Source organism: Neoarius graeffei, chromosome 12, assembly GCF_027579695.1.
Source record: "Neoarius graeffei isolate fNeoGra1 chromosome 12, fNeoGra1.pri, whole genome shotgun sequence".
NCBI classification, from domain to species: Eukaryota; Metazoa; Chordata; class Actinopteri; order Siluriformes; family Ariidae; genus Neoarius; species Neoarius graeffei.
In genome coordinates, this window is record NC_083580.1 from 66,195,086 (window position 1) to 66,256,033 (window position 60,948).

The 60,948-nt window shown below is 40.8% G+C and overlaps 1 protein-coding gene across 1 annotated transcript; it reads left to right on the forward strand.

The window, feature by feature from the left end:
- The first annotated feature begins 20,595 nt into the window (after window positions 1-20,595).
- Window positions 20,596-49,811, forward strand: adra1ba (adrenoceptor alpha 1Ba). Its single transcript, XM_060935180.1, has 2 exons — window positions 20,596-21,562; window positions 49,267-49,811. The coding sequence occupies exons 1-2, from the start codon at window positions 20,596-20,598 to the stop codon at window positions 49,809-49,811; spliced, it is 1,512 nt and encodes a 503-aa protein (XP_060791163.1).
- The last annotated feature ends 11,137 nt before the right edge of the window (window positions 49,812-60,948 follow it).

A 60,948-nucleotide genomic window follows, 5' to 3' on the forward strand; every position in this document is an offset into this window, starting at 1 on the left:
GACAGTGCTAACCACTACACCACCATGTTTATTCTTGAACTTTCTACTGAAAGAACACATCCAAGTTGATCCACGTTGACATTATCTATAGGCTCACTTGTTGCTGAATGATTGAGATTTGGATTAATATGGAGCTCTGATGCTGAGAAAAGTATCTGGATACGAATTTCATGTATTTGGATTAGATACATGTCACATTAAATAAAAATCCTTTTTTTCTGTGGTATATTTAATACATGTGCATTTTTGGAAATGCTTTTTTTTTTTGGTTACACTGTATTTGGGACCGTATACAGTGCTGTGCAAAAGTATTAGGCCCCCTATTTTTTTTCATACAAACTTTGTTATAGATTTCTATTTTATGATTTCTACATTTTCAAGTTCCAAACATTCGTTTTCCGGCAAAAAATTAAATGTTACAGAAAAAAACCCATTTGTATCTGAGCAGCATATTACATAAGAGAGCGCTTTTCAGATTAAAAAAGAAAACATAATGAAGGCGACCGGGTTTTGCTGCAAAATGAAGAAGCGAGTGTGACAGTCAAAGTGTCCAGAAGAACTGTGGCTGGTTCTGTAAGATGCTCAGTAAAACCTACAGCTCATTTCCTTATCAAACTGCACTCGTTGTACCTCAGACTACTAATTTTTTTTAAAGCAAAGAGTCGTCTCACACCAAATATTGACTTTGTTTCATTTATTATGGCTTACTGATTACTGTTTATAGTATTTTTTTTTAAATGTTGAAACATTTCATTTCATTATTTTTTAAAGGTCCCATGGCATGGTGGTTTGTTGATGCTTTAAACGGGCTCGTGGAGGCTTCCGGATGTTATATCCGCAGCCTTTCTCGAAATGAACCCTCGGCACGTAAATATAGCCTCCTGGGAGAAAGCCCCATTTCAGCGCTTTCCCAGTGCGTCGTTTTGCTAATGAGAAGCAGGAGGCGGGGAAGGGTAGAGGGTGGGGGCGGGCCATGGGGGGAGGGGGAGGGGCTTGACCAAGCTGCGCACACACATACTCGCTGCTATCAGCGCCTGTAGCCACGCTGCTAAGACAAAACCCCGTTCTCCCTCGGACTCCTTTCGTAAACTCACCGTGACACAGAGAACAGAGAGTGAGAGTGTTCGGAGTGGTAGTTTACGAACATATAATACCCTAGGCTTGAACACGCACTCCATAACCAAAGAGGATAGAAGCAGCAACTACAGCAACATATCGCTTATCCAACAGAAGACATGCATTGCGGAGCAATAGTCAAACATAAGCTCATAAGTTACAGTCAATTTCCAGACTAAACTCAGTTTAACAGAGCATGCTGCATGCTCTTTAGTTTTGTAGTGCAGATTACCTGGCTAACTGCAGGAAGCGGTTAGCTGCACAGCTAATGTAGCCATTGCTAGGCTAACACACCGATTTTAAAACACAGCAAAATGACCAGTTATACACTTACTTGTGGCTGATGCGGCAGGGATGCTTGGTACGGACCCAGGCTTCAGTGACAGTTGATGTGCAAAACCTGCCCTGTACTGTCCCAAGTTGTGGAAACATTCCTCAGGAAAATGCTTCCAACAAACATACACCGTCTTAGGTAGACTCAACGGCGTATTATTGAAGTAAATAAAATGAAGCCACTGCGTCTTCAGGGGCTCTCCCGTCGGCAGTAAAAACAGACTCTTTTCTGTGTTGTCACATCCATGTACAGCGCAATTTCCATGTTTCGCTCGCTTAGGTGATGCCATGTTGTTGTGTCCTCTATGGTCTCCTCACTACAACTGGGCGGGGCAATCCATACAGTGGGTGGGAATCCAGAGGGGGGGCGTGGGGATCATCTCCCTTGCTGACGTAGTAAAGGGAAGAGCTTATCAATGCGCCGCTTTGACGCGCCATTCTCAAATGTTGGGCATAGTTTGGTTTACACATTATGAAATTTCTAGCCACTGGGGTGACTTAAGAAGGTCAGAGGAACTCATTTTAACGTTAAAAAACCTCAGAAAGTGAAAATTTCATGCCATGGGACCTTTAAGCCATTTTTGGTCCACAGCATTTCTTTACATATGCCTAAGACTTTTGCACAGTACTGTATGTCTAACATAACTTTTGAGCTAGGCTATATTAATGTTAACTTTTAGTTGATTGCTAGCAGCTAATAGCTAAAATGAGATTTCTATTGGAATTTGGTTATTTCCATAGAACGTAAGAACTTTAGATGCACTTACAGTTCATACTTTCCATTTTGACTCCACTGATCTCACTTCACTTCACTTCACTTCACTTCACTGTTCTCTCATGCAACTGACAAGCAGCTTAAGGTTGCTGGTTTGATTCCCTGGATTAGCAGGAACGGCTGAAGTCCACTTGAACAAGGCACCTACAGTAACTGCCAACTGCTCCTCGGGCTGCCCACTGCTGTGGGAATGTTGCTCTGAATAAGAGTGTCTGCTAAATGCCTGTTATGTAATGAGTGTGGCAGATGACTGTATTTGGCTAAATGCTGAAAATCCTGTATGGCCTAATTTACACAAAACCTGTATTTTATAAGAGTTCTTTTTTCAGAATTATATTTATGTTTGATATTTTTTTTCAAATGCCCACTATTTGGATTTATATCTTGTAAAAGCAAATCTTACCCTTCGCAAATGCAAAAGAAAGACAAAACACTGACAAAAAAAAGTAAGTTTATTAAATACACCACAGTACAAAAGGATTTCATTCAATGTGACATTTTATTTTTGACCTAAAATAAATTTTATTTTAAAATTAAATGACATTTTATTTTTTTAATTGCAATTTTATTTAGCATATTTTATTAAAATATGAAAAATTTATATTCAAATAATTTTGTCAGCTTCCAAGAGCCATAGATTAAATGTATTCAAGTTCAGTGATCAGTCAAACCATGATATGAACTCAATAATAACTAGAAGGACACTCGGTAGAGTGCATACCTCTGCCAAGGCATATATTCAGATTTGCATTAAAATCTAATCAATTGTTCCTTGGCCCATGGCCCACCTTTCCTCAAAATTTCATCAAAATCTGTTCACTAATTTTTGAGTTATGTTGGGAACAGGCAAACAAACAAACAAATGGAGGCGAAAACATAACCTCCTCCAACGAAGTTGGTGGCGGTAAATATAATCACTTGTTATTATGGTGGTTTGTGAGTTCCTCTGCTGTAACTAAATTAATAACGCATGAACCTCTGGAGGATCCCAGACCCCATTTAGAGAAATACTGCATTTGCTATGCCACAGAAAGTCTTTTTTTAAAGACTGTGGATGTGGAAAGATAATGCATGTGCTTAAGGCTTTTCTAATATAGTAATCTACACAAACAAAAACAGTTTTTGTTTAAAGTAGCCTAAAGAAAACACATTATAAAAACAATATTTTTTCTTCCATGGGTCTAAGGTTGCAAAAAGAAAAAAAAATCCTATGGGTATACAATACTGTTGTTTCTTTAAATCCACATATCTGTGGGATGAGGGATGAGGGATATCAAATGCAATATGTTAAATGTCTACAGTGTGAAAGGTCTCAAAAACAAGACGTTTTGTGTGTGTGTGTGTGTATATATATATATATATATATATATATATATATATATATATATATATATATATATATATATATACACACACAATTATATGCAAAATTATACAATAGAAACAATCCAGACTGGGCAACCACTCAGAAAATGGGCTATGTTTCGTCCAAAGTCGGACTTGATTCTTCGGCAGCCAAATCAGATAGAACGTGATATCTGGGTACTCGATGGTCAGTAGAAGCATCTTATCTTCAGAAAAGTCTGACTTTTTTAAATAATATGGGCCAAAACCCACACATATCTCTCTTCTCTTTGTATCGAATCTTCGCTCGACCGTTCAAATTGTGGTAATTCTGAGAAAACTCAGCATTGTTTACAGACACACTTTCAGCGGCTGCCATCCTAGTTGCTTTGTATATCCACCATCATGGCGGACGCTTATGACATAGCACATTTTGATCATGTGGTTGCAAGTCATCTATAGCCCCCCCATCTCCTGTTCCACATTCCAGCCCAGTCGGTGGCAATAATGCACCTTTAAGTTGGTTTGCCAACCGCCAAAAAACCCTAAAGAAGAAGAAGAAGAAGAAAATGACAGAGCGTGTTGCTGAACCAAGTGAGGATGAAAAATGAGAACTTTAAACAAAACGTCCGACAAAATAATTTCCACTTAGAATGCAAACAAACTCGGCAAAATGACGGTAGCAATTTGTGAAAAATGCAAGAATAATAATTCTTGAAAAATAAATAGATATGTTCTTACCGGCGGCACAGTGGTGTAGTGGTTAGCGCTGTCGCCTCACAGCAAGAAGGTCCTGGGTTCGAGCCCCGTGGACGGCGAGGGCCTTTCTGTGCGGAGTTTGCATGTTCTCCCCGTGTCCGCGTGGGTTTCCTCCGGGTGCTCCGGTTTCCCCCACAGTCCAAAGACATGCAGGTTAGGTTAACTGGTGACTCTAAATTGACCGTAGGTGTGAGTGTGAATGGTTGTCTATGTGTCAGCCCTGTGATGACCTGGTGACTTGTCCAGGGTGTACCCCGCCTTTCGCCCGTAGTCAGCTGGGATAGGCTCCAGCTTGCCTGCGACCCTGTAGAAGGATAAAGTGGCTACAGATAATGAGATGAGATGTTCTTACCATCAAACACTTTCATTCCATATTTTGTTGGGGTTTTTTGTATTTTTTAGGGTTTTGTTTTCGAGTAGAGTTTTTATTTCTTCCTCAGTTGGTTCAACACGCGCCGCCATTTTGTTTTTCTCTACTCATAGTATATGGGCTGATTGCCTAGTAGTAGAGTAGCCAATCAGAGCATGCAATTGCTCATATCCAGTGAATGTGTATGTATATATACTAGTATATATTCATCTGTATTGGGCATTAGGATGCACTTTGTGAGGTTTAAAACAGCCTGGTTGCATGTGCTGCTGTACATATTTAAATGAGTGGTTTCAACGTATTTTTAAAAATATTTTTTAAAAGGTATTTAGAAAGCTGTTCTATCACCACTGCTTTAAAACAGTGTTAAGTCAGAATTTTTGTCTGTTATCAATTCACCATCGCTTATATTTGGTCAAATTGGTCAAAACGTAAGATCTCAGGACCCTGGGTTGTTCATCTGGAGTCAAGAAATTCGATTTCTTGAACAGGATCATATAATAATGTGGTGAACAATGAATTTTCGGACACTGCGTAGATGTCTAGATTTTGGCTAGCATTAATTTTTTCACTAGTTTACTCTTGCCAATTCCCATCCACCAGCCAATTCCCATCCATTGCAGAGGCTGAAGTCTAGCACGTGCCTCCTCCATAACAGGTCAACTGTTCAAACTGCTACTCATGCTGGGTCACAGGGCAGTGTAATACACTCGGATGAAAAAAACAACAACAATGCAATCTACTCCCTTCCAAATACATGGACTCACTGATGCCCATGATTGACTAGTGTCGCTCTGATTGACAGGGGAGAGAAAGTGCCATCCCTGTCAGCTTGAGAGCATGGCCACAGATGGCTGTTGTCAGGATTCAAATTTGATAAGGTAAACACTTTTCTCTTTCAGAGCCAAAGACAAATAGTTTGATTGTACGCAAGGTGTCACACTTAATATGTACAGTGGCCCGTAAGTGCAAACCACATCAACAAAACCAAGCACACGAAAGTAAGTCAGAAAACACAACAACAAATTCAGAAAACACAGCAAATGCAATTTAAAAAAATGCAATTTATTTATTTTTACTAATGGTTTGAGAATCTAATATAAGTTTCAACTAGGACACAGCACAAGATAAAGCTTCTTAATTTGTGTCCTTTGAAAGGTCTGCCTTAAGCAATCGTCCTTGAGCGAACCTGAACAGTGCTTCACGCTGGCTTCTCTGTCCCTGTGCATGCATTTCCACAAGACAAATAACAGTATTATTTTTCCATTGGATCATAAGGAGAAGGTTAAATTAACTAAACACACACCATACATGTTTTGACTTTTTTTGACGTTAGGAATTTTGTTATTAATTTATTATTACCACAGCTCTGCTTACTATTCCTAAAGTCGACTCTTCTTTTTTCCCATACAGTAAAGCCACAGGAACTTCACATGGGAATAATCGTGATTCACACGGGGCGGCACGGTGGTGTAGTGGTTAGCACTGTCGCCTCACAGCAAGAAGATTCTGGGTTTGAACCCAGCAGCCGACGAGGGCCTTTCTGTGTGGAGTTTGCATGTTCTCCCCGTGTCTGTGTGGGTTTCCTCTGGGTGCTCTGGTTTCCCCGACAGTCCAAAGACATGCAGGTTAGGCTAATTGGTGGCTCTAAATTGACCATGAGTGTGAATGGTTGTTTGTGTCTATGGCTACACGACAACGGCAACGAGATTTTATTAAAAAAAATATCGCGTCCACATGGGCAACGGATCAGTAAAATATCAGGTCCATATGGCAACGCAACGCTTGCTGAAAACGATGCAATACACATGCCACACCTCTACGTGCGCTGTAAGACGGTCCCATCGGAGACACCAGAACAATAGAAGAAGTAGGACGCATGCGCATAAACCCCTTCTTCTACCCGGCGTGAAGTACTCACAGGAACAAACACACAACAACAAGAAGATGGCTGCGACTACGCGAGGAAATCGTGCCTTCTGTGTGTACAAATTAGTTTTATTAGTGTGCATAGTTTTATATAACTTAATTTTCTTATTGCGTGTGAACATTTTGAAAAGCATTTTTATATAATTTATATAACTTTTTATATTGTGTGAACATTTTGAAAAGCAGTCTTATCCAATAAAAAAAAGAAATTCAAGAAATGGTTCAGTTACTTGTTTATTTAAAAGAAAAGCTGTATACAAACGTGAATGCAATGCAGTGGTTCATACAAAACAGCGAGAGTGCTGCTTGTTCTAGTCATGTGGTTGTGACGTCATCGTAAACAAATCCGTTCTACTCATCCAGACAACTTCGCAACGGCGCCGTTGCCAGATTTTTCCACTCTGGAACCCGTTCTCAAAAAATATCGTTTTGGGGCACCCAAAACGCCGGTGCCGTGTGGACGCCAGGCCGAAACGATAAACAATTTTATCAGATTCACCTGAATCCGTTGCCGTGTGGACAGCCTCTATGTGTCAGCCCTGTGATGACCTGGCAACTTGTCCAGGGTGTACCCCGCCTCTCGCCCATAGTCAGCTGGGATGGGCTCCAGCTTGCCTGCAATCCTGTACAGGATAAGCGGCTACAGATAATGGATGGATTTTCCTCATGAGTAGTGTATGTGTTGTACCTATGTGATTTTCTTCCACACTTATTTTTGTTTCAGTAAAGCTCTAGAAAAACAAATTATACTAAAAATTAAGGAGGACAGCATGAAGTTTCAGTGCCGCTCGGACACCATTATCAAGCGAATGTTCATTATCAAGCATGCAATCAAACTCCCTATAAGCCAAACTTTTTGTTTAGCATTATGCTAATCTATTTTTACATGGTTTTTTTTTTTATATTGACTTAGCTTACAAACACTCGCTTGATAATGGTGTCTGAGCGGCACCGAAACGTCACACTCTTTTCCTTAATTTTTTTTTTTTTGGGGGGGTGGTGTTCATTTATTTTGATGTCTTTTTTTCACACAAGGTGCATATTTTTATTTTTCACATTTGATTTTTTCACATTTCTCTTTTTTCACATGTATGCATTTTTATTCTTCCCGTGTGATTCTTTTCACAATTTATTAGCTCATCCGGCTGACAGGCGATGAGCTTATGGCATCACGTATTGTCCGGTGTCATTCGCATTTCAGGAAATTCGCTTCTTCTCTCTCAATTCTTCACTGATTTTTATTCTTTTTGGCAGGAAGGTAGGTCTGCCCAGGGTGCATATAGTTTCTCCCAAAATTTGCATAATTGCAATTCATTATGAAGATATGGAGTAATTAAAAGTAGACTGCCTTTCAGATTTTTCAAGTGTAGGTCATAAAAAGAATTTTCCCCAATTATTTTTGTTTAGTGGACCGAAAGCTACTGAATTCAAATCACAGACTTCCAATTTTATTAGTTTTTTTTAAAGAACAATTAATGAATTTAGAACCATGTGGCCCTAAATTCTCTGCTATTTTTTCCTGCTTCACCATGACCCAGTTCAAGATACTATGTCATGCATGACGTGGTGGGCTTTCCCCGTTCACGCAAGGCATTGTGGGATATAAATTTGAAACAGGAGAAAAAAATGGAGGATGTGAGTGTGCAAATGAAATGTGAAAGACTGACTACAGGAATGGAAAGTGAGAAGAAAAGACATTTTGTTGCGAAGGAAAGGAAACGCAGGACCAAACTAATAAATATCGGCGCTCAGTGAGCACCTCGGTGTGATCAGCTGCTCGTTTAGCGACAGAATGATGGAACTGTCAGTGCACGGTCAAAGGTAAACCTGTAGATGGCAGTAACGCAACATTGTGGATGCCAGCTGCCGTAAAACCCAAAAGAAGAAGAAGGTAAACCTGCGCATGCGCACACGGGCTTCCTCTGTCTGCTTGACTCCGTGAAGCAAGCAATTTCATGCCCATTATTTGCTCGGGAATCCCCTCAAATTTAATAACTTCCCAGCCACAGAATGGCATGGGGTGGGTTTTTTTGGTTGTTTTTTTAGATATTACAGAAATAAACATAAATCACAGTGACTAAATTTCAGAGGGATCTAAATTTCACCGATTTTATGAAATCGAGAGGCCGTCTAGCTTTAAGCCCTAATGAGCAGTTTCACCTTGACCTGATTACCCCCAAAATTTAATCAGGTAATCTACGAACCATTGCCCACCTACCCTGAAAATTTGAAGTAAATCGGTGCAATCATCTAGACCAGGGGTGCCAGGGTGAAATTGGTAAGGGGGCCAGATTTTTTTCAAGTGGGACCTTGGGGGCCGAATTACACTTTTGGCCTGAAAAGACCAGACACTAACTCAACAAAAGGACATTATTTTATATGATTTTTGAAGGCCTATACGCCCAAAAGGAATTGTAAAGCTATAGCCTCAAAATGAGGCGCACAATAACATGGCAGACAAAAGCAATTTACCCTCTGAAAATGTGACAGTCTAAGCATGCAAGTAGCCTACATTTATAAAAAAAATGCTACAGAAATGGACTAAGACACAAATAACACAAGTGTAAACTGTAAATGACTTAGATCAGATTTATTGATTTTGCACATCAAAAACATGTCAATGCATAGGCCTAATTAGGCCAATTAAAACGATTGGCAAGTAGGTCTAAACGAGTCAAAAGAAAGAAGTGCCAGGGTAAATAATTCCACCAATAGGTCAAGTGACTAAATATCCAGTAGCATTAGTTTAAAAGAGCCAAATATGACTGAACATACCAATAAAAACAAACTACAGATGGCACATTAACTTTGCTGGTCAAGTCCCACATATATTTCCACACACCCATCCTGTTTATTCCCCCTCAAGCACACAGCACAAGGTTACATGGGGGAGAAATACCAGCTACATTTTACATGTGGAAGCCAGAAGTCTTTTACTTTTTACCAGCTTGTCGACATTGGGGGACAGACTCTGGGCAGTTGCTATTTTCATGACATCGTTGAGATGTCCGTGGGTCAGACGACTACGTAGTTTCGATTTATTAATATTCATTACTGAAAATGCCTGTTCACATAAATATGTTGTCCCGAACATACAGAGTATTTTACCGGCAAAGGCCGTGATAATTGGGTACTCTGGTGGCAATGACTGATAGAAAGATTGGATTCCAACAGATGCGTATTTATCCTTGACGAATGCACCCTCCGAAAATGGCTTGGACACTTTTGCGATCTCCCACGCGATGATGTAGCTCGCCTTCACTGCCCCTAACATGAAATAAAATGTACAACAAAGATATTGAGATACCCCTCTTTGAAAACAGCCGCATTTAACATTAAAGGAGAACTGAAGATGATGTCTGATATTGAAACGAACCTTCATGTGTCTCTCGAGACTTTGAGAAAGCTGCTTGCTGTTTTTGAAGGTTTGAGGCAAGCTCATTTAGCTTTTCAGTCCTGCGTTGCCCGGTGAATTGGCTGTATTTGTCGGCGTGGGTCTCGTAACGTCTTTTGACATTGTATTCCTTCGGTACAGCCACTTGTTGCAAACAAATCAGACAAACAGGTTTTACCCCTACTTCCCAGAAAAAGTATTTCTCTCTCCATTTTTCCTGAAAGATGCGACCCTCAGAATCAACTTTTCTCTTTTTAGACAACATCTTGTGAACGAGCAGCAACTAGCCTACTCTACATTAAATCCGGGTCATTGCACCTGCGCGTGCTGCAGCAAGCAGAGAGCAGCTAAAAACGAACCGATGGATTACACGAAAATGGAATCAAATTGAAACATTAGATTTAAAATCATTACGAAAAAAAACAACACAACATTCGATTTTTATTAATTTATTATTAAAAAAAAAAGTCTCATGAACCACCGGGCCGGATGTGATGACCAATCGGGCCGTATCCGGCCCGCGGGCCGTTACCATGGCACCCCAGATCTAGACGTTAGATTGTTAACAGACAGACAGACGCACAAACAAACAAACAAACAAACAAACCACACTAAGTATAATACCTTGCCCTGCTTAGTCCGTCACGGGTGAGGTAATGAAATTATGGACTAATGAAGCCTTAATGAGCAGTTCAACAAAAATTGCTTCTTCTCAGTCAATTCCTCACCATTTTGGATTCTTTCTGCCAAATAGGTAATAATGAGTATATGGAGTAATTAAGCCCTAACGAGCAGTTTCCACACAAATCGCTTCTTCTTCCTCAGTTCTTCATCAATTTTAATTCTTTCTGGCATGAAGGTAGGGGGGGCGGCACGGTGGTGTAGTGGTTAGCGCTGTCGCCTCACAGCAAGAAGGTCCGGGTTCGAGCCCCGTGGCCGGCGAGGGCCTTTCTGTGCGGAGTTTGCATGTTCTCCCCGTGTCCGCGTGGGTTTCCTCCGGGTGCTCCAGTTTCCCCCACAGTCCAAAGACATGCAGGTTAGGTTAACTGGTGACTCTAAATTGACCGTAGGTGTGAATGTGAGTGTGAATGGTTGTCTGTGTCTATGTGTCAGCCCTGTGATGACCTGGCGACTTGTCCAGGGTGTACCCCGCCTTTCGCCCGTAGTCAGCTGGGATAGGCTCCAGCTTGCCTGCGACCCTGTAGAAGGATAAAGCGGCTAGAGATAATGAGATGAAGGTAGGGGGACCTAAGGTGCATATAACTTCTACCCAGATTTGCTTAATTACAATTATTAATGAAGTTATGGACTAATTAAGCCTTAACAAGCAGTTCAGCAAAAAATTGTTTCTTTTCTGTCAATTCCTCACCGTTTTGGATTCTTTCTGGCAAATAGGTCAGTATCCCTAGGGTGGATATCGCTTCTATATATAGCTTGTATATAGTGTATATAGCTTGCAACATTTATTGCGCAAGATGGCTCACTTTAGATCGTTCCTTCTGGACTAGTCAGGGCCGGAGTGAGCTACGCCGTCACTGATGGTCTCGTTATTTTTTTCATGTTCGTTTTCTCATACAGTCTACGTGTCTATTTTTCATGTGATTTTTTTTTCTCATGATTCATTTCCATATTTTCACATGTTCATTTTGTATAAAATGATGTCACATGCACTTACTTGAATTCGCATGTGCAATTTGAGGGAATCCTGTTTGATCACATATTACTCACATAGTCTCATCTCATCTCATTATCTCTAGCCGCTTTATCCTTCTACAGGGTCGCAGGCAAGCTGGAGCCTATCCCAGCTGACTACGGGCGAAAGGCGGGGTACACCCTGGACAAGTCGCCAGGTCATCACAGGGCTGACACATAGACACAGACAACCATTCACACTCACATTCACACCTACGCTCAATTTAGAGTCACCAGTTAACCTAACCTGCATGTCTTTGGACTGTGGGGGAAACCGGAGCACCCGGAGGAAACCCACGCAGACACGGGAAGAACATGCAAACTCCACACAGAAAGGCCCTCGCCGGCCACGGGGCTCGAACCCAGGACCTTCTTGCTGTGAGGCGACAGCGCTAACCACTACACCACCGTGCCGCCACTCACATAGTCATTTGGAAAAAATATATCATCGCATGTAAAATGTGACATGATTTTTCCAGAAAGATGGAAACAAAAAGATCCTACAGTTCACTTGTTTTAAATATTTTCTTATGACCAATAATAGGATGATATTTATCGATGCCATAAACAACATTTCAATTTCAAAATCAATTGCTTTTGGTGCAGCAGTAGGTTCCTCGAGGAGAGTAAAAATGCTGTTCTGCTCAGGGCATTTCTCATTTATCTGTCCTGTTCCGTGACAAATGCAGGTTGCAGTATTGCAAGCAGACTGTGTGGCTTAGCACGCTACGGCTCACAGCTTAGCACCTTTCTTCCTCCATATCTCACATCACTTCAGCCACTATTCATCAGCCATGGCTGCAAGGGCTATAAAATGTAAGCACTTCGGTTTGCTTAAAGTGTTGGCTGGATATTATACAGGAGTTCTTACAAGGACATTCTGAATATTGCGCATGTAGGTGTTCAGATGTAGATGTAACTGCACACGTGTTCCAGACATGTGCATGTGTACGTTTGCGTGCAGTGCGTGCGTCCAGTGTATTTACCTTGATTATCCAAAACAGCACTAAATCATGTTCCTCCTGAGATCATCAACCATCTGTTATGTCAAAATGCACCAATCCTGGCTCCCGAGAGGCCTACTGTCCGTGCAGCCCCAACAGCTATAACTTTCCCCTCTTTAATCACATGCCCTGCTGGCTCACATTGCTCTCAGCGACATGAGTTATAGTTGTAAAGACTTAGTTAAAATCTATTAATAAACCGAGCGGTCTGGTCTAAATTTAGCTCTATGGAACAAAGTCAGCTTTCATTCTCAAAATATATCACATTAAAAGGACTCATCTGTCACATTACTGTATCACAATTAGAGGTATGAGCTGCTGGTTATTAGCTTTTTGTTGCAACACTGTGAGCTGATTAACTCTGATTTGAACTGGGATGCTGTTTCCAGGTTTCGCAGTTAAAATTCCTAGAATAATATATATGTATATATATATTTTTTTTTCACCTGGTGCTTATAGCAAGATTGTATTATCTTTTAAAAAAAATATGATTTGAGCTTTGCACTCCTTTTAACCTGGCCCCTGATCATATTTCTGAAACAGCGAACCATTTTCTGTCATCCTTTAGCGTTTATATACTGTACAATGTAGTGCTTGCACATAATAAAACAGCACAATAAAAGATTTAACTAGAAGGAGTATCAGGTTATATCCAGTAAGGTTACAACATCATAAAAATAAATCAATAACAACAGTCTTTCCTAACTGCCAGTGTTTTTATTGTTCTGCATTTTCTCCAAATCTTATTTTGTCCATGACGTGTGATGTCGTGATGTAAGCCTAGCATGCTTGTTACACTCATAGCAACCCAGCGTCCATGGTATTGTTAATGCGTCCGTAAGATAAACCAAGGAAAGGCTCTAAGAATAGTGGCGCTGACAGACGCATTCGGTGTGTTTGCCTCTGTATTGGATTACAATTAAATGTACTATGACACACAAGTAGACTGGCTTGTGACATTTTGTGCCCCTTCCATACTACTAAATTAGAGTTCAAGCTGGGAAAAAACCTGATGAGCCTATTCCTGCACTTATAGGAAAAGGGTATTAACTGAACCATTCCTTGTCACTTGGTAACCTCAAAGGTGCACCTTTTGTATCTTGGTTCAAGGTTTTTGGTGCATTTTTCTGCAAGTGTGCTGCCATGGAAAATAAGATTAATAATACACCCAGAGATTTTTGTTATCCAGAAAACAATTTTATTTGTTTTTTTGGTTCCCAAAACCTTCTGAGAACAGAGCTATCTTTTGCTGTTTTTGGTTTCCCAATATTACATAGACACGAGTGATTTACTGGGAAATACGCCACTCATATTTTTCATATTATACATATCTCTATATGTCACTTGTGAGAATATCAATGAATTGTTTTGATAAATTTGGGTACTTTTTGTTTGTGAAAAAGTCTCTATAATAAAAAGAAACTCACTCGGCTGGAAGATATGAAGTTTATCTTCTCGTGTTGAAAAACTCACATTTTTCATACAGAATACATTACGGCTCTGAGTGACAGAGTTAAATAATATTGGCTGGCTTTTTTTCATGGTATATCAGAAATATTCCAGTCAGCTAGCATCATATTGAACGAGTTGACAAAGGCAGCCAATATTATTATTATTATTATTATACATACACGTTCCTTTCGGGTGTTGAACGCATCTTTCTCTTTCAAAATTCTCTCAAAAGCTTCCGTATTCAACGACGCAAACCTGGCGGCCATGTTTGTTTACAAATTATCACAGTCGCTCGCTAGCATGGAAGTTTTACGTTTCCGACATGTGACGTCATGTTGTCTTGACAACCATGCAATATTGTAAACCATATTCAACACTCATTCTCCATTGGGTAGAGTGACGTCATACACATACACATAATTAAAATTTTAATTATTTTAATTACTTTTATAAATTGTTTTGTTCATTTATCCTTATATTTAACATATTTATGCTATTTTTCTATAACCTCGATTCCAAAAAAGTTGGGACAAAGTACAAATTGTAAATAAAAATGGAATGCAATGATGTGGAAGTTTCAAAATTCCATATTTTATTCAGAATAGAACATAGATGACACATCAAATGTTTAAACTGAGAAAATGTATCATTTAAAGAGAAAAATTAGGTGATTTTAAATTTCATGACAACAACACATCTCAAAAAAGTTGGGACAAGGCCATGTTTACCACTGTGAGACATCCCCTTTTCTCTTTACAACAGTCTGTAAATGTCTGGGGACTGAGGAGACAAGTTGCTCAAGTTTAGGGATAGGAATGTTAACCCATTCTTGTCTAATGTAGGATTCTAGTTGCTCAACTGTCTTAGGTCTTTTCTGTCGTATCTTCCGTTTTATGATGCGCCAAATGTTTTCTATGGGTGAAAGATCTGGACTGCAGGCTGGCCAGTTCAGTACCCGGACCCTTCTTCTACACAGCCATGATGCTGTAATTGATGCAGTATGTGGTTTGGCATTGTCATGTTGGAAAATGCAAGGTCTTCCCTGAAAGAGACGTCGTCTGGATGGGAGCATATGTTGCTCTAGAACCTGGATATACCTTTCAGCATTGATGATGTCTTTCCAGATGTGTAAGCTGCCCATGCCACACACACTAATGCAACCCCATACCATCAGAGATGCAGGCTTCTGAACTAAGTGCTGATAACAACTTGGGTCGTCCTTCTCCTCTTTAGTCCGAATGACACGGCGTCCCTGATTTCCATAAAGAACTTCAAATTTTGATTCGTCTGACAACAGAACAGTTTTCCACTTTGCCACAGTCTATTTTAAATGAGCCTTGGCCCAGAGAAGACGTCTGCGCTTCTGGATCATGTTTAGATACGGCTTCTTCTTTGAACTATAGAGTTTTAGCTGGCAACGGTGGATGGCATGGTGAATTGTGTTCACAGATAATGTTCTCTGGAAATATTCCTGAGCCCATTTTGTGATTTCCAATGCAGAAGCATGCCTGTATGTGATGCAGTGCCGTCTAAGGGCCCGAAGATCACGGGCACCCAGTATGGTTTTCCGGCCTTGACCCTTACGCACAGAGATTCTTCCAGATTCTCTGAATCTTTTGATGATATTATGCACTGTAGATGATGATATGTTCAAACTCTTTGCAATTTTACACTGTCGAACTCCTTTCTGATATTGCTCCACTATTTGTCGGTGCAGAATTAGGGGGATTGGTGATCCTCTTCCCATCTTTACATCTGAGAGCCGCTGCCACTCCAAGATGCTCTTTTTATACCCAGTCATGTTAATGACCTATTGCCAATTGACCTAATGAGTTGCAATTTGGTCCTCCAGCTGCTCCTTTTTTGTACCTTTAACTTTTCCAGCCTCTTATTGCCCCTGTCCCAACTTTTTTGAGATGTGTTGTTGTCATCTCATCTCATCCCATTATCTCTAGCTGCTTTATCCTGTTCTACAGGGTCGCAGGCATGCTGGAGCCTATCCCAGCTGACTATGGGCGAAAGGCGGGGTACAAGTTGCCAGGTCATCACAGGGCTGACACATAGACACAGACAACCATTCACACTCACATTCACACCTACGGTCAATTTAGAGTCACCAGTTAACCTAACCTGCATGTCTTTGGACTGTGGGGGAAACCGGAGCACCCGGAGGAAACCCATGCGGACACGGGGAGAACATGCAAACTCCACACAGAAAGGCCCTCGCCGGCCACGGGTCTCGAACCCGGACCTTCTTGCTGTGAGGCGACAGCGCTAAACACTACACCACCGTGCCGCCGTGTTGCTGTCATGAAATTTCAAATGAGCCAATATTTGGCATGAAATTTCAAAATGTCTCCCTTTCGACATTTGATATGTTGTCTATGCTCTATTGTGAATACCATATCAGTTTTTGAGATTTGTAAATTATTGCATTCTGTTTTTATTTACAATTTGTACTTTGTCCCAACTTTTTTGGAATCGGGGTTGTACATTTTTTTTTGCTAGCTTGGGGTTTAATCTAGTCCAATTTCTTTATTTATTCTGTTTCCCTGTAAATGTTGTTCCAAATCTTGTGTTATGTTGTGAAGCACTTTGGGGCCAACTTTGTTGTATTTAAATGTGCTATATAAATAAAATGACTTGACATAGGATAAGCGATATGCTAACAATACTGCATGCTATCAAACCAAATGAATGAAACCCGCTAGAAGGGAATAGAACACGTATTTTTATTCCATCGAGAAAGTGTCCTGTATGTATAATAATTCCCGATATTTCACTCTGCCCCGTAGTCAGCTGGGATAGGCTCCAGCTTGCCTGCGACCCTGTAGAACAGGATAAAGCGGCTAGAGATAATGAGATGAGATGAGATGCGATGATGTCACTCCCAGTGTTTCCCTGTTGACTTGATGTGCATTGTCAAAATGGCAAACCGGTTCAAAATTAAAATTATTTTGATCAACTTGCGTTTTTTGGGTTTTTTTTGTGTGGAAGTGTCTGTATAATATAAAGAATATTACATGGGGATGTGACGATATGAAGTTTATCTTCTCGTGTTGAAAAAAAAAATTTTTATATATATATATATATGTCACCACTCGAAGATAAACTTCATATCTTCATGCCACCGTGTAATATCCTACATTTATGTCTTGGTTTTGGATCTCCATGTCCCAGATGTAGCACATATGAAAAATACGAGTAGCATATATATATATATGAATATATATGAATATATGAAAGGTGTGTGTGTGTGTATATATATATATATATATATATATATATATATATATATATATATATACACACACACGCACACCTTTCATTGCTCATTATTGTCTAATGATGACAGTAGAGGACATTAATGTTCTATAATGCTGTCATTACCTTTAATATAATTTGAAGCTCTCTGGAACCTTGCGAATGTTCCCACAACATTCTGGTAGCCTTTAATTAATTTGAATCTCTTAGGAATCTTGCACTAACTCGAGGTAGCTCGGAAAACGTTCCCCTAACATTAGGGAAACATTTTCTGAACCATCCCTATACAAACCTTTTACTATCTATCGTAATTACTGGTGGTCTGTATTCCGAACATTCGTATGCAAAAAATAAAACCTAAAAGTAACTTTTGGTGAACTTTATGAACTTACTGTAAGAGTACATTCCCAGAATGTACCTTTTTAGTGACAAAAATTCCTATTTGGGAAATTTCCTGTTATGGGACCATGAATGAATGCTCCAGAAATGCTGGGATCGGACTACATGAATGCTGTCCGATTCTGACATGATTTTGTTGTGGCTGATGAACTTCCAGTGTCAAGACAGAATATGAACGTCAGGAATGCCGACCAGGCCTTGTTGCGTGACATAATCAAAGAACAGCGATGTGGTGACTGGGACGCCCCATGACACCCTAACAAAAAGTCGAGCGTGTCAGAATTTTTTGTATTTTCTCACCTAGTTTGACAATTTCCTTGATAGCCATGATTGAAAGTTTCTTGACCCTTCTCCCTGACAACAAGCAAGGACATAAGCCTATAATCGGGTTAAACTTGTGGTGTTGTCTCCCAATCAAAATTTACGGCACCCCTTTTTTGACCAACAGGGAATGGGTTCCATTTGTGTTTGTGCACCAAATTTTGATCCGTTCAGAGCATTTTGACCAAAATTAAATTGGTTCGTAACTACAAAAGTTGGTTCACAGCTGGAACCAAAATATAGCTGGTTTTTCCAGCGCGAACCATAAGGACATCAGTGTACCCATAAGGACATCAGTGTACTGTCATTAGTTTGGAGAGGAAGCGGAGTGCAGGAATGGAGAACACAACTGCGAAAAAAATGATTGAAAATTTCTTGACCCTTCTCCCTGACAACAAGCAAGGACATAAGCCTATGATTGGGTTAAACTTGTAGTGTTGTCTCCCAATCAAAATTTATGGCACCCCTTTTTTGACCAACAGGGAATGGGTTCCATTTGTGTTCGCACACCAAATTTTGAACCATTCAGGGGTGAGTTTCCCAAAAGCATCGTAACACAAAGATCATCGTTAAATGATCACAATGAGCATCACAATGAACACTCTCTCTCCTAGTTAAGATGCTCTTAGCGTTAAGAGGCTTTTGGGAAACCCACCCCAGAGCATTTTGACCAAAAATAAATTGGTTCGTAATTAAAAAAAGTTGGTTCGCAGCTGGAACCAAAACATACCTGTTTTTTCCAGCGCGAACCATAAGGACATCAGTGAGTGTGTCATTAGTTTGGAGAGAAAGCGGAGTGCAGGAATGGAGAACACAAGGAAGTTTCTTCCTCATGTCGTCTGAGGGAGTTTTTCCTTGCCACCGTCGCCACAGGCTTGCTCATTGGGGATAGATTAGGGATAAAATTAGCTCATGTTTTAAGTCGTTCAAATTCTGTAAAGCTGCTTTGCGACAATGTTTATTGTTAAAAGCGCTGTACAAATAAACTTGATTTGATTTGATTTGATTTGACAAGTGGGGGAAAAATGAACTGAAAACAAATATCTGCAACAGCAGAACAAAAGCTCGCAGGTAATCAGTGCACACTGCCATTCCACTTAAAACTGGTGAAAACGTAGGCCGGTTCACTAGCTGGCCCCAAAGTTCAAAGAATCCTGAGTGGAACCGGTTCAAGAACCCGTTCCCTGCTGGTCGAAAAGGGGTATGAGATTGCCTAATCTGACATTTACCCCTTTTCCACCAAATCAGTTCCAGGGCTGGTTCAGGGCCAGGGCCGGTGCTGGTTCACAACTTGTTCAACTTGCGAGCCAGCTGAGAACCAGTTTGCTTTTCCATAGCTCGTGGTGCTAAGGGAAGCCACGTCATTACGTCGCTGTATATGTCAGTTACGTCGCTACGTTTGCATAAACCTTGGCGCGAATATCGAAGCAAAAACAACACGGAAGAAGCAGCAGCAACAACAACAATAATAATAATGGATGACTTCGCGTTTGTACAGCTGCTGCTTCTAGTCGCTTAAAAATGGCGATCTTTCGCGGTCTTGTTATTGTTGTTGGTCTTAACAACTCCGCCCCCCCGCTGACGTAAGCAGTTCTTTCCTCTGGCCCAGCAGAGAGTTGGTGCTAGCCTGGAACCGGTTTTTCTGGCCCCAGAGCCAGTTCTTTGTCAGTGGAAACAGAAAACCCGGTTCCAAACTAAGCACTGGCCCCGAACCAGCCCTGGAACTGCTTTGGTGGAAAAGGGGCAATGGTGACCATCATGAAAGACATGCACATCATCTGGTCTGATCCCAGAATTTGGTGAGCTCGTAGTGAAAATAACTAAAAGCATCGTTCGGTGAATGTTCTTTGTTCGTTGTCATATAATCATAAGAGAATGTAATGTTCTCAAAATGTTTTGGGAAGACTGCTGACTTTGATTATAAAAACAGAACGTTCTCAGAACGTTGGAAATGGTTCCCTTTTAAAAAAAATCACCAAAGGAGAACCAAATGCTAATGCCATGGCGACGTTGTGTGTTTGCAGGGAATCAGTTTAACGGGTCCGGAATTTTGCGTCAGCTACAAGTCGTCAGTCTTGACGTGTCTGATAGGGATTAGTTTGGGCGAGGGAGGGGCAGGGATTGGACTGGGAGCGCATGGATGAACGGGCTCAGGAGCGAGAGCACTGCGGAGGACACACACACACACACACACACAGGCAGCTGCTGGGGAGGGAAAAAAGAGCCCCACGAACAATAAGCAACTTGGACAGCATCCCAGGGACATCATGAATGGTGCTGTTTGGAGGAAAAAGCGCGACATTGCGCTTTGGACACGTTATAGCTATGGAAAGACTTTGTATCACGAATCAGATCATTCTAAAGCAAGACAGCTGAACTCTGCGCAACAGATGAGATCACACACTCACTGACTCACATGGTATGGAGACACGGCTTTGGCAGAATGGGTTCTGATCTTGGTGATGCCGCAAGCGTGTGGAATAACGCGTCATTGGGACTGCACAGCGAGCTCCGCTCCTACGCGTCCTCCTCCAACAGCTCCAACTCGAGCTCGGTCTCCGGGCCTGGTGGCAGCGCACACTTCAGCCTGGCTCGGGCTCTGCCTGTGGGCATGCTTCTGGGCGCATTTATAGTGTTCGCGATCGTAGGCAACATCTTGGTTATCCTGTCCGTGGTGTGCAACAGGCACCTGCGCATCCCAACTAACTACTTCATCATCAACCTGGCCATTGCGGATCTCTTGCTCGGTACCACTGTGCTCCCGGTGTCCGCCACACTGGAGATCCTGAACTACTGGGTCTTCGGGAGGATTTTCTGTGACATCTGGGCTGCCGTAGATGTCCTGTGTTGCACAGCATCCATCATGAGCTTGTGCGTAATATCCATCGATAGGTACATTGGAGTACGGTACCCTTTACAGTACCCGAGCATTGTGACCGAGAAAAGAGCGCTCCTGGCCATGCTGGGAGTTTGGGTACTTGCTTTGATTATATCCATCGGACCTTTGCTTGGATGGAAAGAGCCGCCTTCTGAGGATGAGACCGTTTGTCCCATAACAGAAGAGCCGTTTTATGCGCTTTTTTCCTCTCTCGGTTCTTTCTACATCCCCCTAGCAGTGATTTTGGCCATGTACTGCCGCGTTTACATCGTCGCCAAAAGGACCACTAAGAACCTGGAAGCTGGAGTGATGAAGGAGCGCAATGACTCCAGTGAGCTCACACTCCGAGTGCACTACAGAGGCTCACACAGCCAAGATGACTGCAGCAGCTCGGGCAAGAGCCAAATGAGGAGCTCACTCAATGTGAAATTACTCAAGTTTTCTAGAGAAAAAAAAGCTGCCAAAACTCTTGGTGTTGTAGTGGGCATGTTCATCCTGTGCTGGTTACCATTTTTCCTCGTACTGCCCATCGGTAGGTGCTTCATAGTCATACTCCAGCTCCAAATCACTCCAATCACCCTTATCTCCTATATTCATTTTATTATTATTATTATTATTTTTTAAAATGTCTTTACACTGGGGTGACACGGTGGTGTAATGGTTAGCACCGTCGCCTCACAGCAAGACGAGGGCCTTTCTGTGCAGAGTTTGCATGTTCTCCCCGTGTCCGCGTGGGTTTCCTCCGGGTGCTCCGGTTTCCCCCACAGTCCAAAGACATGCAGGTTAGGTTAACTGGTGACTCTAAATTGACCGTAGGTGTGAATGTGAGTGTGAATGGTTGTCTGTGTCTATGTGTCAGCCCTGTGATGACCTGGCGACTTGTCCAGGGTGTACCCCGCCTTTCGCCCGTAGTCAGCTGGGATAGGCTCCAGCTTGCCTGCGACCCTGTAGAACAGGATAAAGCGGCTAGAGATAATGAGATGAGATGAGATGTCTTTACACTGGGGCGGCACAGTGGTGTAGTGGTTAGCACTGTCGCCTCACAGCAAGAAGGTTCCGGGTTCGAGCCCAGCCCAGCGGCCGACGAGGGCCTTTCTGTATGTTGTCTGCGTGGGTTTCCTCTGGGTGCTCCAGTTTCCCCCAAAGACATGCATGTGGCTCTAAATTGACCGTGAGTGTGAACGGTTGTTTGTCTCTATGTATCAGCCCTGCGATGACCTGGCAACTTGTCCAGGGTGTACCCAGCCTCTCACCCATAGTCAGCTGGGATAGGCTCCAGCTTGCCTATACAGGATAAGCAGCTAGAGATAATGGATGGATGGATGTCTTTACACTTGACTTTCCCTTGCTTTCGTGGCTCGACTAAACCTTGCTATATTGCTGACATTTTCTACATGAACTGCACGCTGTTTTCAAATATGAGGTATAAAAAAATGTTCCCCTCACTACCCCTTGTCCTGCACATATCAGTGCTCACAACACACCAGATTCAACTAAACCACTAATTAATAGTCAAGTCAAGTTTATTTGTAGAGCGCTTTTAACAACAGACATTGTTGCAAAGCAGCTTTACAGAAAATTAAAGGCTTTAAACATGAGCTAATTTTATCCCTAATTTATCCCTGATAAGGAAGCCTGTGACAACAGTGGCAAACTCCCTCAAACGACACAAGGAACCAGATTCCAAAAGGAACCCATCCTCATTTGGGTGATAAGAGATAGTGTGATTATAAATAGCCAGAGGTGGACAGTAACGAAGTACATTTACTTGAGTACTGTACTTAAGTAGACTTTTTGAGTATCTGTACTTTACTTGAGTATTATTATTTTTTTAAACCTATGACTTTAACTTCACTACATTTGAAAGACAAAGATCGTACTTTTCACTCCATTACATTTCTATCAAGGTCCTCGTTAGAGTAGAGTGGGGTAATACGCCCCCATGGGGTAATACGCCCCCGGCCTGTTTTACCCAAAATAACCACCAGATGGTGCAAAGTTACATTTCTATTGTTGCTATGGACTGGCTTGACAACGGGGATATACAAATCCACTGTGGATCGCATATCAGCAACGCAGCGGACAGAAATCAAATTTCATGGTAAGTGATATAATTTTCAGATATCAGTAAAACTGTATTTAGATAGCTGCTATTTCGTCAGATATCACAGCTGTGTATGTGGTATGAGTAGACAAGTCAGTATGTTAAAAAAAATACATTAGGTATAAAAAGTTGAATCACATTTTGAAAGTAAGACCCTTTTTTGTAAAAGTGTAGTCTGTGGGGTAAAACGCCCCCTTAATGGCGGGGTAAATGGCCCCCAGGGGGCATCGTTTCCTTTTATCATAATTACTGTATTTCATACATTTCTGAATAGCAGATACATAGTTTTTAATAACATCTCGCTTATCTGGTTGAGTAAAGCAAGTAATTTGAACTTAATATTAAAAATAATTGAAATTAAAAAAAAATTTGAAATTAAAATACGAAATATAATAAAAATAATGCATCTATTCATTAATTCAGGGATATTTTCTTGTTTCTTTCACATTATAGGCTTAAGTAAACACTTTTGCTATCCAGACAGCTTTTGAGTGAGGGGGCCTATTGCTCCACCTCAGGGGCCTTTTACCCCACTGGGGGGGTAAAAGGCCCCCTTGTCACAATGTTTGTTTTTGTTTAAGAAAAAAATTAAGTATTAACTTTAGGCAAACTTTAGGTGGCATTATTGTTCATGTCACTGTTGTCAAAAACTATGATTAAAACTAAACACATGGTTCATTTCAACTTGGAGAAAAACTGAATTTTCCTTAAGGGGGGCTTTTTCCCCCACTCTACTCTACTCGTTACTATGAAGTGGCTTTGAAAGTGGATGCTTTTTTCTTTTCTTTTCTAAAACGTGAATGGTTTTTTCGCAGGTGACACTGAGACAGACTATCAGTAATTACTAGGGTCACGTCATGTCCATAGACTGGATAAAATCAAGTTCAATGATTTCTCAGCAGCATTATTTGAATGCAATCAGTTGATGGCAGAATGGAAGGAGGCGGTTCTTCTGGGGAATGCACACATCCATGGCCCATGAACCCATGTTTCAGTTTTCTGAAAGGATTAAAGATTCATTTCGTTTTGATTATTTGCTTTGTTTGCCTAAAATGAACCATATCATGGCCTACAAAAGCTCACTGTCCAACCTGCGGAAGCACATTGACGCACATTGTTTAGCACATTTTCTCTTGTATTCCAAGAGAAAGCTCACAATGAAGTTGTCTGTGCTTTTAGAGCAAGCAATGATATTGCAATAGCTATGCAGTCTGGTTAGTCAAATTACTTTCTGTGGATTTGCTCACAAAGTTGCTACAGCCTTGTCCACGGCTAACGTTAACACATAGCTAGTTAACTTGGACATTGTTAGTCTCATCTCATCTCATTATCTCTAGCCGCTTTATCCTTCTACAGGGTCGCAGGCAAGCTGGAGCCTATCCCAGCTGACTACGGGCGAAAGGCGGGGTACACCCTGGACAAGTCGCCAGGTCATCACAGGGCTGACACATAGACACAGACAACCATTCACACTCACATTCACACCTACGGTCAATTTAGAGTCACCAGTTAACCTAACCTGCATGTCTTTGGACTGTGGGGGAAACCGGAGCACCCGGAGGAAACCCACGCGGACACGGGGAGAACATGCAAACTCCACACAGAAAGGCCCTCGCCGGCCCCGGGGCTCGAACCCGGACCTTCTTGCTGTGAGGCGACAGCGCTAACCACTACACCACCATGCCGCCCACATTGTTAGTTAGCATGTAAAATCGGAGTTATGCTAATATGAATAATGTTAACTTATCTGAAGTCCTTTCAGAAATAAGTTTTAGCATAATCTTGCCAAATAAACAGAATGTAGACATCTGTGTTTAAAGGCATTTATTCTACGGGTTCTACAAGATAGTCAGTAAATCCAGTCAGTTGCTTCAGAGGCATTAGGTTTTGTAAGCGTTGTGGCAATAATACAACAGTGCGTTGACATAAAATGTACTTTTAATACTTGAGTATTTTTAAAAGCGAGTACTTCAGTACTTTAACTTAAGTAAAAATTTGACTGTACAACTTTCACTTGTATCAGAGTAACATTTGACCAGTGGGATCTGTACTTTGACTTAAGTAATGAAGTTGGGTACTTTGTCCACCTCTGTAAATAACTCACTTATATTGCCATTTCTCAGCTGAAGTGCACTAAGAATACAACCCCAGATCAGAAAAAGTTGTGACGGTATTTTAAAATTGAAATTAAAACTGAAAGAAAAAAAAAGATTTGCTAATAAACATTGACTTATATTGCACTCAAAACAATACAACAGCACATTATTTAATGTTTTACATCATGAATTTTATTACTTTTTCAAAATAAACACATTTCAATTTTGATTCTTGCAACACGTTTAAAAAAAAGTTGGGACTGTGAAGTATTTACCACTTTATAATGTTGCCATTCCTTCTCACAACACTTAAAAGATGTTTAGGGACTGAAGACACCAAGTGATGAAGAGTTTCAGGTGTTATTGTGTCCCATTCTTCCTGCAAACAGGTCTTAAGGTGTACAACAATACAGGGTCGTCGTTGTCATATTTTTCATTTCAAAATTCACCACACATTCTCTATATTGGGGACAGAGAGGATGGGCACCCTCTCCTTCTGCAGCCATACCTTTGTAACGTGTGTAGAATGTGGTTTTGCATTGTCTTGTTGAAATATCCCTGGAAAAAAGATGTTGTCTTGAAAGCAGAATATGTTGCTCCAAAATCTCAGTGTACTTTTTTGCATTAATGCTGCCATCACAGAAGTATGAGTTACCTTTGCCAAGGGCACTGGCACAACCCCATACCATGACAGACTGTGCTCACTCTAGGACCTAAATTGTTTTAGCAAAAAGTGCTAAAGACTCAAATTTTTCTTTAGCAATTTGCAATTTCGCTTAGCAAGAAACGCTAAAAGAACAATTTTCTTTTTAGCAAAGTAATTTTTTTAGCAAGATATGTTATACTTCTAAATGTTTCTTGCACTGACATAATATTGAAAAATGAATTGTTATTGTAGTTTGTTGGTGTTTCAATAGTGTTTGCAAGCTTGTTTCCTGCCTTTGTCTTTCCATGTTCTTGATTTATGTTCATAGCATGCTTATTTATTCTTGAATTCTCTTATACGGCTTTATATTAGCTGATCACACAAACTTGAACTCTGCCTGCCATGGTTTAGGGAGTATACAATATTCAAGGTTGAGCAACCTTACAGAGTCATATAAACTATGTTCAATGGAAAGGTGATATATCAATTTATATTAGTGGCCTATACAAATTTGAGCTCTATCTGCCATGGTTTGGGAGTTATAGGCAATTCAAGTTGAGCGACCTTGAGTCTGACCTTTCAAGGTCCCCCGAGGTCATGTATGCTATGTTCAGGAAAATGCTGATTTCATATTAACTGCTCATACAAACTTGAGCTTCATCTGCCATGGTTTGGAAGTTAAGGCCAATTTATGCTGACAACCCAGTCCTCGCAGATAGCGTCGCAGATGGCGTCTGCGTAGCCCCCCCACCTTCGCAGACGCTCTGCGCGCACCTCCCAAAAATTGTGACCACCGCAGAAGCCTCGCAGACAGCGTCGCAGACAAGAGGGCTCTGATTGGTCCACTCTACATCCGCTGTACACGCACTTCCGCTTCCCTACTTTCCCGGTTTGTTTTGTTTTCACGACTGCCATTTTTAAAAACACGAGCGAAGATGGAGCAGCACGAAGAGCGGTTGATCGAGGAAGTGAGGAAGTACGTACATCTATACGACTCCAGTTCTAGTCATTATAAGTAACCGGAGGATAAACACTCCACTAACCACACCCACCAACTACTCCTAGCGACTTCACGCCCCCTTGCGTTGTGGCGGTGAATAACATCGCGCACGCCTATTACTCCCCGCTCAACGATACATTACAACTGTCTGCAAAAAGCTATCTGCGAAAGCCTTGTCGCAAGAGCATGCAGAGGCCCTTAGAGGCCATTTAGAGGTCCATGGTAACCCAAGGTCATGTATAAATTTGAACTGGCCAAGTTGGCCTGGCCAACATCGGTGTCTGACTTGACCAATATCAGTGGCTGGCCTTGCTAATATATTAATTTAATTATATTTTTTTCAAAATTCTATTTTAACATCTCAACCACTGGTATTGCCTCGTGTGTGTGTGTTTTCATTATTGAGATGTGTGTATGTGTGTGGTTGGGATTGTGTGTATGTATGTGTGTGTGTATAATTGGGAGTGTGTGTGTGTTCATGATTGAGATGTGTGTATGTGTGTGATTGGGATTGTGTGTGTGTGTGTTCATGATTGAGATGTGTGTGTGTGTGTTGGGGGGGGGTCTTTATGGGTAGGATGAAGGGAGCTCAGGGAGTTAAAATCAATGGTTGTTTCTTATAAATTAATCTCATAACCCAAATATAATGATATTCACCATTAATTTCTCAAATGAAACACTTGCAGTCAAAACTTTGAACCATGTGCGTCAAAACGCTCTGAAAACAAGCTACACTTGGTCGATATATCCTGGTTCATCTGTGAGTTCTTCCAAAGTTCTGTCAGGGTTGATATTATGTAGAAAATACGTCTTTAGAATGGTTATATCGTGTTTTTATCCCTGTTACGGCCCTGGTGCCAGGGGTCGTGTGTGTGGTTATGTGTGGGTGCATATGTGTTTTCTCTCTCTCTCTCTCTCTCTCTCTCTCTCTCTCTCTCTCAGGTGGACGCCCCTTCCTCTTATACGCAGCTGTTCCCACTCACCTCGTTGAGGGGTCATGTTAAAAGTGAGAGGGAGATGCCTTTCGAGAGAGTGTGTGAGAGCCGGTGGGCTGTGGCGGTGACAGTTAGGAGAGAGAGAGAGTTGTGAGCCGCATCTAGCGAGAGTGTGCTGCTCCTTTAAGGGGAAAGGCGCGTGCGTAATCCCGGATCTGTTTGGTTGTGGTTTGTTTGCTGTAGTGTTGGTGAGAGAACTTGACTCTTGTGTTTGTTTTTCCTTTGTTTGGAGACCAGTGACTTTAGTTTTTTTTTTTCTATTTTGTGAATAAAAACGGTTTCCGTTTCGGCCCTGAGTCCGCCTCCTTGTCCTCTTTTTCCTCCCGGGTCGTTTTGGTTTATCTCTGTTGCTTCTCCCATCCCCTATTTTGCCGCGGGGAACGTAACAATCCCAACTGAGAAAGCTAACAGAATATTCTAATACGTTATCTCACTTTTTAGATAAGTTTTTGTCATACGTAAAGTCGGATAATTTATTTTAAACAAACCTCGCTATAATCTTGTTCACTAATGAGCAAGAATTGCCGACATTATCAGCGCAACTCGGAAATTGATCATTTTATATGTAAGGTCCGATGCTATTGGAAGACGTAATTTGCGGTCAACCAATAACACTACGTTCAGACTGCAACCTGAAACGACCCATATCCGATTTGTTGTGAAATCCGATTTTTTTTTTTGTTAGGCCGTTCACATTACCAATTATATGAGACTTGTATGCGATCTCCAATATGAACGGAAAACGACCCAAAAGTGTCCCGCATGCGCAAATTGACACGTAATAAGCACATCTACGTAATACGTAAACAAAAAAAAGCGCACTCTTCAAGTTTGCAAGTAAAGCATGGAGATGAGGCGAGACCTGGCGATGTGGTTTTTGTGGTGGAGGCGGAACTCACACAATAATCTGATTAATGTGGGCAGCAGACTAATGAGACCGAAGGTGTCAAAATTCCTGGAAATTTCCAGAACAATCTTATAATCTTGTAATACAGGATGGTTTAACATCCAGGTCCCTACCAAATCCACCATTAGCTTGATCAATTCTATAAAAGTCTATTTAAATTCTGAAAACTGTACAAATGTTGTTGTTTTCCACCAAAGAGGCGGGATTAGCCAACGCAGAATAGTGACGTTTGTCTCTTGTTGATGACGTGTAGGTCGCATGAATGCGACCTGTCCGGTCAGACTGCAGTCGCATGTGAAAATATCGGATATGCATCGGAATTAGGACCACATATCCAAGCGGCCTGGGTCGCATGTGAAAAAATCGGATCTGTGTCATTCAGATTGTCAATAACAAATCAGATACAGGTCGCATATGGGCAAAAAAATCGGATATGGGTCGTTTCAGGGTGCAGTCTGAACGTAGTCTAAGAGGCTTCGAAACTCAGGGGCGTTGGTTATAAATCAAAACATCGAAGATGGACACGAAAGGTACTGTTTATCTTGAGAAATCGCAATTGTTTGATTTTGCTTAAACTTTAAATGACTTTCGCATAAAATGCGAATACAGATGATTTTCTTTTCGCAAATTGGAATAAAACTTCGCAATTTGCGGACGTGCGAGCGGCTAGCGTGAGCCCAGACAGACCCTGGCTTTTGGACTTGTTGCTGGTAACAGTCTAGATGGTCCTTTTTGTCTTTGGTCCGGAGCATATGGCATCCATTTCTTATAAAAAAGACCCAAAATACTGGTTCATCTGACCACAATACACGTTTCCACTGTGTGATGGTCCATCCCAGATGCCTCCGAGCCCAGAGAAGTCAATGGCGCTTCTGGACTGGGCCTCATTTTTGCACAGTAAAGTTTTAACTGGCATTTGTACCGTAAATCTGTATCGTAGTGCTTGACAAAGGTTTGCCAAAGTAATCCTGAGCTCATGTGATTATATCAGCTATGAGTGATAGTTCTTGATGCAGTGCCATCTGAGGGATCGGAGATCACGGGTGTTCAGCTTAGGCTTGTGCCCTTTCCTTTCCCTTTGCACACCGAAATTCCTCCAGATTCCTTGAATTGTTTAATGATATTATGCACAATAGCGGGCAGTGTATCCAAATCCCTTCATATCTTTCTTTGAGGAACATTGTTTTTAAACATTTTAATAATTTGCTCATGCATTTGTTGGCAAACTGGAGACCCTCGGCCCATCTTTGTTCCTCAAAGACTAGGCGTTTCCTGGATACTGGTTTTATACCAAATCATGATTACAGTCACCTGCTGACATTACCTGTTTCAAATCACATCATTAGTTAATTGTTTTATTGTTGTACTAGCCCTAAATATCTCCTGTCCCAACTTTTTTTGGAATGTGTTGCAGGCCTGAAACGCAGAAATGGATGTATATCAACAAATAAAGTGAAGTTGACCAGACAAAACATGAACTATCTTGGTTTATACTGTCTGCACTGAAATGCAAGTCAAAGTAAATTTAGAAATCACTACAGTCTTTTTTTTTATTTGTAGTTTCCATACCCTTCCAGCTTTTTCTGATTTGGAGTAATACTAAAATATGCATAATATGAAGTACTCTAGGACGAGGATTTTAAGCTTTTGGCTTGTCCTTAATTCAGTATAAGCGTGCTAAATCAGACCCTTATAGCAGGGATCCAGGACTAGAAGCCTAAAGTTCAGCATAATTCACTGATTTCCTAGTTTAAATACACCAATTTTACCATTTAATAACCAGCTTTAGTGCTCTTTGAGCAAAAATACCAAGCTGTACTTTTTCTTGTTGCTGGAGTGGTGCCATCAAGGGTACATCCTTTGTACTTTTTTTGGACCTTTTAATGGCTTATGCCTTAGAAAATGTGTGTGTTGAACCTGTAATTAGATTTTTAAGCAAAGATTTAAAGGTACAGCAGTTATCCTTAAGGTCCAATTTTGTATATTATCTTTAAAGGTACACTACATTCATGTTTACAGGTAAAATATGCATACGAAAGGTAGAAAACATGTTCACTTGATGGTACTACAGCAACAACAAGGAAGAGTACAATTTATTTCTGAGAGTGTAGGTGTGGGGCGGCACGGTGGTGTAGTGGTTAGTGCTGTCGCCTCACAGCAAGAAGGTCCTGGGTTTGAGCCCCGGGGCCGGCGAGGGCCTTTCTGTGTGGAGTTTGCATGTTGTCCGCGTGGGTGTGCTCCGGTTTCCCCCACAGTCCAAAGACATGCAGGTTAGGTTAACTGGTGACTCTAAATTGACCGTAGGTGTGAGTGTGAATGGTTGTCTGTATCTATGTGTCAGCCCTGTGATGACCTGGCGACTTGTGAAGGGTGTACCCCGCCTTTCGCCCGTAGTCAGCTGGGATAGGCTCCAGCTTGCCTGCGACCCTGTAGAAGGATAAAGCGGCTTGAGATAATGAGATAATGAGAGTGTAGGTGTGTTACAGCAAATCAGCAACCTGCAATGGACTCTGGGCCACGAAAACTACTGCAGTTTTCTAATACATGATACAGTACATCATGCTACAGAGTTATTTTCCATATGTTATGTACAGTAAAGTAAGTGTACCAAATCCAGTTATACAGCCAGACTAGCCATCCTATTTATTTTTATTTATAAGTAATTTGGGTAGTCATGCAGTTGACACCTGAATGAGCTTACAAAAATTGGAAGTGACAAAGAAATAAAGAAGATTGAATGTATTTCCAGGTATTTCTACTTCATTCATCGAGAATGCAGTTCAACAGCCAGAAAAACACACTGATTAATGTTATTTGTCTTGGCGAGAATGGTGATGGAAACTAGTGATATGAAGGAATAGTATGATCCAGAAAGGCCTTTATGTGTGGGAGTTTTTTCAGTTCATCTTGCTCTAATGCTGACCTTTGTATGATTTATTTAAAAAAAAAACTTTTCTAAATATGCGGTATTATGATTGTTGTTTGGAAAATGTATAAACAGTGGAACATGTACAATTATATATACATGCAGGGGCGCCAATAGATATTCAAATCTTCAAAAGATAGTTTGTCAACTATTTTTGAAAAAAAAAATTGAACAAAACCCTATTCTTCAAAAAATTATCCAGTGTCATCATTTTTATTTCCCATAGTACACTCTGAACAAAAATATTCCATCAAACACCTTCAAGGGTTCTTTAGTTTGTATCTCTGTGTAGAACCTGACCACAGAGGATTTTCATTCTCAGAGAATTTAATAACTTTTATCTTTTGAATTAACCCCTTTTAGTAACCTGTTTTAAAGAGTGTAAGTTCAGGATTTATTTTAATTATTTACAGTGGTGCTTGAAAGTTTGTGAACCGTTTAGAATTTTCTATATTTCTGCATAAATATGACCTAAAACATCATCAGATTTTCACACAAGTCCTAAAAGTAGATAAAGAGAACCCAGTTAAACAAATGAGACAAAAATATTATACTTGGTCATTTATTTATTGAGGAAAATGATCCAATATTACATATTTGTGAGTGGCAAAAGTATGTGAACCTTTGCTTTCAGTATCTGGTGTGACCCCCTTGTGCAGCAATAACTGCAACTAAACGTTTGCGGTAACTGTTGATCAGTCCTGCACACCGGCTTGGAGGAATTTTAGCCCATTCCTCCGTACAGAACAGCTTCAACTCTGGGATGTTGGTGAGTTTCCTCACATGAACTGCTCGCTTCAGGTCCTTCCACAACATTTCAATTGGATTAAGGTCAGGACTTTGACTTGGCCATTCCAAAACATTAACTTTATTCTTCTTTAACCATTCTTTGGTAGAACGACTTGTGTGCTGAGGGTCGCTGTCTTGCAGCACAACCCACCTTCTCTTGAGATTCACTTCATGGACAGATGTCCTGACAGTTTCCTTTAGAATTTGCTGGTATAATTCAGAATTCATTGTTCCATCAATGATGGCAAGCCGTCCTGGCCCAGATACAGCAAAACAGGCCCAAACCATGATACTACCACCACCATGTTTCACAGATGGGATAAGGTTCTTATGCTGGAATGTAGTGTTTTCCTTTCTCCAATCATAATGCTTCTCATTTAAACCAAAAAGTTCTATTTTGGTCTCATCCATCCACAAAACATTTTTCCAATAGCCTTCTGGCTTGTCCACACGATCTTTAGTAAACTGCAGACGAGCAGCAATGTTCTTTTTGGAGAGCAGTGGCTTTCTCCTTGCAACCCTGCCATGCACACCATTGTTGTTCAGTGTTCTCCTGATGGTGGACTCATGAACATTAACATTAGCCAATGTGAGAGAGGCCTTCAGTTGCTTAGAAGTTAGCCTGGGGTCCTTTGTGACCTCACTCACTATTACATGCCTTCCTCTTGGAGTGATCTTTGTTGGTTGACCACTCCTGGGGAGGGTAACAATGGTCTTGAATTTCCTCCATTTGTACACAGTCTGTCTGACTGTGGATTGGTGGAGTCCAAACTCTTTCGAGATGGTTTTGTAACCTTTTACAGCCTGATGAGCATCAACAATGCTTTATCTGAGGTCCTCAGAAATCTCCTTTGTTCATGCCATGATACACTTCCACAAACGTGTTGTGAAGATCAGACTTTGATAGATCTCTGTTCTTTAAGTAAAACAGGGTGCCCACTCACACCTGATTGTCATCCCATTGATTGACAACACCTGACTCTAATTTCACTTTCAAATTAACTGCTAATTCTAGAGGTTCACATACTTTTGCCACTCACAGATATGTAATATTGAATCATTTTCCTCAATAAATAAATGACCAAGTATAATATTTTTATCTCATTTGTTTAACTGGGTTCTCTTAGAGTTAGGTCCATATATATTTGGACACTGACACAAATTTTGTTTTTTTTACCTGTTTACTGAAACATATTCAAGTTATAATTATATAATGGACATAAAGTCCATACTTTCAGCTTTCATTTGAGGGTATCCACATTAAAATTGGATGAAGGGTTTAGGAGTTTCAGCTCCTTAACATGTGCCACCCTGTTTTTAAAGGGACCAAAAGTAATTGGACAATTGACTCAAAGGCTATTTCATGGGCAGGTGTGGGAAATTCCTTCGTTATGTCATTCTCAATTAAGCAGATAAAAGGCCTGGAGTTGATTTGAGGTGTGGTGCTTGCATTTGGAAGATTTTGCAGTGATGAAAACATGCGGTCAAAGGAGCTCTTCATGCAGGTGAAACAAGCCATCCTTAAGCTGCGAAAACAGAAAAAACCCATCCAAGAAATTGCTACAATATTAGGAGTGGCAAAATCTACAGTTTGGTACATCCTGAGAAAGAAAGAAAGCACTGGTGAACTCATCAATGCAAAAAGACCTGGACGCCCACAGACGACAACAGTGGTGGATGATCGCAGAATAATTTCCATGGTGAAGAGAAACCCCTTCACAACAGCCAACCAAGTGAACAACACTCTCCAGGAGGTAGGCGTATCAATATCCAAATCTAACATAAAGAGAAGACTGCATGAAAGTAAATACAGAGGGCTCACTGCACGGTGCAAGCCACTCATAAGCCTCAAGAATAAAAAGGCTAGATTGGACTTTGCTAAAAAACATCTAAAAAAGCCAGCACAGTTCTGGAAGAACATTCTTTGGACAGATGAAACCAAGATCAACCTGTACCAGAATGATGGAAAGAAAAAAGTATGGCGAAGGCGTGGTACAGCTCATGATCCAAAGCATACCACATCATCTGTAAAACATGGCGGAGGCAGTGTGATGGCTTGGGCATGCATGGCTGCCAGTGGCACTGGGTCACTAGTGTTTATTGATGATGTAACACAGGACAGAAGCAGCCGGATGAATTCTGAGGTATTCAGAGACATACTGTGTGCTCAAATCCAGCCAAATGCAGCCAAACTGATTGGTCGACGTTTCATAATACAGATGGACAATGACCCAAAACATAAAGCCAAAGCAACCCAGGAGTTTGTTAAAGCAAAGAAGTGGAATATTCTTGAATGGCCAAGTCAGTCACCTGATCTCAACCCAATTGAGCATGCATTTCACTTGTTAAAGACTAAACTTCAGACAGAAAGGCCCACAAACAAACAGCAACTGAAAACCGCTGCAGTAAAGGCCTGGCACAGCATTAAAAAGGAGGAAACACAGCGTCTGGTGATGTCCATGAGTTCAAGACTTCAGGCAGTCATTTCCAACAAAGGGTTTTCAACCAAGTATTAGAAATGAACATTTTATTTACAATTATTTAATTTGTCCAATTACTTTTGGGCCCCTGAAATGAAGGGATTGTGTTTAAAAAATGCTTTAGTTCCTCACATTTTTATGCAATCATTTTGTTCAACCCACTGAATTAAAGCTGAAAGTCTGAACTTCAACTGCATCTGAATTGTTTTATTCAAAATTCATTGTGGTAATGTACAGAACCAAAATTAGAAAAATGTTGTCTCTGTCCAAATATTTATGGACCTAACTGCCTAACTGTATTTACTTTTAGGACGTGTGAAAATCCGATGATGTTTTAGGTCCTATTTATGCAGAAATAAAGACAATTCTAAAGGGTTCACAAACTTTCAAGCACCACTGTAAGTGTTTACATCGTAGACTAAATGGAAGAAATACTGTAGCAAAGCTATTTAATGTACTGTATGGGAAAATCTGGCCATAGTTCAGCAACTCCACTTTTCTGAACTTGAATTTGAGTAACAGATCCTCTATTGGAGCTTATCCAATCATACACATTTATGTAAATTATTTTGCTTATGGAAGCACATCAGACCAGAGTCAGATACATTAAGTCAGAAATGGAAAAAAAAAAACATAGATTTTCATTTATGGTCTGATTAGTAAACTGGATTGAACAATGCTGATGCAAACAGAATGAATATATATATGTTATTTACCAGCTGGGAGGTCCGTATCGTGAAATACCATGACCGAGGTCTTGAAAGTACTGACCAAGGCCCTCTGGGCCGAGGTCAGTATTCAAGACCAAGGTCACGGTATTTCACCATATGGAATGTGTAAATGTGTTTATTTTTTTCGCGGTCCAAATCCTGTGCTCTGATTGGCTGGCGAGCGGGTCCGTATCCTACGGTACGGACCCTGGTTATGGACCTCTGACGACTCGCTCGTTCACAACAACAACAAACATAGTAGCATTTTTTGTCAACATTTCTCTTTTTTTAGAAGATTTATTTATAAGATTATCAAAAATCTTATACATTTTTGCCAGCATTTCTCAGCATAATAGCATTAATTTTACAGCATGGATAGCGATAACGACAGTCTTCACAGCAAAAGCGAGTTTTACTCCCCTGAGGAAGAAGAAATAAAATAAAACATTTTAGGAGAAAGCTAAAACCTGTAATTTGCTAACGCTGAGCAAAAACATGGCTGAATCCTGAATGACTCAATTTTGTATAAATAGGGGACTACATAGGCAGCAAAATGTAGTTTTTTTCCTGCCATGGAAGTGCACTTGTATACCGAGGAGGAAGCCATTTGCATTTCAGCCGTGAATGAGGATTCAAAATGGCGGCTCGGCTTGGTTTTCCCTTTTGGGAAAACCAAGCCGAGCCGCCATTCCTGTTAGAATTTCGTAATGAAAAAATATATATTATTTACCAGCTTAAGGTCGGTCCATATGGTGAAATACCGTGACCTCGGCCTTGAATATTGACCTTGGCCCAGAGGGTCTCGCTCAGTACTTTCAAGACCTCGGTCACGGTATTTCACGATACTGACCTCCCAGCTGGTAAATAACATATATTTATCTTCTATGGTAAAGTAAAAACCTGATGTAGAGTACCAGTCAAAATTTGGACACACTTTCTAATTCAATGTTTTTCTTTATTTTTATTAATTAAGTTACTTCATGCCTTAAAGTAATGATGGCTGTCTTTACTTAGTTGAGCAGTTCTTGACATAATATGGATTACTACAGTTGTGGAATAGGGCTATTTACTGTATTATTATTATTTACTATTTACCGTATGATCTCAAACACATTAATAAGTCAAGAAATTGCACTAATTAACTTTTGATGAGGGCGGCACGGTGGTGTAGTGGTTAGCGCTGTTGCCTCACAGCAAAAAGGTCTGGGTTCGAGCCCCGGGGCCGGCGAGGGCCTTTCTGTGCGGAGTTTGCATGTTCTCCCTGTGTCCGCGTGGGTTTCCTCCGGGTGCTCCGGTTTCCCCCACAGTCCAAAGACATGCAGGTTAGGTTAACTGGTGACTCTAAATTGACCGTAGGTGTGAATGTGAGTGTGAATGGTTGTCTGTGTCTATGTGTCAGCCCTGTGATGACCTGGCGACTTGTCCAGGGTGTACCCCGCCTTTCGCCCGTAGTCAGCTGGGATAGGCTCCAGCTTGCCTGCGACCCTGTAGAAGGATAAAGCGGCTACAGATAATGAGATGAGATGAGAACTTTTGATGAGGCACAGCTGTTAATTGAAAAGCGTTCCAGGTGACTCCCTCATGAAGCTGGTTAAGAAAATGCTCATAGTGTGCAAAGCGCCATCAAGGTAAACGCTGGCTACTTTGAAGAATCTAAAATATGAAACATAATTTTTTTAACATCTTTTTGTTCACCACATAATTCTATATATGTTCCAGATGCTATTTCATAGTTTTGACGTCTTCAGTATTGTTCTACAATGTAGAAAATACAAAATACAGAAAAACCTATGAATGAGTAGGGGTGTGCAAACTTTTCACTGGTACTGTATATTCATCTGTTCAGAGTTTTACAAAATATGACCACTTCAATATCATAAGTATTATTTATAGGCATAAACTAATTAACAGTTATTCTACAAAATTGGGTCGCACATGAGCTGAAAGCCAACGAGGTGCGTAGCACTGAGTTGGCTATAAGCCATGTACGACAAGATTGAGTGGAATAACTATTTTATTCTATCCACATTCAGTGGACTTTGAGAAACAGAGCATTTTTTTATTTTTATTTTTTGCAAATTCGATCAATAAAAACTTTATACAAAACATCCAACAAAATAATTTTTGCGTAAACAAACTGTTGAAATGACAGGAGCAAGTTGTGAAAAAATTATATACAACCCCAATTCCAAAAAAGTTGGGACAAAGTACAAATTGTAAATAAAACGGAATGCAATAATTTACAAATCTCAAAAACTGATATTGTATTCACAATAGATCATAGACAACATATCAAATGTCGAAAGTGAGACATTTTGAAATTTCATGCCAAATGTTGGCTCATTTGAAATTTCATGACAACAACACATCTCAAAAAAGTTGGGACAGGGGCAATAAGAGGCTGGAAAAGTTAAAGGTACAAAAAAGGAACAGCTGGAGGACCAAATTGCAACTCATTAGGTCAATTGGCAATAGGTCATTAACATGACTGGGTATAAAAAAAGCATCTTGGAGTGGCAGCGGCTCTCAGAAGTAAAGATGGGAAGAGGATCACCAATCCCCCTAATTCTGCGCTGACAAATAGTGGAGCAATATCAGAAAGGAGTTTGACAGTGTAAAATTGCAAAGAGTTTGAACATATCATCATCTACAGTGCATAATATCATCAAAAGATTCAGAGAATCTGGAAGAATCTCTGTGCGTAAGGGTCAAGGTCGGAAAACCATACTGGGTGCCCGTGATCTTCGGGCCCTTAGACAGCACTGCATCACATACAGGCATGCTTCTGTATTGGAAATCACAAAATGGGCTCAGGAAAATTTCCAGAGAACATTATCTGTGAACACAATTCACCGTGCCATCCGCCGTTGCCAGCTAAAACTCTATAGTTCAAAGAAGAAGCCGTATCTAAACATGATCCAGAAGCGCAGACGTCTTCTCTGGGCCAAGGCTCATTTAAAATGGACTGTGGCAAAGTGGAAAACTGTTCTGTGGTCAGACGAATCAAAATTTGAAGTTCTTTATGGAAATCAGGGACGCCGTGTCATTCGGACTAAAGAGGAGAAGGACGACCCAAGTTGTTATCAGCGCTCAGTTCAGAAGCCTGCATCTCTGATGGTATGGGGTTGCATTAGTGCGTGTGGCATGGGCAGCTTACACATCTGGAAAGACACCATCAATGCTGAAAGGTATATCCAGGTTCTAGAGCAACATATGCTCCCATCCAGATGACGTCTCTTTCAGGGAAGACCTTGCATTTTCCAACATAACAATGCCAAACCCCTGGCGACTTGTCCAGGGTGTACCCCGCCTTTCGCCCGTAGTCAGCTGGGATAGGCTCCAGCTTGCCTGCGACCCTGTAGAACAGGATAAAGTGGCTAGAGATAATGAGATGAGATGAGATGAGACAATGCCAAACCACATACTGCATCAATTACAGCATCATGGCTGCGTAGAAGAAGGGTCCGGGTACTGAACTGGCCAGCCTGCAGTCCAGATCTTTCACCCATAGAAAACATTTGGCGCATCATAAAACGGAAGATACGACAGAAAAGACCTAAGACAGTTGACCAACTAGAATCCTACATTAGACAAGAATGGGTTAACATTCCTATCCCTAAACTTGAGCAACTTGTCTCCTCAGTCCCCAGACGTTTACAGACTGTTGTAAAGAGAAAAGGGGATGTCTCACAGTGGTAAACATGGCCTTGTCCCAACTTTTTTGAGATGTGTTGTTGTCATGAAATTTAAAATCACCTAATTTTTCTCTTTAAATGATACATTTTCTCAGTTTAAACATTTGATATGTCATCTATGTTCTATTCTGAATAAAATATGGAATTTTGAAACTTCCACATCATTGCATTCCGTTTTTATTTACAATTTGTACTTTGTCCCAACTTTTTTTGGAATCGGGGTTGTAATAATAATTCTTGAAAATAAAAAAAGATATGTTCTTAACATCAAATACTTTTATTCCATATTTTATCGCTTTTTTGTAATTTTTGGGCTTTTCTTCTTCTTCTCCTTCTTCTTTAGGGTTGTTTTTTTTTTTTTTTGGTGGTTGGCAAACCAATTTAAAGATGCATTACCGCCACCAACTGGGCTGGAGTGTGGAACAGGCGCTATTGGGTGCGGGTGGGGGATTATACTTTTTTAGCTATTTCTGTGTTTCTTTTAAATACTTGATAAGAATTTTGGGGGGGTTGTTTTCAAGTAGTTTTCATTTCATCCTCTGTTGGTTCAGTAATACACTCTGCCATTTTGTTTTTCTCTACTCAAAGTATATGAGCTGATATCCTAGTAGTAGAATCGCCAATCAGAGCATGCAGTTGCTCCAGTGAATGTGGACAGAATAATCACTAATGGTAACATTGAACGGTAACTGTTGCTATGCTATTTGCTTATCCAGACCTTTTGTAAGCAAGGAAGTTTTATGAAATTGGACGAGCATACATTTTAGTTGAATAACCCTAATTTATCCTCTACACATGTACACTTATTAGTTCTCGTCAAGGCCGACTTGATGATGTGCTATGCTTTATAAAAGACAACCATATAAATCCTTCATCCTTTTGTCTGTCTACATTGTTTAATCTGCTCAGGATTAATTGATTTGTTGCTGCATCGGTCAAGTGCGATCCTGTAGAGCCTTGAATCTTGTTGAGGTCTCATAGAGGAATGTAGAGGAAATGCCAGTCTTTTTAAGGGCTCTCTAATTCCCAGGCTTTCTCCCCTTGTGAGCTGCTAGGAGAGTGCTGAGGTATGGGAATAACGATGAGGTAGCGTTCCCACCACATATACACCCAAACAGGTCAGGACTGAATCGTCTACTTTAATTTTTATGGCAGAAATGCTCTGCTCTCCTATAGCTGGCCACCTCGCACTATGGGTCAGCTGTGTTTGTCCTGCAGGGATGATTTTGGAAGAAATATTTTCCATGTTTGTGACCTTCAGGAAGTTAATCGTTCCTCTCTGTGCCCTTTGTGTATGTATTCTGCCATGCTAATAGAATTTAGATGAAGTACGGACATGAATACTTATTGTAGAGAAATTACACAAGGGGGCAATAAAAGACTGTAATTCAGGTCTGTTTAAGGGCCTGTGTGCAAGTTCGAGTCCTGGTGTCTACTTTAATATCTCGGATAAATACTATTAACAGATTGTGTCTTCCATGGTTTCCTGCCTTATGCGGTAAATGAGCCACATGAAAAATGATCCTTAAATATACAGTACTGTGCAAAAGTCTTGGGCACCTTATTTTTTTCATGCAAACTTTGTTATAGACTTCTATTTTATGACTTCTACCTTATGGAGTGGCGGCACGGTGGTGTAGTGGTTAGCGCTGTCGCCTCACAACAAGAAGGTCCGGGTTCGAGCCCCGTGGCTGGCGAGGGCCTTTCTGTGTGGAGTTTGCATGTTCTCCCCGTTTCGTCCGGGTGCTCCGGTTTCCCCCAAACACATGCAGGTTAGGTTAACTGGTGACTCTAAATTGACCGTAGGTGTGAGTGTCTATGTGTCAGCCCTGTGATGACCTGGCGACTTGTCCAGGGTGTACCCCGCCTTCTGCCTGTAGTCAGCTGGGATAGGCTCCAGCTTGCCTGCGACCCTGTAGAACAGGATAAAGCGGCTAGAGATAATGAGATGAGATGAGACATTATGGAGTCGGTACAAAAACCTTTTAGAGTTCCAAACGTTCGTTTTCCAGCACAAAATTAAATGTTACAGAAAAAAAGTTTGTATCTGAGCAGCATATGACATAAGAGAGCACTTTTCAGATTAAAAAAGAAAACGATGAAGGATACTGGGTTTTGGTGCAAAATTAAGAAGCAAGTGTGACAGTCAAAGTGTCCAGAAGCAGGGGCGTCACTAGGCCTAGGTCACTAGGGAGATTCTCACTGTAAACATAGCGTACGTGCGGCGTGCCATGAGTCCATTTAGCCTACTGGAGAGATGAGTCTACTCTTTGGATGAGTCAGAGAACGGGCTCTGGATGAGTTAAGGTAGCGCGAAGTTTTTGCACCAAAACTAAGCAAACCATATTCTAACAAACCCATTAAACTACATCGAATTAAACGAAATTAAATTACTTTTCCAGATGGATATCAGACAATTCTTCTCATGAAGCAGAGACAGGGGCAGGGAAACAGTGACAGATGAGGAGGAGGGTGAGAGAGGTAAGATTAAGGTTGTAGGCTATGTGCTAGTCAGTCATAACTAACCAGCTAAGTTCGTGAATCGTGAGAGTTGAGGTGACACGTTTAGCATCAGCATGCATTAAAAGCCCAAATGCCAACAATACATTTTTTGGGGACTGGGATGTGTTTTCCGTCTCGTTGACCTATTCCTCGCATAACTTCATCCACGAGAGCATGAGAATTATCCACTTTGCATAGGTTGGGGACAGGAATGTTAAGGTGCATTGTGCAGGGGGGGCATTTTGTGTGTGTGTCGGGGGGGCAGTGCCCCAGTAAAGCTTAATTCCTAGTGACGCCCCTGTCCAGAAGAACTGTGGCTGGTTCTGTAAGATGCTCAGTAAAACCTACAGCTCATTTCCTTATCAAACTGCACTCATTGTGCTGACTATTATTTTTTATCCCCCACCCAAACGAAGTTTGGCGGGGGATATAGACACAGGTTCCGTCAATCCGGCGGTCACATTTTCGTTTCTTGGCCATATCTTTAAAACTACTGAAGATATCGTCATGAAACTTAGTATACATATCAAGCAACATGTGAACTGGTGCCGTTTGCTATTTTAGATTTTTGAAAAAAAGTTTTTTTCAAATTTTTACATTAAAAATTGATTTTGACTTGGTTTCTAAGAGCAATGTTCATTTCCGCAGCATATATCCAAAACTATTCATGATACGGATTTGAAACTTGGTAATACATGTTAACAAGGTGATGTAGATGTGCCTTTTCATACTAAGAAATTTGAGAAATTTAAAATTGTTCATGTTTCCATGGAAACAATTTCAGACTTAGTCTCTCAGGTCTAAGGAGGTTTTGTTTCTGGAGCAGAACTTGAAAACTATGAGCGGTATGGTCTTGAAAGTTGGTATATGTGTTGATTAAGTAATGTATACTGTATGTGCCTTTTGATACTAAGAAATGTGAGAAATTTTAATTTTTAGTTCACCTGGACCAAAGGTCCGGTGGGTTTATGCCGTGGGCTGCTGAGGTCAGTGTAAAGAGGTAGGGTTGGGTTCCTGCAGCAGAACTTGAAAAATGTGACAAATAATATCTTGAAACTTGGTATATAGGGCGGGGGATATAGATGACTTGGTCTTCGTGTTTTTAAAGCAAAGGGTCGTCTCAAACCAAATTTTTTTTTTTAAAGATATTTTTTGGGCTTTTTTCACCTTTATTGGATAAGACAGTGTAGAGACAGGACAGGAAATGAGCGGGAGAGAGAGACAGGGAGGGATCAGGAAATGACCTCAGGTCGAAATCGAACCCAGGTCCCCGGATTTATGGTATGGCGCCTTAGCCACCTGAGCCACGACACCCCCGTCTCACACCAAATATTGACTTTGTTTCATTTATTGTGGCTTACTGCTGTTTATAGTATTTTTTACTTGCAAAAATCAGACATTTTTGCAAGTATGTTGATCTGTCCGTTTGTTTGTTTGTTGGTGCACTAGCGTCGTCATTTCTTGACCAATCTTTACCAAAATGTACAGGACAACTCACTAGGCTCACACAAAGACATCAATTGTTTTTGGTGGGTCAAGGTCAAGGTGACCAAGGTCAAATCTTGTAAAAACACCTAATCAGCCATAACTTCTGTTTCTTTGTGATTTTCGCAAGTATCGTGTTCTGCACATTCTCATCTCATCTCATTATCTGTAGCCGCTTTATCCTGTTCTACAGGGTCGCAGGCAAGCTGGAGCCTATCCCAGCTGACTACGGGCAAAAGGCGGGGTACACCCTGGACAAGTCGCCAGGTCATCACAGGGCTGACACATAGACACAGACAACCATTCACACTCACACCTACGGTCAATTTAGAGTCACCAGTTAACCTAACCTGCATGTCTTTGGACTGTGGGGGAAACCGGAACACCCGGAGGAAACCCACGCAGACACGGGGAGAACATGCAAACTCCACACAGAAAGGCCCTCGCCGGCCACGGGGCTCGAACCCGGATCTTCTTGCTGTGAGGCGACAGCGCTACCCACTACACCACCGTGCCACCCCGTGTTCTGCACAACTTTTCATTTTAATGTTGAAACATTTCATTTCATTATTTTAAAGCCATTTTTGGTTGACAGCATTTCTTTACATGTGCCTAAGACTTTTGCACAGTACTGTACATTTACAAGTATTGAAAATGTACCCTAACTTTGATAAGACCTATGCTCCATGGTGACCAATAATCCTTCCATGGCACTCTGGTGGAATTTAATGACTTTGTTAATAGTGTTTTGGATGTAAAAGGTGTCTGTGTCTGTAGCAGAGTATTAAGAGTAGGCTAGTAAAGGAAAAGGAGTCTTGATTTAATTGAATAACACCCTTGAGTTTATGAGAGTATTTGCTGCCCCATATGTGAGCTTTATTGATGTGTTCTAAGGAAGCTACTTATAATTCAGCTTTGCAGATTTGGTCAGAAACCACCCTGAGCTGACTAATCTGTCCGAGTGTTTAAACTGCTTACTTGTCATGTAGGTTAGCATTGTTTTAGGACCAGGAAAGATAACAGAAATGTGTTGTAACATATTTCATTAATGGCATTTAGCAGATGCTCTTATCCAAAGCAATGTACAATGTACCCAGAGCAGTCTGGGGTTAGGTGCCTTGCTCAGGGGTATTTGAGCCATTCCTGCTGGTCCAGGGAATCAAACAAGCAACCTTTTGGTCCCAAATCTGCTTCTCTAACCATTAGTCCATGGCTCCCTGTTAACATAAATGAATATATATGGCAGGCGAATCTGTCAAGCAGAAAGGCTCCCATTTGTCCTTTTTTAAAAAAAAAATTTATTTATGTCTTACTAAAGCAAGAGTATGATAATACTAGAACACAGCTAAGATGAAGGCCATAAAAGGATACAGGATGCACATCATCTCAAAAAGAATTCCTGTGGGAAAAGTGAGATAGTGAACGGAAGATTTGAGAGGCAACAGGGAGACGTTTGCATATGCCCAATGGATTTTCATGACCTAATTTTAATCTGAATATCTGAAAAAGAGGTACGTACAACAAAAACCTGAAAGCGTTCTCACTTTCTGGAACATCTGTCTGCTGCATGCATACAAATAACTTTTAAAAAAGAATGTGTTGAAATCTTTATTCATTTTAAAGACTTGTATAATATAACAAGAAAATACATGCTAAAGTGAAGGATACTGTTACATAAAACAAAGCTTAAGTCAAAAATAAATAAATAAAAAAGAACGATATACACAGAGGTGGACAAAGTACCCAGTTTCATTACTTAAGTACAGATCCCACTGGTCAAATGTTACTCTGATACAAGTGAAAGTTGTACAGTCAAATTTTTACTTAAGTTAAAGTACTGAAGTACTCGCTTTTAAAAATACTTAAGTATTAAAAGTACATTTTCTGTCAATGCATTGTTGTATTATTGCCACAACGCTTACAAAACCTAATGCCTCTGAGGAAATTGACTGGATTTACTGACTAGCTTGTAGAACCTGTAGAATAAACGCTTGGTAGAATTTTACAAAATGAAACACAGCTGAACTGAAAAAGAGCCATTGTCTTTTTTTTTTATTGTATCACTCCTCCCCGCCTCCACAAAGCAGCATGGTAGTGTTCTGACCCAGTTCTGGCAGCATGCACACATGCACATGTATATTAATCAGAAAGACAGTGAAATAGCTGTAAATGCAGCTTGCTCAGAAAATAAAAATGACAATCCAACCTGATTAAAACCAGGTCCACACCTCGAGCTTAATAACTGCCCAACAGCAACACTGCTTTAAGCAAGACAAAAAAAATGCAAGCCCATCATCTGACATCAAAACAAAAAATTCCAACAATTTGTTGTGACTGACTAGTAAAATACTGTCCATCTCACAGGTCTCGTGTGTGTGTGTGTGTGTGTATTAATGCACATATGAATCTGCCTGTGGAATCAAAGTGGTTTAATGTTAAGCTAGCTAGTCAGTGAAGCTCCACCTGACATGCTAGCAAAATCTTTTCAAGCTCGAAATCATATTGGGTACCTGATGTTACTAGAAAAGAAAGATTTCTACATTTTGTTTATTTGGCAAGATTATGCTAAAACAGGCGGCACGGTGGTGTAGTGGTTAGCGCTGTCGCCTCACAACAAGAAGGTCCGGGTTCGAGCCCCGTGGCCGGTGAGGGCCTTTCTGTGCGGAGTTTGCATGTTCTCCCCGTGTCCGCGTGGGTTTCCTCCGGGTGCTCCGGTTTCCCCCACAGTCCAAAGACATGCAGGTTAGGTTAACTGGTGACTCTAAATTGACCGTAGGTGTGAATGTGAGTGTGAATGGTTGTCTGTGTCTATGTGTCAGCCCTGTGATGACCTGGCGACTTGTCCAGGGTGTACCCTGCCTTTCGCCCGTAGTCAGCTGGGATAGGCTCCAGCTTGCCTGCGACCCTGTAGAAGGATAAAGCGGCTAGAGATAATGAGATGCTAAAACATATTTCTGAAAGGACTTCAGATAAGTTAATATTATTCATGTTAGCGTAACTCTGTTTTTACATGCTAACTAATGGTGTCCAAGTTAACTAGCTATGTGTTACCATTAGCTGTGGACAAGGCTACAGCAACTTGGTGGGCAAATCCATAGAAAGTCAGTTGACTAACCAGACTGCATAGCTATTGCAACATTATCTCTAGCTCTAAAAGCACAGACAACTTCATTGCAAGTTTTCTCTTGGAATAAAACGTTTACATACCTCAATATGTTTCCACAGGTTGGACGGCAAGTTTTTGTAGGCCGTGATGTGCTCCCTTTTAGGCAAACAAAGCAAACATTTATAGCCATGGATGTGTGCATTCCCCAGAAGAACCGCCTCCTTCCATTCTGCCATCAACTGATCGTGTTAAATAATGCTGCTGAGAAATCATTGAACTTGATTTTATACAGTCTATGGACGTGATGTGACCCTAGTGATTACTGATCGGCTGTCTCAGTGTCACCTGCAAAAAAACCATCACATTTTAGAAAAGAAAAAAACATCCACTTTCAAAGCCACTTCATAGTAATGAGTAACGAGGACCTTGATAGAAATGTAGTGGAGTGAAAAGTACGATATTTGTCTTTCAAATGTAGTGAAGTTAAAGTCATAAGTTGCCAAAAAAATTAATACTCAAGTAAAGTACAGATACTCAAAAAAGTGTACTTACTGTAAGTACAGTACTCAAGTAAATGTACTTCGTTACTGTCCACCTCTGGATATACATACATACCGTAGGAACAATTTTTTTTGCCACTCACAGATATGTAATATTGGATCATTTTCCTCAATAAATAAATGACCAAGTATAATATTTTTGTCTCATTTGCTTAACTGGGTTCTCTATATCTACTTTTAGGACTTGTGTGAAAATCTGATGATGTTTTAGGTCATATTTATGCAGAAATATAGAAAATCCTAAAGGGTTCGCAAACTTTCAAGCACCACTGTATATACAAGCTATATACAGAAACTATATACACCCTAGGAATACCGACCTATTTGCCAGAAAGAATCCAAAACGGCAAGGAATTGACTGAGAAGAAACCATTTTTGTTGAACTGCTCATTAAGGCTTAATTAGTCCATTAATAATTTTAATTAAGCAAATTTGGGTAGAAGTTATATGCACCTTAGGTCCCCCTACCTTCATGCCAGAAAGAATCAAAATCAAAGATGCTGAAGATTACTTGCCCCCCCCCAATCTTCATCTGTCAGTTGTCCAAAGGTCTGAAGTGTTATGTTTTCTGAGATCCTTTTCTGTTCACTCGAGTGGTTAGTGTTACTGTCGCCTTCCTGCCAGCTCATCCAGTTTGGCCATGCTCCTGTGTCGTCTCACATCAACAAGACTTTTCCAACCACAGAATCCTAGGAAACCAGCAGTTTCTGAAATATTTCAACCAGCCTATATGGTAGCATTAACCCTGCTATAACTAAGTCACTGAGATCACATTTTCCCCATTATGATGTTTTATCTGGACATTAACTGAAGCTCATGACCTATATCTGCATGATTTTTTATTTTTATTGAGCTGCTGACACATGATTGTGTGATTGAATAATTATTGCATGCATGAACATGTTTGTAGGTGTTCCTAATAAAGTGGCCAGTGAGTGTATAGGTTGAATGCACTGCAGCTCCGACTCCACAAACCCCACCTTACTGCAGTAAAACTGCGCGTATTGCTCCTTGTTCTGAAGCAAGCTCCTGTACACACTCCACCTACAACTTACTAATCGATAGTCACATCAGAAGAGGAGCTCTTTGGCGTGTCTGTTTTTAAGAGTTCATTGCCTTGAGTGCCTCATATTCAGCGATTATTGTTGATTTATAGAGATGGAGACGTTGTACTGTTTCAAATCCTTTTCAGTGATACAAGTTTGTGTATGATTTTTTTTTTGGCAGTGGTGGAACAGTGCTCTAATCTGCAAAATGTGCATGATATGTGATAATTCCTTCTGTTTTGTCCTTTAAAAACATAAAATATGCTGAAATATTTTATAATATAATAATATATAATTGTATTTTATATATATATATATATATATATATATATATATATATATATATATATATAATTAAAATAACTTTTTAATTAATATATATTTCTATTTTTATATGATATTTTTCTTAGTTCTTGTGTGTGTGTGTGTGTAAGGTTTTTTTTGGAATGTACAAGAAATAAAAAAAAATTAATAATAATAGATAGATAGATAGATAGATAGATAGATAGATAGATAGATAGATAGATAGATAGATAGATAGATCCTTTAATAATCCTTTACAGGAAATTACAGTGTCACAACAGCACAACATTCAGAGATCACATCACACATTACCTCACCAATAACTTTAATAATTGAATACTACTATTAATAGGTTAAAATAGATAAATAATAATAATAATAATAATAATAATTCTAAATAAAAATAGCTTTTTAATTAATATATATTTATATTTTTATATGATTTTGTTCTTAGTTGATTTTGTGTGTGTGTGTGTGTGTGTGTGTGTAAGGGCATTGAGATTTTTTTAGAATGCACAAGAAATTAATAATAATAATAATAATAATTATTATTATTATTATTATTACTAAAAAATTAATACTTTTTAATGTTTTAAACTAATTGATGTATAATTTATGTTGTTTTTATCTTAAATGAAGTAATGCACTGACTATTAAAAATTTTATTTTAATTATAATAAAAAATAAGTATTATTGTTCAACAATTTATTATTATTATTATTATTATTATTATTATTATTATTATTATTATTATTATTATTACCCATAAACATTACCCATCTTGCTTTGGAAGCTTTCATTAGCTGAACCATGCCATCTATTGGTGCAAGTGAAAAATGATGAAGGTGTTAAAGGTTTACTTTATTGAATACATTTGTATTTATAGGTTCCTTCAATACCAACCTGCGTCCTCCAGAGACATTTTTCAAGGTAATCTTCTGGCTCGGTTACTTCAATAGCTGCCTGAACCCCATCATCTATCCATGCACCAGCCGCGAGTTTAAACAGGGATTTATCCGCATCCTGCGCTGTCAGTGCCACCAGAGGAAGGGCTGGAGACCCTACAACTACCGATCCCACATGGGCCCCGCTAGTCAGATCTACACGGACAACAGTTCGGTTTGCATGAACGGCAATCATGCTTCCCCCAGCCCTCGGTTCTTCAGCAGAGGAACTGGCTCTCATAATGCATCAGGTCTCTTACCAGGCTGGAGTTCCTCCTCCACATCTCTGTCTAGCAGCTCCTTCCCTAGGAAGTTCATTGCCAGCCCGGGACCAGTGTGTGAAATTTCAGACAAATCCAGCAGGACGACTCTTCTTATTCCTGATAGGGCTCCAGTAAAAGAGCCCCAGCATGCCAATGGGCAGAACATTAAAGAAGAGGTCGAACCAGAGATAAATTGCAGACTCACGCCTGAAATTAAACTGTAGTTGAATACATGATGTCTCTCTTTCACACTAATGCTCCCTCTTTGTTTCTCCTTTTTTTTATTGTATACATTTGACATTCTTCTTGTAATTGAAGAATTTTTTTTATTCTGCATGTCCGCATTGTGTACGAAGTTAAGACACATGCAGTGGCTACAGATGTTCAACCTCAGTGGAATTAAGAGTGAATATTTGCATTGTATATTTCTTGGATTTTACCACATACATTCTATACATTCTATACATACTAGTACATACCACGTACCACATGCATGCTTGTGCCGTAAAATTATTATTAGAGATTTTTAAAATGGAAAGTTAAGCCCCTTTGTTAATAATAATAATAATAATAATAATAATAATAATAACCTAATTGTATGAAATTTTTTTTTAGTTCAAAATCTGAAAGTGTTGTACACATCAAAAATAAGCATGTTGTAATTCAGGCTGATTTCCAGAAGCACTATATTACAGAATTTAACACTCTGTAACATGATCAGTGACTTACTGCTTGCCTCAGATTGTGGATGTTTTTCCATTTTGGGTATTGTCGGAATGCTGCATTTGACACTATTTACAAGGGATGCATTGATACTCATATTGATATCAGGTATTGATCTGATACTTTGTTCGTTTACTTGTAAAAATGATCTGATGACAAAAAAATGACAGCAGTCTGGAAGCATTTCATCAATAATGCTGGCAGCAATCAATGCAAAGCAAACTGCAACCTGTGCGCTGTGAAAATATCAAGAGAACGTTACTACAACATCTTTCTGTAATACAAGTAATCTGATAAAATATGATAAAACTCAAAAACGAGGAGTTCATTACTCAGGGATTTGGATGAAAGGTATTTTACTGACAGCTGTACAGAAGCACTTTCCCTAAGTTACACAAAACTAGATCTTCTCCATTGCAACTAAGGTTCTCTCAGAGTTCTTTGACTTGGTCAAGGGAACTTATGTAGCTAGCGAATACACTGCATTTAAAATTAATGTTTGAAAGAATGGGTCTTTTGCTTAAACATGCACATGTGATCACTATGAAAACCCGGTAAAACATAAGCAGAGATAAGTAATGTTCAGTGATGCCCCTGACTGATTAACACGAAGTAGGTTACTCATTTCAGTATCATTAAATAATATTGGCTGGCATTGAGTGGTATATCAGATATATTCCATTCAGCTCGTTCAATATCATGCTAGCTGAATGGACTCTATCTGATATACCACGAAAAAAAAGCCAGCCAATATTCATCCATCCATCCATCCATTATCTGTAGCCACTTATCCTGTCCTACAGGGTCGCAGGCAAGCTGGAGCCTATCCCAGCTGACTACGGGCGAAAGGCGGGGTACACCCTGGACAAGTCGCCAGGTCATCGCAGGGCTGACACATAGAGACACACAACCATTCACACTCACATTCACACCTACGGTCAATTTAGAGTCACCAATTAGCCTAACCTACATGTCTTTGGACTGTGGGGGAAACCGGAGCACCCAGAGGAAACCCACGCGGACACGAGGAGAGCATGCAAACTCCACACAGAAAGGCCCTCGTCGACTGCTGGGATCGAACCCAGAACCTTCTTGCTGTGAGGCAACAGCGCTAACCACTGCACCACCATGCCTTATTATTATTATAATAATACATACGCATTCCTTTCAGGTGTTCAACACATCATTCTCTTTCAATATTCTCTCAAAATTTTCTGTGTTTAACGAAGCAAACCTAGTGGCCATGTTTACAAATGGTCATAGTCGCTCGCTAGTGTGGAAGTTTTACCTCTCCGACGTGTGATGTCATGTCGCCTTGACAGCCATGCAATATCGTAAACCATATTCAACACTTATTCTCCATTGGGTAGAGTGATGTTATACACATAGGATAAGCGATATGCTAACAATATTGCATGCTATCAAACTTGCTAGAAGGCACGGGCGCAGATAGAGGGGGAGACGGGGGGGATTCGTCCCACCCAGATTTAAATTCACCTCGTTCGGTCCCCCCCACTTATAGGGAGGAAAAAACGTCTATTCTGTCTTATTTCTTTGCATAAGGCAAACCTCACGGAAAAATCAAAAGACTAATTACCATTCGGTTTATTGAGGTGCACAGCAGTAGAGACGTAGCTGCAACTGCGCAGACTGCACGGGTTGCGAGCTTGAGCTTGGTTGCTATGGTTACCCACAAGTTTGACAGGCATATCGGGGACAGCGCCTCCTAGTTCAGGACCCCAACACGGCATGATGAAGGGTGCCAAAAGGCAGAAAACGACTGCATTGTTTTTTTTTTTATAAAACGACTGTAAGTAAACTGTGCCTTACTTTATCATATCACCTTGCAATTTTTTGATTGTCTGTTCAAAGTAATGTCGTAGTGAAAGTAAAATCGTACGGAGTAGAGAAGCCTTTCTGGTAGCCTCCTTCTTTCGGTGGTAGCCTGTAGATACAGTGCTCAGAAGGCAGTTTTAATGTTTAATCTGGCGTTCCCTGCCATAATTTCAGCGAGCATATTGTTTCACAAGGAAACTTTGCGAAGAGTTGTTGACTGACTGCCGCTCACGTAACACACAGGCATAGTTAGAAAGTCAGGATGCACTGGTTTACACTTTACACACACACACGTAGCCCAGCCTCTCGCTATGGTTAACAGTTGGAACTTAGCGGTTTTGCAGTTTTGCAATTTCTGTGCGTGATGATAATGTGTAAACTTTGGATTTAGGCTATGTTAAAATGTTATCATTGTCCTGACCTGCAGGTAGTTCCTGGTGATGGCAGTGAGGGAGGTGAAATAACATGTATACACACTACCGTTCAAAAGTTTGGGGTCACCCAGACAATTTTGTGTTTTCCATGAAAAGTCACACTTTTATTTCCCACCATAAGTTGTAAAATGAATAGAAAATATAGTCAAGACATTTTTCTGGCCATTTTGAGCATTTAATCGACCCCACAAATGTGATGCTCCAGAAACTCAATCTGCTCAAAGGAAGGTCAGTTTTATAGCTTCTCTAAAGAGCTCAACTGTTTTCAGCTGTGCTAACATGATTGTACAAGGGTTTTCTAATCATCCATTAGCCTTCTGAGGCAATGAGCAAACACATTGTACCATTAGAACACTGGAGTGAGAGTTGCTGGAAATGGGCCTCTATACACCTATGGAGATATTGCACCAAAAACCAGACATTTGCAGATAGAATAGTCATTTACCACATTAGCAATGTATAGAGTGGATTTCTGATTAGTTTAAAGTGATCTTCATTGAAAAGAACAGTGCTTTTCTTTCAAAAATAAGGACATTTCAAAGTGACCCCAAACTTTTGAACGGTAGTGTGTGTGTGTATATATATTTGCTGACAGCTCAGTCCCCCCCAGTTCAAAAATCCTATCTGCGCCCCTGCTAGAAGGGAATAGAATACATGTTTTTATTCCATCGAAAAAGTGTCCTGTATGTGTCATAATTATTGATATTGTCCAGTACCAAAAATAAATAAATAAATTTTTACAAATGTACCTGTACTCGTACCTTGGTCTGGGTAAAAATGGTATCAATGCATCCCTGGAAGTAACCATGATATTTTCACGGATAGGCTTAAAAATATGGTCAGTTCAGACAGACAAGTTCTTGCATGGTTTCCTTCGACTCCTTGACAACTTTTTCCTGAGATTAATATTAATAGAGATCCTTAAATGCTTAATAAGTGCAGTATCCTTTGGACCAGGACCAGTACTTTGGAAATATTATGCTGGCTTTCACTTCTGTGCTGTCCTTTGTATATACCGACCCTATTTATAATAAGCTGTTTTGTCACTGTTATTGTTGCAGTTGATGAAATAGATTCATAGTTTTGCTGAATTTGCTGGTATCTTGTTTTATCTGTACTTGGTGTGTAAAAGTGATAATGAATTTGGGAACATGATGTGCTATGTAACTGGGTTTCACATGCTGGAGTGTTTTTAATATATACAGTATATTAATTGTTTTGTTTTTACAGTTTTAAAATTTTATCTGCAGTTCATTAAGCCATAATCCTTTCATTCCTCAGATAAATCAGTCTGAATTAAAAAAATCACGATGACATCGTAATCTTGTTTGTGCATTTTTGCCTTTTTGCCTTTAAGTGGCTATATTTTGGATTAACATTCTGATTTTTCTTCCTCTCACTTCTCTTGTTGTTGGATAAAATGTGTAAATTTCATATCTAGAATCAAATTTGGACCTTTTACTAGCTCAAATGTGCACAGGTCAATTATGTAATTACACAGCAGGAGGAGAAACAAATGAATAGCTAACTGGCTAAGATACACCAATTTCTGTACATTCAGGACTATGTGTAAAAAGGGCTATAATTCATACCTGGACACAAATACCCTTGAATTAAAGCTGCACTCTTTCACTGTGTGCCTGCAGACATGGCTACAGATATAATTTTCTTTTTTTCTTTCTTTCTTTTGCCATATACATAATGTTTCAAAAGACTAACCTTGAATGAACTAAATGCAGTATTTCCTGTACACCGCTACCAGTGGCGGCTGGTAGTCTTTCAAACAGGGGAGGCTGGTCGGTTACGATATTTCCAGATTTTAAAAGAAAAAAGAAAAAACACATAAATTTTGCCCATACTTTTGCCTCTGATCTGGCTGATTGTTGGCAGGGTCACAAACTGTGAAATAACAGGTTCTTTTGGCCCATTAGCCTACTGTCCAATATACATGATGGTGGTGTTGGGGGGGGGGGGGTGGGTATATTTTAACATTTTATATTTTAAAATTGTGGCATGTTGTTTAAAAATTGATCATTATTGAAAGCAGCTCTTTGTCAGGAACCTCAGCAGTAACAGCAGAGTGTTCTGGAATAGGCACAAGCACTGACCTTGGGGAGCCAAACATAGAGCTGGGTGCCACACATTTCATTCAATGACACTTTCCCTATATTTTACTTATTTTGACTGAGAAATGTTTTATTGACAATTTTGATAACCCTTCACTTTTAATCCAGGTCTGTAGTGTGAAATGTTCTCGGCTGTGTTTTTGTTTAAAAATGTTTTCCAAATTGTAGCTGTGTTTAATTCATATCCAGAAAAATATATATTCCAATATAATATACTCAGCATAAACATTTTAAATAGGTTCTATATTTTTGGTCCATCCATGACATATTACTAAAGTAGCCTATTTACTGTTGTTGATGTGGGTCACTTGCTGTTAGCCAATTCACTTTCTTGTACCAGGAGAGCTGAAAGGAACGAGTATTATTCCCTACCTTTTTCACCAAGTCAATTTGAGGCGTTGGTCTACCCTGCTCTTTAATTTTAATTTTTTCCTCAAAAGGAAGACTGGCAAATGGCTTCGCTAAAATTAAATCAGCAATGCTTGGCATCCGTGCGCAGCTTTCTTGCTAGCTGACTAGCCCCCTCAAGTTCAAGTTCAGTCACTCAAATAAATGAAATTTCTGGAACTAAGCAAACTTGACAACACTATATTTACACTTTATTTACAATGAAAATATATACAAACTAAAAAAGCTGGTAGAAACCGTATGTAATGAATGAAATCGAAATGTAAGCTGATCTCTTACAATACACCACAGCACTTGCGAATCCGCATGGGACTGAACTGAAATTCACCGCTGCCTGTCTATATTTGAAACGAGCTGTCAATCAAAGAAAATATCCGGCCGCTTTCACCAATCACCAGTCTCCTCGCGGAAACTGCCATGTCCCTCCCACTGTGAGGCTGGGAGTCCGTGGGGTGGGCGTTTTCGCAGTATTTGTCCAATAACCGTCTTGCGTTTTGATATTGAAAAGCGCATAGCTCCCAAATGCCATTGAAGTCCACTGAGGCTGGGAGTCCGTGGGACTCCGTGGGGTGGGCGTTTTCGCAGTATTTGTCCAATAACCGTCTTGCATTTTGAGATTGAAAAGCGCATAGCTCCCAAATGCTATTGAAGTCCACTGAGGCTGGGCTGCATCGCGCTGTCACGAGGGGGAAAAACTCACGCACACATTAGGCGAACTGGGGAAAGTTATAATGGAATGATTTCGCACTGTAGTGGGTTGAGCACATATATTTCTATGATTCTGGATCTGAAATAGCAATGTTATAAGGTCGGCTATAACATAAGCCTAGCGCAATTCATCCTACACGATGTTCGTCATTTTTAGAGGAGGCTGAGCCTCCCTCGTTGTCTTAGAGCAATCGCCCGTGACCGCTACATAAATTAGCTATGGCATCTAACATTTTCTCAGGTTTTGAAAAAGTATTGAAAATTTCTTTCATTTGACATGTACAGAAGGTGACAGTGCATTTCCATAGAGAAATTCTGTCTATTTGTTGCACTTTGACCTTTACTGACAGCTTAGATTATGGACCTTACACAGAATTTGAAGAGCTTACTGCTGCACCTGAGACACTCAGACCAGCACCACACCCACTGTCAATGTCACTGCTGTACTGAAAATGGTCTACCATCCCTATGATTTCTAATCAGTCACGGTCTCATGGAGGCCCATTTTTATTGATGGAAGGGTAAGGAGGGGGTGAATCAATTGTCTTTAGCACTAGATGGGCCTCAGTCAGTAACTGCTCACAGACAAGGTGACCTACAAGGTAGATACATGTGATTAAATGGGCAGCAAGCAGAGATACAAGGTAGGTTTACATTATAAACACAAATATCATACTTGTGCTCTTGTCCTTGCGCTTTCATTTTCACTTATCTATCGACTTGTTGGATTCAAACTTAAGTCGAAGGAAATATGTGTTTTCAATATATATAAGGATGTAGTGAGTGTGATTATAATAGCGATGCACAGCATAAGATCAAGATTTACAGGAGATGAGAAACCAGGCAAATACAGAACATCATCTGGCTGCACTTTGGAGCAAATTCAGAACACTCTTGGAATGTTCTTAATCTGGGAACTCAACAAAACACAACATTCACTTATATTTTATTATATGTCATTAGCTGAGAGAGGTATTTGAATAGGAATTTCATATACTGTCTTTTAATTATGTTATATTATGTGGTGGACATGAGTGTTTTACTGGGAAATACACTACTCATATATTTCGTATGCGCTACACCTGGAACATGGAGAACCAAAACTGTGACATAAATCTCTATATGTCACTCGTGAGGAAATTGATTAATTGTTTTGATAAATTTAGGGACTTTTTTTGTGAATGTGTCTATATAATAAAAAGAAAATCACACATTGGCTTGTCGTGTTGAAAAAGTAATATTTTTCATCAGAAATATAGCCCAGGAGTAATGGGTTATACCCGGAACAAATTAGTAACAAGCTGAAATTTTCAGAATATGTTCAGAATACCTTTAGGAATAACATACTAAAAGTCCCCGGAAATCCCCCTTGTGCTCTCTGAGAAATTCAAGATGGCGTCCAAAATGGCCGCCAAATGGAGATCTGCCCATATCTCAGGCCCAAAACAAAATATTAATACAATTAAAAGGTCAGAATATATGTTTTGTAGGGTAGGAGAGTAAATTCCAACATGTGTGTATTAATTACATTGTGTATTAACATTATATAATAACAATGTACACATTATTATAACAGTATATTTGTGTATAATGTGTTTGCTTGCCATGTCTGGTTAGATTGTCATATTTTTGGCACTGGGAGTTCCACTAAAACCAAAAACATCATGAACTCCAAAACATTACCTTCAATCCATTATAACAATTTATTTACATATATTGTTCATTATAACAAGAAGCTAATCCAACACAATAAATCATGGCGACTGAGTGTTCCTCAAATAATGAACCTATTTACAAGAAGACAACTGGTCATTGTTCTATAACTTTCAACTTCAACAATCAATAATAATTACAGACTTATAATTGTAAATCTATACATGTGCTATTTAATGTACACTACCGATTATAGAGTGTGGATCCATTGGTTACTCGTTCACTCCGTATCATCCTATTCTGTTCACAAAACAACAAACACAATTACTAGGGGTTGGAGCACTTATTTTCATTCATCTCATTATCTCTAGCCGCTTTATCCTGTTCTACAGGGTCGCAGGCAAGCTGGAGCCTATCCCAGCTGACTACGGGCGAAAGGCAGGGTACACACTGGACAAGTCGCCAGGTCATCACAGGGCTGACACATAGACACAGACAACCATTCACACTCACACCTACGGTCAATTTAGAGTCACCAGTTAACCTAACCTGCATGTCTTTGGACTGTGGGGGAAACCGGATCACCCGGAGGAAACCCACGTGGACACGGGGAGAACATGCAAACTCCACACAGAAAGGCCCTCGCCAGCCCCGGGGCTCGAACCCAGGACCTTCTTGCTGTGAGGCGACAGCGCTAACCACTACACCACCGTGCCGCCACTTATTTTCATTAATATTAATTAAAGTAAATTGGTGGTGTAAAATGAAAAATGGCATGTTAAAAGGTCATGCTGAGTTTAGTCATTTTTTGTCCGAACACACTGTCATTGCTAGTAGTAAAGACTGGCGCTAGAAACTCAAAGATTAATTTTTTTCCACCCTTAAACAAGCTTGAATAAATTCCCTACTTCATTGATGGTACAACAAAGGTCCAAGCATTACAACTGAGGCACTGAGAAGTGTTTAAGTCTACTCATTGTTTATAAGCAAGAGCTTTTACTGAGGCAGACCTTTTTGTCATGAAAGTCGCCGGAATGTTGAAGAAGTGTACTGAAACAGCTTGCCATTGTAGTTTTAGAAGACAGAGTTCTCAAATTTAATTTCCCTTTAATATTTTATCAAAGCTTAAAGATGCACTAAATATTAAGGAAATTGATGTCTAATTGTTGTCTTACATTATGTTCATGTATGTAGGTAGCCTACTAAGCTAATCTGTCAATCATGTCAACCTGTTAGGGTTTTGCTGGGATTCGAACCTGGTTCGTTGGTGTGATGATCCAGCAAACCCCCACTAGGCCACCAGGGGAATGACTCAAATGCAGAGGCGTGAGGCGGAAGTAGAAAAAGTAACAAAAGGTTTATTTATACTATGTACACTATATACAATCCAGGGCAAAACAAAAAAAACAAAAACAAAGAGTATAATTCAAAAAGAAAAAGGCAAAAATGCAAAAGCTCAGAAGATCCACAAAACACAGTACAAAGGAAACTGGAGATAAACATAACAGCACAAAGACTCCGTGACAAGAGGACTGAACTCAGGGGTATAAATACACAAACTAATTAAGGACACAGGTGAAGATAATTAGGACTAACAGGCAATTAACAAAAACACAAAACACAGGAACAGTGGCAGCCTCTAGAGGCCAAAATAAACAAGACACGAAAAGGAAATAACAGCGGCCTCTAGAGGCCAAAACAGTCCAAGTCCTAACAGGACCCCCCCCTCTAGGAGCGTCTCCTGACGTTCCCAGGGCGATCCGGATGGGCCGAATGGAAGTCCCGACACAGTTCTTTATCTAGGACATCCCGAGCAGGAACCCAGCAGCGCTCCTCAGGACCATAGCCCTCCCAGTCCACCAGATATTGCAACCCGCCGCGGACCCGGCGGGAGTCAAGCAGGCGATGCACAGTGAACACAGTCTGCCCCTGGAAGATGCGGGGGGGTGGGGGGTTCCTAGGGGCAGGGGCATACGTAGACGTCAGTACAGGCCGCAACAGGGAAACATGGAAAGTGGGGTTGATCCTCAGAGTCCGGGGCAACTGGAGCCGGTAGGAGACAGGGTTCACCCTGCGCACCACCTTGAAGGGGCCAATGTAGCGAGGAGCAAGCTTGCGGTTCTCCACCCGCAGTGGAAGGTCCTTAGTGGACAGCCAAACCCGCTGCCCAGGGCGGAAAGTGTGTGCAGGTCTTCTGTGGCGGTTGGCCTGAGTCTGGTTGGTTCTGGAGGTCTGTATGAGGGTCTTCCTGACCTTGCTCCAGGTCTTGCGACACCGTCTCACATATTGGTTGACCGAGGGCACCCCCGCGTCCTCCTCCTGGTCCGGGAACAGAGGTGGCTGGAACCCGAATTGGCACTGGAATGGCGACAGCTTGGTGGCCGATGACTGCAGGGTGTTGTGGGCGTACTCTGCCCATGGCAGCCAGGTGCTCCACGATGTCGGGTTATCCATAGCCAGGCCTCGCAGGGTGGTTTCCAGGTCCTGGTTGAGCCTCTCCGTCTGACCATTGGACTGTGGGTGAAACTCAGAGGAGAGGCTGGCAGTGGCTCCGATGACCTTGCAGAACCCGTGCCACACTCGGGAGGAGAACTGGGGCCCTCGGTCTGAGACGATGTCCTGTGGAAGACCAAAGACTCGGAAGACATGATTAAATATAAGTTTCGCTGTTTCAAGAGCAGAGGGGAGTTTGCACAGAGGTATGAAGCGGCAGGCCTTGGAGAATCTGTCAACAATGACCAAAATGACCATGTTACCTTGTGACTCAGGGAGACCCGTGATGAAGTCGACTGCCACGTGGGACCAGGGACGCCGGGGAATGGTCAGAGGATGCAGGAGACCCTGGGGACGCTGTCGTGGGTTCTTGGTTCTGGTGCAAACCTCACAGGACAGGACAAATGACCTTACTTCCTGCTCCATGTTAGGCCACCAGAAGCGTCTTTTCAGGAAGTCCAGGGTCCTCCGAGCTCCCGGGTGGGCGGTGAGAGGGGAAGAGTGACCCCACTGGAGAACCTTGGCCCGGGCTTGATGTGGGACGTACAAGAGGCCCGGTGGCCCCGTCCCAGGACCGGGGTCCTGGCGTTGGGCTCGTCGAACAGCCTCCTCAATACCCCAGCGGACAGGGGCCACAATCCGGGACACCGGGATAATAGGCCCGACTTCATTCTCCCTGTTAGTGGCAGAGAACAGCCTGGACAGTGCGTCAGGTTTGGTGTTCTTGGAGCCGGGACGGTACGAGAGGGTGAAGTCAAACCGACTGAAAAACAGGGCCCACCTAGCCTGTCGAGGGTTCAGTCTCTTGGCTTGCTGGAGGTACTCCAGGTTCTTGTGGTCAGTCCAAACCAGGAATGGATGTTGCGCTCCCTCCAGCCAGTGCCTCCACTCCTCAAGGGCCAGTTTGACCGCTAACAGTTCTCGATCCCCCACATCGTACCGGGACTCCGCAGGACTCAGGCGGTGGGAGAAGTAAGCGC

What these genes read in the sequence shown, in the direction of transcription:
- adra1ba (XM_060935180.1), top strand. Translation starts at nt 20,596, where the DNA reads ATGGGTTCTGATCTTGGTGATGCCGCAAGCGTGTGGAATAACGCGTCA. An exon ending in TTTCCTCGTACTGCCCATCG is followed by an intron (nt 21,563 to 49,266) that starts GTAGGTGCTTCA and finishes TTGTATTTATAG; the next exon opens with GTTCCTTCAATACCAACCTG.